The sequence below is a fragment of the Helianthus annuus genome, chromosome 6 (assembly GCF_002127325.2).
Source record: "Helianthus annuus cultivar XRQ/B chromosome 6, HanXRQr2.0-SUNRISE, whole genome shotgun sequence".
Taxonomy (NCBI): domain Eukaryota; kingdom Viridiplantae; phylum Streptophyta; class Magnoliopsida; order Asterales; family Asteraceae; genus Helianthus; species Helianthus annuus.
Genome location: NC_035438.2, coordinates 39,528,396 through 39,591,124, shown reverse-complemented (window position 1 = coordinate 39,591,124; position 62,729 = coordinate 39,528,396). Strand labels below are relative to the sequence as shown.

Genomic DNA, 62,729 nt, shown 5'->3' with positions numbered 1-62,729 from the left:
TAGGATTCCCGATCCGACCTGCAACTAGACCTTCATACGAGAGAAGCACAGAACCAAGTAATGCCATGTGATCTTTCGCGACTTCTTCCGAAAAAACTTTGACCATCAGGAAGATTTAGAGCGATGTTGCATTGGATCACACAACCATTTCCCGTTTTTGAACTTTGATTCTGAAAACGTTCTGATGAACTCTTGGGATTAACACTCGGATATGAAGAGAATCCACTGCTTTTGTTTGAAGTCTGATCAACTTTTTCCGTTGAATCCCCAGCACTAAACGCAGTCTGTATTTTCGGGCTTCTTTCAGCTTCCGGAACACTACCTTTGTAGTACATCTTTACATCTTGTTGACCACTTGGACTGTTCATCCTCGCGATCTTTTGCTGTTCCAGATCCTTACTTTCAATCTTTTCAATAAACTGAGAAATAGTCAATCCATCATAAACCCCAGTATTTTTCAGAATCATCAAATAAGTTCCCCATTCTTTCTGCGGTAACGCATCAGCTAAGTTGTCTACCCACTCTTCAGGCTCTTTTGTTATACTTAGCATTGACATGGATCGCACCAAGTGGCAGTATCGTTCAATCAGCTTCTTCGTATCTTCTCCCGGTAAACTACTGAACAGATCAAACTCTTTCTTGAGCAAAGCCTTCTTGCTCTTAATCATGTTCTCACTACCCTCAAACTTGACTTTAAGTGCATCCCAAATTGATTTTGAAGTTTTGTCGTGCTGAAGCAATATGAAGATATCTTCTTTGATGGCTTGCTGAAGCAGACTGATCATCATTTTTTCAACTTTGTACATATCACGCTCTTTGTCGTTGAACTCAGAAATTGTTTTCACAACTTGCAACTCAGTACGTGGCAACACATATTTCTTTAGAATACACTCCCATGACCTAAGATGATTTGCCTGAACCCAGTTTTCGAATCTGTCTTTCCATCCGTAATACTCTTCGATACACATCAGTTTCGGGGGCTTTTGTAACGTTCCGGTCTCGTTTTCCAAGTTCATGTTCTGAGCAATGGAAGCCGGAGTAGTTGGGGATGAAGCGAATGCGTTGTAAAACTCTTCACTCATGATTACGTATCATGTTTTTCAAAACAGTAGCTTTCGAGCGGAATTAACCCAAATACAATTTCGAGCTGAATAGCAATATACAATCTCGAGCAGAATAGCAATATACAATCTCGAGCGAAATCACCCAGTACTGAATTTGGAGCGAAATTACAAACAAGTTTGGAGCGGAATCACTAGTTTTGCCTTCTGGAGCGAAATCACCAGTAGAATTGGAGTGAAATCTCTTATATGACACACTGGAGCAGAATCAGAAAGATTTCTGGAGAGAAATCAGAAATCTATTTATCCAGACTCTCACAGGCGCTGCGCGTCTATGGTTTGATAACCTACCTTTCGGAAAGATAACATCATGGGTCGATCTGCGAGAGAAATTTTTAGTACATTTCAGCCAACAGCGGAGGTCTGTCCGGATACTGCAGAGGTCATGAATATTTGGCGACGCGATGACGAGAACTTAGAAGATTTTATCACACGCTACAACAAAGAAGTGCTTGAGATAGGAGACGTTCATGAGCACCTGATCAGAGCGCAGTTTAAGTATGTCGTCCGCTGTGACGACATGATAAAGGTTTTGTCTGGAACGGAAGGGCTACCAAAGAGCTGGGAGAAGCTGATGGCGGCAGCCAAAGTGTAGGCCCAGACAGAGAAGAACCTCAGCACTAACAGACCACCACCACCGTACAGTCTCCAAACAGACATGACCACAAGCAGCGGAAAAAAGTTTAAAAAGAATTGGCGCGACTCGAATTCTGGAAACTACTCATCTGAAGATGCGCTAGCTACCATAAACAAGCTCGCAGCGCAAAGAGAGACAAAACAGGAAAATAGGGAGCGACAGTGGACCCCCTGACTAAAACTCCGGCGGAGGTGCTTAGCACGGAAGACTACCAATTCAAGACCCCTCCGCCGATGAAGAATAAAAGGGGCCAAGATCCGAGTCAATACTGTGACTATCACAAAGATAATGATCACACTACCAACAACTGTATCTCTCTCCGCACTGAGATTGAAAAAGCGCTAAAAAGTGGGGAGCTCACCCACTTATTGCAGAATGTGCGGAAGGACATAAAGCAAATTACTCGCGGCGAGGAGGGCTCGAGTAAGAAGGCGAAGAACTAAGCAGCATACAATAGTCCCCTCGCAGGTTGGTCAAGTTTTGTGGCTTATCAATACATGGCGAGGACTATAGTATGAGTAAGTTAAGTTTCATGTAATTATCCTAAATAGACGACCATGTACCCCGGCCTCTGTGCCCTATCATGAATCAAAACAAAGTTTCTATTATCTATGTGTTTATTACAAAGTGCATGCAATTCCTTTTGGTAAGCGCAAAAACATTATGGCAGAAATAATACAAGTCTCATGAGCGGTCAGCGATCACACACATCGCGCAAGGCCTTACGTTCACACATGAGCTTTATACCACCTTTATTCGCCTTACCTAATCAAAGCAATTGTACTCATGCAAAATATTGTAAGTTAAAACACATTTCATACTAGTTACTGGCGCACCACACGCCTTAACAAAAACTATAAATATACACAGTAGTGTATTAACCAAAGATACTTGCGCGACAGCGCATTAACAAAAACAGGGATCCACATCCCAAAAAACTACAAGTTAATTGTTCATACAACCACAAAGAAAACCTAAGCTAGGTATTTATCCTCATCTTCTTCTCTGTCTGGGAAGATTTCTTTCAATTGCGCCACATGGTCCTCAGACTGCAACGCGACATTAATAAGATCCATAACTGGGAGCTGTAAATTATTAAATTCTGTCTTCGCAGCAGCAAGGGCAGCATCTGTATTAACACCATGGGTAGCAGACTTGCTAGTATCCCAGTCAACCTTCAAAGCGTTAACCACATGGTGAGAGCATTCCTCATACCCTTGGGCATAACCATCATTTCACGCAGCAACCAACAAATGCGCCACAGTTTTGTCTAGTTCTTCAGAGTTAAGGACTGATTCAGCAACCTGCACAAAAAAGAAAAAGTAAGAAGAAGCGCAAAACATCTCGGAGAGTTATAAAAGAAAGAAGAAGAAACTTACACTTGCAATTCCACGCTTTTTCAGCCATAACATATCATTTTTCAGAGGCTTAAGCTCACTCTCCGCCGTTGCCTGCGCAGTTTCAGAAGTTTTTAACTTTTCTTCGGTTTCAGCAAGACGGTGGGAAGTTTCAGCCTTCTCAGTCCGCGTAAGCTCCAGATCTTTCTTAGCAGACTCAACTTCCGCCTTAAGTTGTTCCTGCTCAGATAGTAAAGCAATAAGTTCTTCTATCTCCTTATCTCTAAGGGCAAGAGTAACGCAGGTATGTACCTCTCGTTGTTCACTCCTTTCCCTGTGAGAACGCGCTTCATCCCGCGCAGCTTCAGCATCAGCTTTTTCCTTCTTCAATTTCTCGATCTCTGCATCTTGTTTTTTCAACTTTTCAACATCAGCCTTGAGATTATTGATAACATTGCGAAGACCCATCTTCTCAGCATTATCTTTCTCGCAAATCTCTTTCCAATTTTTGCGTTCCTTGGAAAGAAGGGCAGCTTCAGCTTCCGCTTTTCTCTTCCACCCCGCAACCGATCATTCCTCAGTTTTTCGATCATTTTCAAATTTGGCTTGATCAGCTTCTAATTTAGCCCTCAACTGGGCAGCTCGGGCCTCATCCTCAGCAGCTTTCTTCTTAGATGCCTTAAAAGCAGCCCACTCCTTATGCATGTTATGCCACTCGTGCACTATGCGGTGCGTAGTAGTCCAGTAGATGTATAAGTGGCAGCTTCTTCAAGATAGGCATGATAGGTCTGATCATGAAGGCGTCCCTCCTGAAATTTAATCTCCCCAGGCGGAAAGGTTCCCTGTAACCAGTCTCGGCACACGCGCTTGTCTGAAAAGGTGTCACCTTTCTTCAAATTCCAAACAGGGACGTGAATTTCACAGGCGTTCTTCTCCAAATAAGTTCTATAATAGTAATCCGCCAGAGTTTCATCAAGGCGGATAGGGGAATTTTTATCAGCATCAGAAAAAGAACTTTCGTACTCAGCAGAGACCTTCTCAATATTCTCAGGCATAAAACCAGAAGCCACAAAAGGAGAAATTGTTACAGGGACCTCTTGAGCAGATTTCCCTTTCTCCGAATCTTGAGCAATAAATTCAGGAGTTTGTGGATAACTGACGTGATGTCGTGGTCACAATCAAATTTAATCCAAATACAACTAAATAGATAGCGGTAAGTGGGTATCGAACACAGGGAGTTTGTGGAAAATGTGTTATTTGAAGTGTTTCTCTAAGTTAACTAAATTAGACTAATTGCAAGAAAAGTAAAATTAAAGAGTTGATTGAGTGAATTGGTTTTAGAACTAAGTTTGACTAAATAAATTGCAAAATTGAGAATTGATTTTTGTAAACAATTTTCGAGACAAATGACTATCTTGAGTTTCCGGTTTGCTTCGACTTTTGTGCTAACATTCAACTAGAAAGAACTACATAGACATAGTTCGTGTATGACCAATTGCAGTGATGAAAGTGAATGAAGTACTCAGATTCCTAGAACGTGAGGTTATTACCCGATGATCAATTAACCCTTACCCAAGCCTAACTATACCCATGATATCTCGATTGCCAACGGCACCAAAAACGTATGGTTTCTAATTAGTTTAGCATAAAAATTAATACTTTACTAACAATCAATCATGCACCATAACAAACAATTCAAAGAGAAAGGAGTTGTTATTCTAGAAATATAAAATAAAAGCACAAGTCTTACACAACCTTCAACCCAAGATAATCATAGAATGTTTAGCCACACATGGCTTGAAGTGACAACATCATGCAAAAATAGAAGAAAAAATTGTTCAACAAGATCACCAACAAAACTAGATGAAAGATAGATGATAAGATATGTTTTTCACTTCCAAGTGCCTCAAATATACTCCCCCAACTCGTCCCCCATCTTCCGTAACCGAATACCCATGATAAGATCCCATAAATCCTCATGAAATGGCCAATATATGTGTAAGTTACATTTTGAGATCAGTCGGAGGCGTAACCTACGGCTCAGGTTACGGCTGTCAGCAGCTCCAAGGTCAACATAGGGTGCTGTAACCTACGGTTGAGGGCCGTAGGTTACGGCTCTGAAAGTTCTTTATGGCATGAACCTTCTGTTTTACGGCAGTGCACTTGTGGATCATTGATGGCCATAACCTACGGCCCCTAGCCGTAGGTTACGGCCCCGAGTGGGCTTTTTCCTTCGTTTATCCCTCAAAACTTGTTTTCTTTATCTCTTAATGATGCCATCTTCCCACATCCATCCAAGCTTCCTAAATCCTGCACTTTGGGCGCCTTAACACCTGCAACATCAAATCTCTCGTAGTTACTAAGTTCAAACAATAAACTGAATAAAGTATGAGATGTATGTATTTTTAGCTTGTTTAAGGGTTGTCCTACGGACCACCCGTCAATAACCAGCACCAACATCCACAGCCTCCAAGCTGGTAATTTTCTCCGCATCAACAACAACATCAGCAGGCTTTTCAGCCTCAGGATTCTCTGCCCCAGCAGTCTTCTCCGCCTCATTCTCAGGGGCCTCAGTGCTCTTTAACTGCTCGTTAACAAAGGCACGAGGAGGAGAGGGCGGAAGCTCCTCATTAATCACAGATGACGGCTCTGTGTGAACAGAACTTGGCTTTTCTGCAAGAGAAAACATATATATTACAATCATTCAAAGCGCATAAGAGGAAAGCAAAGAGAAACACCTACCAAGAACAGGCTTCGCAATAAAGGCATCAAGATTGCCTCTCCTAGTGATTTTCTTCTTCTGAACCTTCTACGCAGGTTGACCTTCAGCCTCAACGTCAGTTTGTTTTCTTTTTCATGCTTTCTTCCTCAACAAGTGCTCAGGACTTGACTCTAAGTCAATAGGGTCCTCAGGATTTGACGGAGGGATATCAGCAGCGTATTTTGGTTCCGGCTTCGGTTTCCTCACAACTGCAGGCGCAAGACCCTTCAATTAGTCAGATACCACCACATAATCACACCAGGAGTCAGAGGAATGGTGTGTACCTTTCTTCTCTCCTCCCACATTTATGGCCTTAGAAGATTGAGTTTTCTCTACGCCACTCTTTTTCGGCGCAGCAGTAGTGGCGGGCGCACGTCTTTTCTTTTCAGGGCCTATGCCCAGGTTAGACAGCTCACCTACTAAGAAACACAAATATTGACCTATTCAAATGCACAAAGACAACAGAAAATAACATTATGGTAAAAATTACCAACGCCACCAGCGGGTTGCGCGGCCAAGTCATCGTCCCGCGGAAGAACAAAATTCCTCACAATACGGTGATACCAGATCTCCTCATCAGGTTTTTTGGGAATAGTAGCCATCTTCCTACCTTCTCTATCAAAAGCAACAACATACAAAGAAACAACAGCAAAAGAAGAGAAGCAAAGGCAAATTCAAAAAAAAAAAGACACAAGAAAGGGAAGCAAACAGCGCAAACCCCAAATCTCACTTTTGCCATCCACCATATACATCGGCTTTTCTTCACGGTTCATCCGCCAGTTAGACTCATGCTAGCACCAACCAGGGCTTTCTCCGGCAGAGCAATTGACGGAACGTCCTTCAAACCCTGGTACCAATTCTCCGAAAAAGGAGTCTGGAGAGTCTCGGTTGGAACATCCTCTTTCCCCCTAAAAGTCATCCTCATCGGGATAACCCCACCTTTAATAAAGAAGAATTTTTGTTTCTAGTCACGAAACGACTTTGGGGGTTGAAGCAAGATCTTTTTCGCAGACGCCCTTTGCATAAAAGAATAGAATCCCTGAGAACAGTGCATTTGATGGAACACTCGAAATCGAGGAACCGACGGTTCAATATGCATTGTACGACAAACAAATTCGAATTGACGAACCCTAACCATCCCAATAGGGTGCATCTGGGAGATGTGAAACTTGTAATAATCCAGAATATCAAGAAAAAATTTCGTTACATGCAATCGGAAATTACCTGCAGAGATAAAGTCCCAAAATAAAGTGATATACCCGGCCGGAGCATCCGCCGCCGTTTGACCCTCGTCAGGGTACTGAGCACCCCAACTTTCCGGAAATTTAAAGTTTCGAATCAAACCGTCGAAGGTTTCCCTAGACCACTTCAATGGTGGAAGTTCGGTAGCCATTTCTTCAGCAGAGTCTTCATGATGGTCTCTGGTTGACATAAGAGAGAGAAATTGCAAATTCTTCCACGAAACGGATAAAGGAAACGAAGAAGAAAAGGATTTTCAAGAAAGCAATGATTAACAAAAATAAGCAATTGAAAAGATTTATATACTCACCGCCATAAATACTCTAGATAACTACAACAACACCTTTTTTGGGGTTAGCACGGTTATCTAAGCATCAGGGGCGAGTGGGAGGAAAAAAAACGTGAGATCACGCGCGCGTGGAAAACACGGTCAGTAACGTACAACTGACAGTGACAGCCTTTCACACGTCACAGTCATTACTATACCTTTCCACTTGACCAAAGTCAAGATTTTCAAATCAAAACAATGAGCAAGAGTATCTTTTCCAAAAAAGATTCTCCACTTCCACGCCAAAAACCCTACAGCAAAACGCACCTATCTCTCATAGTCCAGTGCTCCACTGTAACACCTCGAATTTTTGTGTCCAATGATGTGTTAACACGTGTTATTTGATTACACGTGGCATCTATAATAAATGAAAGGACTAATTTTGACAAACCTTGAAAGTATATAAATTCGAGGGTATAAATGTCAACAAGGGTAAATATACTGAATAGTAACCCTAAATAAATGCTTGAACCTTCAAACGAATGTATCATAGATCGTACGAAAGCGAAACACGAAAGAAAGTGAGAGATTACAAGCTACAGGGGTTAACTGTGTCAACATGTTTAATTATACCTCTGAGTGACCCTTTAACGTTCCCAAGGCTTTGTAACGGTATTATACACTCACCAAAATATAATATATAAATTTCGCAAAGTTTCGTTATGAAACGAGAAAGTTACGATCGAATTCGTAGGAGAAGGGTTAAAAGCGTCAAATATGAAAGTTAAGGCTTTCTGAATAATTAATAAACTAATCGGGGACTTAACAACGCGGGTAAATAACACGAGGTCCTTAGTTGTAATTAACCGAGGGCCAAACTGCAAAGTTACCCATTCAAACCCGAAAGGTCAGGTAAATCATTACGAAAGATTTCGTTATTAATTACCAGATTCTGATAATCATTACAAAGGATTTTAAAAATCTGAAAAATAGGCCTCTCGCGACCCGCGTAAGGATTAGGCCTAAGTTGAGGCGGGCCGCGAGCCTCCTAAAATACGCGCCTGATATTTGAATAATAGATAAAGTATTTTAAGCTTTATAAGCTGTTCGGGAAACTCAGATTTCCTGTAGAACTCAAAAAGCTCTTTAAAAGTCTTTAAAATGACCGAAAAGCCCCTACGGGGCATAATATTAACTTAAACTCGTTACGGGCATCACGGAAGGTATCCTACTAATACCACAACCTCTTTAAGGCATATTGACTTAGGAAATAAGCGTAAGACTCTCATGGTTAACCGTTTCGCCTATTGCGCGCACGGTTCGGCTTATGAAACTAGTTTTCATAATTTAGCCGATACGGGTCAAATTATATTATTTGGACCCCAAAATCCAGAGTGTGAACCATAAACCCATATAAGACAAGTCTCTGAACTTGTTGGGTCAGAATCACACTCCATTCTCGGTTTTCGCCTCTTCGCGCGATTAAACCATATCTATATATATCGGAACCAACCGGTCTAGGCTACGGCTAATATAAGGACCCGTTAGGATTCTAAGAGGTTAATTAAAACCTTCGTTCCAGATTAGGAGCCCCGGTAAAAGCTATCGGCGATTTAATCGAACTAAGGATATATACTTGCAAAGGTAAATACTTTAACTTATTTCCCCTATATGGGCTTGGGTTACGGTATGTTAATACCGCTTGATTGAGCATTATATTCTTCCATCGCTTTGGTGGTTAATTAAATAATATGATCGGCTTATTTAAACAGTTTTGTTTCTTAAAAGCCTTTGGGGGGTTTAATGACCGTTGTCCCGGATATCCTTGGCATCATTTTACGAAATGGCCACGACCATCGACATCCCGGTGTAGGCGTACACCCGGTATATATTGTCGACATTAAATTAAAAGACGTAGCCGTTGGTTTTTATACTACGGTTTTACGCAATGTGGTGTGTCTATAAATCTTTAACCCGGCACGACCCGGGCTACTGAACGCATAAAAGAACATGTAAAACGTTCACAAGATTTTAATAATTTTCCCAAGTTATAAAAGAGTTTGTGCCTTGTGCATTCAAATCAATTTTAAATAAACATTTTCAAATGTGTCAGTTGAATGTATTTACGAGTGTAAACTGACGTATTTTCCCCAAAAATATTAAGTGCAGGTACTATACGAAATGGGCTGGTATTAGCTTCCTAAGCATCACGAATAGTCTCGCAAACTCGATGCCGTATCTGAATGAACAATATTTTATTATTATTTTGATCCGCTGTGGATATATTCGACTTCTGTAATTCATTTGATATTACAACCAGAGGTTGAAGTTTATATATTTATCTTAAGCTTCCGCTGTGCATTTATATAATTGTGTGGTTTGACTATATTGTTGCCAACATCGTCACGGTAATCCCCCACCGGGCCCACCGGTGAGACACGTGGAAATCGGGGTGTGACAGGTTGGTATCAGAGCCAACATTGAGTGAATTAAACACATTAGGCATTGTGTTTAATCTCAATGACACAATTGCACATACTTGAGTCTAGACAAGAACTTAGGACAAATTCGAATTGTTATTCCAATTTTGTCTTTTTCTTTTATTATTGGAATTTAAAGTTTTATAAAGCAGGAAAATGCCACCTGTTATATTCCGAGGAAGAGGAAGGGGAAGAAGAGGCAGAGGAGAAGTCGTGACACATCACGATAACGAAGCTGAACCATCAGGTACAAGACATCCTTCAATGACAAGGAGCGAAGAACCACAACGACGAAGAGATCTTTACGAACCCGCGAGGCATTCCACCTCGCACAGCTCGACGCCATCTTATCGGCACTCCTTTGGGCCAAACTCAGAGAATGATCCCAACAACCCACAACCTTCCTTCATACCTCTACAACGTTCGGTATCGCACCGAAATTACGATGACCCTACTCCATACTTCATAGGTCAGTTTAATCCGGCTGACTACATACAGGAACCTTCAGGCTTTGTTCCATTAGGGCCACAAGATCACTTCTCCGAGGACCATATGGACGAAGATACTGATCCAACAGAACCTGCTCGTGGTACGCCCACGCATCCGATAGAAGTCTCTGATGGGTCATCCTTCCATGGCACACCCTATCAGGGGCCAGACAGTTTCCAAACGTTGTTTGACCGACATGAGTGGTACTACACGCCACCTCAACAGACATCACAACAACCGCGACATCCACAGGATCCCTCTGAGGATTCACGCTTTGTGGCAGTTACGCCACCACCTCCGCCACCGGCACAACCAGTAATACCTGATCCGCCAAGGCGTAGGAGGACGAATGCGCGTATGTCCACACGAGGAGGAGGGGGTATCCACTTCAGCACTCCTCGACATTCTAGTAGTAGCCACTATCCGCCACTACAAGAAGAAGGACCTTCAAGTCCTATACAGGAGGCGAACTCCGCACCAGCTGCACCAAATTCGCCACCATTTGGGTATGACCAACCCATACCTGCTTACACGGGTCCAACGGCTTACAACCCGTTCGAACCGTCACAACCACAATACAACTACAATTATGAGCGCGACCCATATGTGGTGTCGGCAAGATATAATGCGCGCTACCCTAACGGAGCACATGGAAACATGGGACCACCGGACTACTCAGCTCATGGGTATCCAATACCTCCCAGACCCCCAGTTCCGCAACACGCGCCACAACCACGTTTCTCTCCTCCTGAACAGGAAGAGATACTCCATCGACTAGATCGTGTGGAGAGAGAGTTCGAGGAAGAGAAGAAAAGCCACCGAGGATTTCTCAAGGGCTTGGCGAACCTACTAAAGGGCAAAAAGAAGAAACGTGACCACTAGCCCTTAATAGTTGTACTAATGTAATTTCTATTTTGAAATAAGTCCCTGCGTGGACACTTATCGTATTTCAGTCCCTACGTGGACTTATCTTTTAGTCCTTACATGGACACCTATCTTGTATTAGTCCATGCGTGGACTTGTCACTTGTTTTAAAACCTCTATGGAGGTATGTACTATTTGAAAGACCCGTTTAGGGCAATATATAATTGTATTTGAGATTATGGAATGTATGTTATGAGTTTTGTTTTAATATATATGAAATGAATCAAAACCAATCCTTTTAAATTGATCTGCCTAAATAAAGAATCTTACGAGTGAAACCTAGCCTGGTGTCTTTTAAGATCCGGTCAAGATGGTAGGACTTAATTAAAAGATTCAGATTCCTTGTTAACCGCTGCAAGCATGTTAACAACCATGGCAGATGTGATTCGTTAAAATCACGTGCGTCATTCTTATACAATAATCCTTTAAGGATTTCAAAGACCCAACTAAATGACTTATAAGTCATGGGCAAGAATCATCAATAAAGGTGATCAAATTATTAAAACATCCATTAGTGATGTAGTGCCTACGGGCCAATCTTATTAAAACATCCATTAGTGATGTAGCGCCTACGGGCCAATCTTATTAAAACATCCATTAGTGATGTGGTGCCTACGGGCCAATCTTAATAAAACATCCATTAGTGATGTAGTGCCTACGGGCCAATCTTATTAAAACATCCATTAGTGATGTAGTGCCTACGGGCCAACCATATTGAAACATCCATTAGAGGTGTAGTGCCTATGGGCCATAATAATTGTCTTATAAAGACAAAAGACAGTGGTAGTCTATGACTCTCTGTCAGAAAGAGATGAAAGAACTACGGTTCAAATCTCTATGCCTTTGATTCTCTGAAATCTCGGCTAAAATTATAAAACATCCTCGTGATTAGGCTTTATGCCGCCAATACTATTTATATAGCTGAAATAGGATATATTCAAATCCTAATATGTAATGAAATAATAAGTTAACCAAATATGGTCTCTGTACCATGGTTGACAATTGTCATAAAAGACAATTATATAATAATCTCCTGAATAAAATTTTGTTATCTTCTGTAACAGATTCAAGTTACAATGGCGGATCCCAACGGAGAGAATAGCCATACTAATGAAGATGACTACGACAATACGCCAGTGCATTTGACAGGCGCACAACTGAAGGCTCTGATTGACAATGCTGTTCAGGCAGCTCTTGATCGTCAATATACTGAGTCCCAAGGCAGAACCGTGTCAAAACCACCCTCTAAACCAAAGACACACTCCAAACCACCCTCTCAACCCAAGAAAGATGACGACAAACACTCGTCCACTGAGAACAGCGTTCATCGCGATAGAGAATATACTGATGCATCAAATGCTAAGGGTTGCACCTACAAATACTTTGTATCTTGTAAGCCCCGGGAATTTACAGGGGAGAAAGGTGCTGTGGATTGTATCACCTGGCTAGATGAGATGGACACTATTATGGACATCAGCGGGTGTGCAGAGAGGGATGTGGTGAAGTATGTGTCCCAGTCATTCAAGGGCGAGGCCCTGGCATGGTGGAGAGCGTTGGTGCAGGCATCTGGTAAGTCTGCTTTATACAAAATGACGTGGGAGGAATTTATTGCTCTCATTAAGGAAAACTACTGCCCTCAGCATGAGGTTGAGAAGATCGAGGCTGACTTTGTGTCACTGGTGATGACGAACCTGGACTGCCAGGCATATTTGACGAGTTTCAATACAATGTCTCGTCTGGTCCCATACCTTGTGACACCAAAACCTCGAAGAAGTGCCCGTTTCATTGGGGGCTTGGAGCCTGCGATAAAGGCGAGTGTAAAGGCCTCTTGGCCGACGACCTTCAGGTCAGTTACTGACCTCTCCTTGTCTCTCACCTTAGACGCTGTCCGTCTGAGGACACTAAGGAGCAAGGAGGCTGAGAAGAGGAAACGTGAGGATGATACCTCGCGGAGGTCAGGGAAAAAGCACCGTGGAAACGATGATGGCAAAAAGGGGTCGGAGGCGAAGAAAGATGGGCAAGCTAGTGAAAGGCTCAACTGCAAAATCTGCAAGAAACCCCACTCTGGGAAGTGCAGATTTGCATCAAACTCACAGTCGCAATCAAAGACTCCTTCCTGTGGACTATGCAAGTCCAAGGATCATAAGACTGTGGAGTGCAAGAAAATCAAGGATGCAACCTGCTATGGTTGTAATGAAAAGGGGCACATCAAGAGTAACTGCCCTAAGTATGCCAAGAAGGCGGAAGAAACAAAGAAGTCAAATGCGAGAGTTTTTCGCATGGATGCAAAGGAAGCGGTTCAGAACGACAATGTGCTCACAGGTACTTTTCTCGTAAATAATATATTTGCAAGAGTACTATTCGATTCTGGCGCTGATAAATCCTTTGTAGACCAGAAATTTTGCCAACTACTAAATATGCCTATCAAAACCCTTGACGTAAAATATGAAGTAGAGTTAGCAGACGGCACGATAGAAACCGTCTCTACTGTTCTAGAGGGATGTGAAATGTCCATTAAGAACCATTCTTTTCCTCTATCTCTACTCCCTTTCAAACTAGCGGGTTTCGACATAGTCCTAGGCATGGACTGGTTATCCCGTAATCAGGCCCAAATCATTTGCGGCAAGAGGCGTATAGTGCTAAAGACTCCGAGTGGTGAATCGCTCACCATTCGAGGAGATACGCAGTACGGGTTACCCGAGGACGTATCTATGCTCAAAGCTTCAAGGTGTTTGAACAGAGGCTGTGTAATTTACATGGCTCAGGTGATAATAGAAGAACCTAAGCCGAAGATCGAGGATCTTCCTGTCATTTCTGAATACCCCGAGGTTTTTCCTGAAGAACTACCTGGTTTGCCACCAGATAGACAAGTGGAGTTCAGAATAGACATCATACCTGGAGCAGCTCCGGTAGCAAGAGCACCTTACAGGCTAGCTCCAACGGAAATGAAAGAACTGAGAACCCAGTTGGATGAACTGCTGGCGAAAGGTTTTATCAGACCTAGTTCATCTCCCTGGGGAGCACCAGTCCTATTTGTAAAGAAGAAGGACGGATCGATGCGGTTGTGCATCGACTATCGAGAGCTAAATAAAGTGACCATAAAGAATAGATATCCTTTGCCGAGGATCGATGATCTATTCGATCAGCTGCAAGGAGCAAGCTATTTCTCAAAGATCGACTTGAGGTCGGGCTATCATCAGCTAAGGGTCAGAGATGAGCATGTACATAAGACAGCATTTAGGACTCGCTATGGTCATTACGAGTTCCTAGTGATGCCTTTTGGGCTCACAAATGCACCGGCTGCGTTCATGGATCTCATGAATCGCGTCTGCAAGCCGTATTTGGACAAATTTGTCATAGTCTTCATCGACGATATCCTTATATATATTCCAAGAACCAAGCTGACCACGAGAAGCACCTCCGTTGCATTCTCGAATTACTACAGCGTGAGAAACTCTACGCCAAATTCTCGAAATGTGAATTCTGGCTACGAGAGGTTCAGTTTTTAGGTCACGTTGTGAGTGAGCGTGGTATCCAAGTGGATCCCGCTAAGGTAGAGGCGGTCATGAACTAGCAAGAGCCAAAGACGCCTACCGAAATCCGTAGTTTCCTGGGGTTAGCAGGCTACTACAGGAGGTTTATTGAAAATTTTTCGAGGATTGCTGCGCCCTTGACTTCCCTAACCAAGAAGAAAGAAAAGTTTATTTGGGGCCCAAAGCAGCAAGAGTCCTTCGAAATACTGAAGCAAAAGCTAAGCAACGCACCTGTGCTGACATTACCAGAAGGTACAGATGAATTCGTAGTTTACTGCGATGCATCACACACGGGCATGGGGTGTGTGCTTATGCAGAAGGGCAAGGTGATTGCCTATGCTTCAAGGCAGTTAAAGGTGCACGAAAAGAATTACACCACCCATGATTTGGAGTTGGGTGCCGTTGTATTTGCACTGAAATTGTGGAGGCACTACCTTTACGGTATTAAATTTGTGATTTATTCTGATCACAAAAGCCTCCAGCACCTGTTCAACCAGAAAGAGTTGAACATGAGGCAGCGCCGTTGGATGGAAACCTTGAATGACTATGATTGCGAGATCAGGTACCATCCCGGCAAAGCGAATGTGGTTGCTGATGCCTTAAGCAGGAAAGAAAGGGTAAAACCTATTCGAATCAATGCCAAAAGCATTGAGGTCAAGAACAATTTAATTGAAAAGATATTAGCTGCACAGCGAGAGGCTGTGTTGGAAGCTAATTATCCTGATGAAAAGTTAGGAGTAACTGAGGAGCAGTTGACTCTTAGCAAGGATGGAATCCTTAGACTGAACGGACGTATATGGGTTCCGATCTATGGAGGACTACGAGATGTTATCCTCCAGGAAGCCCATAGTTCCAGATATTCAGTCCATCCTGGTGCTGACAAGATGTATCAAGATTTAAAGGCAAATTATTGGTGGATAGGCTTGAAAAAGTCTGTGGCCGCCCATGTAGCAAAGTGCTTGACTTGTGCTCAAGTCAAAGCCGAGCACCAAAAGCCGTCCGGCTTGCTACAACAGCCTGAACTTCCCGAGTGGAAGTGGGAATGCGTAACTATGGACTTCATAACCAAGTTACCCAAAACCAGGAAAGGAAACGATACAATATGGGTCATAGTCGATAGGCTGACTAAATCAGCTCATTTTCTACCCATCAAGGAGACGTATAGCTCCGATATGTTAGCCCAACTTTATGTTGATAAGATTGTAGCCTTACACGGCATACCTGTGACTATTATCTCCGATAGGGATACCAGGTACACGTCTCATTTCTGGAAGAGTTTCCAGCAATCTTTGGGCACGCGTTTAAACTTTAGTACGGCATACCATCCACAGACGGACGGTCAAAGTGAGCGTACTATCCAAACGCTTGAAGACATGCTTCGTGCATGTGCGATCGATTTAGGTGGTAACTGGGATAAGAATCTACCCCTGATCGAATTCTCCTACAATAATAGCTACCACACCAGCATAAAGGCTGCGCCTTTCGAGGCATTATACGGTAGGAAATGTAGATCGCCTGTTTGTTGGGCGGAAGTAGGAGAGGTCCAATTATCAGGACTAGAGATAGTTTTCCAGACGACGGACAAGATTGTCCAGATCCGGGAACGTCTCAAGGCTGCCCGCGATAGGCAGAAAAGCTACGCCGATCCAAAACGTAAGGATCTTCACTTCGAGGTAGGTGAGAAGGTGTTGCTTAAAGTATCGCCCTGGAAGGGGGTGATGCGTTTCGGCAAGAAAGGAAAATTGAGTCCGAGATACATAGGACCTTTTGAGGTCGTTGAACGTGTCGGATCAGATGCCTATAAGTTGAACTTGCCTGAAGAGCTCAATGGAATTCACAACGTGTTCCACATCTGCAATCTCAAAAAGTGCTTCGCCGATGAATCGTTGGTGATTCCACACACAGATGTGCATATAGATGAGAGCTTAAAATTCATAGAAAAACCTTTGTCGATTGAAGATCGACAGGTGAAGAAACTTCGAAGAAAGCACGTACCGATTGTAAAGGTCAAATGGGATGCTCGTAGAGGTCCCGAATATACGTGGGAAGTCGAAGACACAATGAAAGAAAAATACCCCTATTTATTTGAGTAAATCTCGGGTCGAGATTTATTTTAAGGGGGTGAGGATGTAACACCTCGAATTTTTGTGTCCAATGATGTGTTAACACGTGTCATTTGATTACACGTGGCATCTATAATAAATGAAAGGACTAATTTTGACAAACCTTGAAAGTATATAAATTCGAGGGTATAAATGTCAACAAGGGTAAATATACTGAATAGTAACCCTAAATAAATGCTTGAACCTTCAAACGAATGTATCATAGATCGTACGAAAGCGAAACACGAAAGAAAGTGAGAGATTACAAGCTACAGGTTAACTGTGTCAACATGTTTAATTATACCTCTGAGTGACCCTTTAACGTTCCCAAGGCTTTGTAACGGTATTATACACTCACCAAAATATAATATATAAATTTCGCAAAGTTTCGTTATGAAACGAGAAAGTTACGATCGAATTCGTAGGAGAAGGGTTAAAAGCGTCAAATATGAAAGTTAAGGCTTTCTGAATAATTAATAAACTAATCGGGGACTTAACAACGCGGGTAAATAACACGAGGTCCTTAGTTGTAATTAACCGAGGGCCAAACCGCAAAGTTACCCCTTTAAACCCGAAAGGTCAGGTAAATCATTACGAAAGATTTCGTTATTAATTACCAGATTCTGATAATCATTACAAAGGATTTTAAAAATCTGAAAAATAGGCCTCTCGCGACCCGCGTAAGGATTAGGCCTAAGTTGAGGCGGGTCGCGAGCCTCCTAAAATACGCGCCTGATATTTGAATATCAGGCGACCCGCATTAAACATACATGGGACTCCCATGCGGGCCGCGTAAAACGCCCAGATGCAGAAAGTTAGTAACTACTTGCCTTTTGAGCTTGTGAATGATCAAAACCTCAATCAATGAGGCATGGGCGCCCCCTACTCGACCCATATCACTTAGGGGCACCTGCCCATCATCCATACTCAGTGTAGCATGTGTTGTAATGATCCTAGAGCCCAAATTTCACTATAAATAGCCACATTATGTGCATAACATTCACACAACACAAAACACATTCATCTGATCATTCCAAGAGCTCTCTAGCATTCTCTTCCGCTCTCTAAGCAAGATACCACTTCTGTAAGTCGTTCACAATCAATATGGTCTTACATTTCCATAGTTATAGCTTATAAACACAACCGTCGTAACTAACGGTTGTCATTACAATAACTTGCAAATGGTTCAGTCTTATGACGAATCAAAAGTGGTTTTGAGTTGGTATTTATGTGGGTAATAAACCTCTAAAAGGGTTCCCCCTGATCACCACTCTAACTATGTCAAATATCGAGTCAAACGCGCACTTAAAAAGTCAACAGAAAGCTATTTTAGCGATTTATGCATAATCTGTAATGTACATACTAAGAAACCTGTTTTGACACTCATAAAATATGATATTAAGTATATAAACTTGTTTACGCTCGTTTGAATCGATCATTTGCTATATTGAACCGGTTCGGAGCCGAATGTCGCAAAAGTTTGACTTTTGCATTGACTTCAGTTCTGACCCGTTTTAGTGAGGTATAGACATACCTTAGGACTCTCTTAGGACCAGGTTACATGATGGTGCAAACCTCTGTGATCGGTTCATGAGTTATCCAAGTCTTTTACGCATTTCCGTTAATCGCCTAAAAGTTGACCGTAACGCCATTTTGAAAATAAAACGAGTATTTCGGACACGTGAACGGACCAGAACCTTGCTTATTAAATTATAAGAATGTCCTTAAAGTTTCACGTCAATCCGAGGTCTAGAATGAGAGTTATGCTAAATGGCGCATTTAAAGTAAACTTTAGTAATTAACGGCGCAATTAGCATAACACCTATCTAAACCAAGATTTCGTCACCAAAACTTTTACCCACTGTATTGAAATAATATTTTGGGAATTTTAAAGATTTTTAATAATTTTTACCTCACTCATAACCTGCGGTTATGGCTACGGTTCGGTAAATACCGAATATGCCCTTTTCGGCCAAAACATGAGTTCTACAAGGTCTTTTGACCCGATTCCCGTTGCTATTGGTTTTAAATAATAGATAAAGTATTTTAAGCTTTATAAGCTGTTCGGGAAACTCAGATTTCCTGTAGAACTCGAAAAGCTCTTTAAAAGTCTTTAAAATGACCGAAAAGCCCCTACGGGGCATAATATTAACTTAAACTCGTTACGGGCATCACGGAAGGCATCCTACTGATACCACAACCTCTTTAAGGCATATTGACTTAGGAAATAAGCGTAAGACTCTCATGGTTAACCGTTTCGCCTATTGCGCGCACGGTTCGGCTTATGAAACTAGTTTTCATAATTTAGCCGATACGGGTCAAATTATATTATTTGGACCCCAAAATCCAGAGTGTGAACCATAAACCCATATAAGACAAGTCTCTGAACTTGTTGGGTCAGAATCACACTCCATTCTCGGTTTTCACCTCTTCGCGCGATTAAACCATATCTATATATATCGGAACCAACCGGTCTAGGCTACGGCTAATATAAGGACCCGTTAGGATTCTAAGAGGTTAATTAAAACCTTCGTTCCAGATTAGGAGCCCCGGTAAAAGCTATCGGCGATTTAATCGAACTAAGGATATATACTTGCAAAGGTAAATACTTTAACTTATTTCCCCTATATGGGCTTGGGTTACGGTATGTTAATACCGCTTGATTGAGCATTATATTCTTCCATCGCTTAGGTGGTTAATTAAATAATATGATCGGCTCATTTAAACAGTTTTGTTTCTTAAAAGCCTTTGGGGGGTTTAATGACCGTTGTCCCGGATATCCTTGGCATCATTTTACGAAATGGCCACGACCATCGACATCCCGGTGTAGGCGTACATCCGGTATATATTGTCGACATTAAATTAAAAGACGTAGCCGTTGGTTTTTATACTACGGTTTTACGCAATGTGGTGTGTCTATAAATCTTTAACCCGGCACGACCCGGGCTACTGAACGCATAAAAGAACATGTAAAACGTTCACAAGATTTTAATAATTTTCCCAAGTTATAAAAGAGTTTGTGCCTTGTGCATTCAAATCAATTTTAAATAAACATTTTCAAATGTGTCAGTTGAATGTATTTACCAGTGTAAACTGACGTATTTTCCCCAAAAAGATTAAGTGCAGGTACTATACGAAATGGGCTGGTATTAGCTTCCTAAGCATCACGAATAGTCTCGCAAACTCGATGCCGTATCTGAATGAACAATATTTTATTATTATTTTGATCCGCTGTGGATATATTCGACTTCTGTAATACATTTGATATTACAACCAGAGGTTGAAGTTTATATATTTATCTTAAGCTTCCGCTGTGCATTTATATAATTGTGTGGTTTGACTATATTGTTGCCAACATCGTCACGGTAATCCCCCACCGGGCCCACCGGTGAGACACGTGGAAATCGGGGTGTGACATCCACTTATTTGCATAAGAGCAACACTAGACTGGGGGGACTTGAAGGGGTAAGGTCCCAAAAACTTCGCTTCGAGTACTGGGACCATACCACAACCTCATCCTTCTAACCCTCTTTAGACCTTGCACGACCGCGCACTGGTCCTACAAATAGAACTTAGAAGGAAAGCAATGAGCAACACGTGCGCGCCAGAAGGAAACTAACAAATCCTTGCGCCGATCTCCATAACAGAAAGGATAAAAAAATCCTAGCACACTTCCGCATAATTAATATCCAGACTTGGATAAAAATAATTTCTCTGATGCCATACAATAAAGAGCCACATAGGATTACAGCTGTGTTCTTCTAGAAGGCTCCATCGTGCACCACCAGTCGGTTATAACTGACTGGTCACGTGGCATCATCCCAGGCTCCCTTGAAGTCACGATGATGGCACGGAATTGAAGAGTGATCTTACTTGCCCACTTTCCACGTGGCAAAACCCCAACTGTTGATCAAAATCACGATCCGTGTGCATACTCAAATCGTTAGCGATTAACGGAGGGAAAATAACCGCTTACGGAAAAGCACTTTCCGTTAATATTTCACCAACAGGTTTTCCCGCCCAAACTTCGGCTATAAATAGAAGGATAATTCAGGTAAAATTCTCAAGTTACATTCACTTCACTTTCACTTCTTCTTCTTTATAAACCATGTACTTATTCTCACGTCGGAGGGTGGTCACGGAGAGAACCCCCATTCACCATGTGGCGAGTCTAACGATGGTTGTTTTGCAGTTATTGTGAGAAGAAGAAGAAAACTCACCCACGAATCAGACGAGGAGATTTAACCCTTTTATGTAGATTCAAACCCCCTGGTTCAGTTGATTCCGGTCAATTAAACCAGTGTTTCTTCAATACGTTACCCTTTAGCACTGTTGTAAAAATCGTTAGGTGCTAGCTGGACCACATTCACATGGTTTAATAAATTATGTGTGTGTGTATTAAGGCCCTTTAGCTACCTTTCAATGATCTCGTGAAGTCCCCTGGAGGTATTAGCATGTGATTCTTTCAACTCAACAATCCTTTTCATTTCTACAATTTCGTCTGCACATAATAAACATATAGTATGTGTATATTTTGGAATCAACTATTTAGCCACAAAACCAAAACTACTGAAACAAATTGATAGGAACTTCATTATTTTGGCAATACCTCCCGTTCATGACTATGATTTTCCAACTACTCCACTTTCATTTTATCAATAACTGGCACTTCTTTGATTACGCGGAGCTTGTTCAGTAGCGACTTTGCTGCTTCTTTCTCATGAATAATTTGATTGTGTGCCACTTCCAATTTTCCTTGCATTTCTCGAATAGCATTCCACAACTTTATGACACTATTCATCAGCCATGGCTAATAATATATAATTAAAATTAAAATAAAAATTAAAACCTATATCTGTTAATAGGGAAATGAAATGAACAATGTTAAATGCCTAGTTGGTCCCTATGGTTTGTAAAAATGAAAAATGAAACCTTTGGACTAAACTGACAAAATGGCCCAAACCACAGGGACTAAAATGACATTTAACTCTAAAATAAAAATAAAACTAAAAGAGTTAAATGCCTAGTTGGTCCCTATGGTTTGTAAAACTTGCAGACTTGGTCCCAGTGGTTTACTAATTACATGCATGGTACCAAAACTTGTCAAAAATGAACTCGCTTGGTCCCCTGCCCTAACATCAGTTAAATATCTCTGTTAAAACACCCCGTGTGCTTCGCAAGTGAGGGTAATTTGGTCCTTTTAGCTCGATCTGATGTCTACTTTTTGCGCTTCATTACTCCTCATTACTCCACCCGACCTTCAATGAATTTTGCAATCGGTGAATCGATATCTGATCGCTGATTGAAGATTTTTTTTAGAGTTAAATGTCATTTTAGTCCTTGTGGTTTGAGCCATTTTTCCAGTTTAGTCCAAAGGTTTCATTTTTCTCTTGTGGATCCAAAAAGATTTCACTGTTGCCATTTTAGTCCACTGGGTTAACTTCATCCATTTTTTCTGTTAACCAGAAAGTAGGGGTGTTCATCGAATCGAATATCGAATTTTCGAATTATTCGAATCGAATTATTCGAATCGAATTATTCGAATAGTTTTAATTTTTCCTTGAATTCGAATTCGATTCGTATTCGATTAAAACCTACCAAATTCGTATTCGAATAAAAAAACCCAAATCGTATTCCATTCGTATTCGATTAAAAATTCGAATTCGAATAAATTCGATTTGATTAAGTTTCTTTTAAACAAATAAAAAGCTATTAAAATGAAACATAAATTTTGAAGCAGCCATAAAGCATAATATCACATTAAAAATTTCCAAATAAAGTATCATAAGTCTAACATTCAAAACAAGAATTCGGGAATAATCACCACAAGTTAATATTTTTAGGGTTAGAATTCTATTGATAGATTTGCTACTTAGGTTTTAGTTATGGGCCATGTAGTGGGTTTGGTAATGGGTAATTTTAATACTTGAAATAAATTTTGAAAATAATTTATAGTATAGCCCAATGAAAGTTATATATGTATTATATATAAAAATTAATAAGTAAAATGTATAATTTTTATTCGAATTTCGAATCGAATCGAATTTGAAAATATAAATTCGTATTTGATTCGTATTCGATTTACTTGACTCGAATTGAATCGAATTCGAATTTATATAATCGAAACGAATTCTTGATAATCGAATTGAGTTTAATCGAATTTTGAATTTTTCGATGTATAATTTTTATTCGAATTTCGAATCGAATCGAATTTGAAATTATAAATTCGTATTTGATTCGTATTCGATTTACTTGACTCGAATTGAATCGAATTCGAATTTATATAATCGAAACGAATTCTTGATAATCGAATTGAGTTTAATCGAATCTTGAATTTTTCGAATTCAAAACGAATTCTGAACACCCCTACCAGAAAGGCAATTCGGTCATTTTATATGTAATTCTGTTAACTAGAAAGACAATTCGGCCATATAAAATGACCGAATCGCCCTTCTCGTTAACAGAAATAATGGATGAAGTTAACTCAGTGGACTAAAATAGCAACAATGAAACCTTTTGGACCCACAGGAGAAAAATGAAACCTTTGGACTAAACTGGCAAAATGGCCCAAACCACAAGAACTAAAATGACATTTAACTTTTTTTTTTTTTAACTCCAGCAAAGAAAAAGTTAAACCAAACGATTCCAAATCCAAGTTTTCATGTTCGATTGAAGTTACCAAGAGGGCAAAACCCCAATTGATTGAAATTTTGGGGCTGCATCTAAAGGAATTTGTTTCTTTTCTTCGTCTTCACCTGTTCAATTTTCTTCGTCGTCATATAATCCGATCCTCCCTCTTCTCTCTCTTTTCTTTAGGTATGTTTTGCTTTTCGTTGAATCAAAGGTTTTTTTCTCATAGATTAATATGTTTAGCTTATGCATTCATCATAGTTATTGGCGAGTTTTTGTTGATCCATTTTGTGTTTATGGTTTTGCTTCTCTGTTTTTAGTTTTTGAGTTAAGTGAAATAACAGGTAAGAAGATAGAGCTTCGAACATCTGAGAAGGGGCAGACGAAATGCAAGTCCATTTAAATCAGGTCAAGCTGAGGTACTATCAAATTTATCATATTGCATAAAATTGTAGCTTTTGAAATAAAAATAGTTGCAATTTTGATGGGAATTACTTATAGATCGTTGGCATGGTTTGTGCAGGGGCAAGAGCAGGAACAAATGCACTGACTGTATTTAAATATGATGAAGCTAGGTACTATCAGATTGCATATTATAAGTTTGGTGCCATCTCCCCACTCTCCTCATCACTTCATCACTGACCAAATCACCCTGACGTGCCAAGCATGTGGGGTGTTTTAACATAGATATTTAACTGATTTTAGGGCAGGGGACCAAACGAGTTCATTTTTGACAAGTTTTAGTACCATGCGTGTAATTAGTAAACCACTGAAATCAGATATGCAACTTTTACAAACCACAGGGACCAATCATGCATAACTCAAACTAAAATAACCCTAAACTAAAGCAGCCGTATCTCCCCTGTTGGCTCCATCTTCTAAACCTAAAAAACAGCCGACAGATCTTCTTTCATTCGCAGGGAAGGTAAGGTTCAATCAGCAGGTAAGCTTCGATTAGCCACCATTTCTTCTCTATTACATTTGAATTGTTTTTTCTTATGGTCGTCGGAAACGCGATCCCGAGTGAACCCGGATCGCGAATTGGATCGGACGAACCAAAACGAAAATCGTGCCATGACCAGCGAATTATGAGTTGGACAACGGGCACTGACTAGCGACCACTCAGATTTGAACTTTTTATGTAATATTTCAAACTTATACGTATATAAAAACACATTGATATGATCCAGGGGGGTTCCTTGGTTTGGAAAAAATTAGTATAAACCTTGTATGATTTGGAAAAAAAAAATAGTGAAAATCTAGCAAAAGGAACCCTTGAAAGTGAATAATCCTGAATTTTACAACACTGCTCTCTAGTTGTTCTATTGGTTTATTTAGATTAGTGGATTTTAAAGTGAATAATACACTTTACTTTAATATGTGTGTTTAACAGATGGATACATCAAACCCAGCTGTCCTTGTGAATGGTGACCTTCTTCGCAGTTATGTGGGTCGCCGTGTGCGTACAGTGGTTCAGGTAGTGAGGCCTGATGCGGGTGGGTTGACCGGGAGATCAACAGATGAAAAGCAAATTGTTGTCAAGGGTCAAATGCCAGCTCCTCTTACTACTTTTGTTGAAGTAATTGGTGTTGCTGACAGTGCACAATCCATTCATGCTGAGATGGTCACCAACTTCGGTGATACATTCGGTATGCCTTTTGCTCAAAGAATATGTTCTTGTTTCTTGAGATGATGGTTTACATGAAATATGTTATTCATTTATTATCTTACATATATATATTTGAAATACAACTAAATCTGCTTTACATACTACAGTAGATGAATGTTATTATGTGTGCCATTGGAATGTTGCTATGACCATACACATGCTATTCATCTTATGGGCTACTTTACTAAGAGGTTGTTTGTTTCCCTCTTAATGGAGCTCTTAATGGTTCAGGCCTCTTACTGGTTCAACACTTAACGGTTCAGACTGTTTGTTTCACGAGCAGATGTCTGAATGGTCCAGACATTTGCCTCTGAACGGTTAAGATTTATACAAAGTCGGAATGGTTAAGACCTCTAATCTGAATTGGTCAGACATTTGCCTCTGAACGGTTAAACATTATACATGCTCTTAATGGTTCAGACTTCTTACTGTCTGATTCAGCACTTAATGGTTCAGACCTCTTATCGGTTCAACACTTAACCATTCAGATGTTGCCAAACAGCCCCTAAGTTTTGTATAACAGCCTCAAATTTTATCTCACGACTATGAGACTACTTTCTAAAAAAGACTTTAGTAGTTTTTATTTTAATGGGGGACATTATCTTTAAATCATCTCGTTAATAGCTGTTTTCGTTAAGGCATTGCTTTTAATTTGTTTCATTGGCACATGTTTTCGATATGTTTTTGGAACATCCTAAGAAGACAAAACTGATGTAACGTTTCTACGGACAAGGGATAGTGTGTTCTGCACTAAAAATGATTTAACTATAAAGGGATGTTAATAGTTTCGATCCCCACTCACACTGTATCTATCATCTTTGCTGCAGTAAAGCAAATAAAAAAAATGATCCATATGTTCAGGACGTAGTTATGCTCCGGTTGATTGTTTTTTGATATGTTGAAATCTCTTATGTATTTATTGTTGTTTTTATTTTGACTATACAGATACAAGTAACTTCAACCAGCTTTGTCAACTTGCTAATGGAGACTTCAGGCATTTGTTTATTTGAGGAGTCAAGAGAGATGAAGGATGCTTCCAATGGATGAATTTTAACTTGTTGGATATTTGTTTTTTCTGTTTTTATGGGCTTTTTAACTATTGTGACATTTGGTATCAGTGATCTGGTGGTAGTAGTAATGCTAAGTTTACATATTGTGCACCCTTATGTGTTAATATAAAAGTCTTGTTTGATGATGCTTTTTAAATTTAGACATGATTTACACAAGTCACTTCCTCAACCGGTATTCGGTTTTGAAAAATAGACGCGATATGAGAATGAGAACCGGGGTGGTCAAAACCAACAACAAACCGGATAGTTGGTTTCGATTATTATCAAACTAGCCTAAGCATGGTACAAATTTAAATTACTTAACAAAGATGCAAATGGTATCAATATGCATCATCAAGTGTTTGATCAAAACTCTAGTACATTAAGCAAGTATTATATAACTATCTAATCTGCACTCTGCTGCTGCTACTCAGCACTGTGAACCATTTTGGAAGCTGCAATCTGGGGGCTGCTCTGCTTCAGTTTAAACATAATATACATAAAATGCTGAGGCTACTTTCATCCTACTTATTCAAGTTTACATTTGCCAAAGGACCAAGTACTTATTCTTCGCTGATGCTTCATGTGGCTCCGGACATCAAGACGTGTGTAATGAAGTACGCTGCAAAAGATAAAATGTGGTTTAACCACACATAAAGTAAATGATGTCTCGAGAAATTTAAACTGAAACGACTCAAACATGTTAAAAGTCATAGAAAGTATATTTTTAATCTTTCGAAAAGTTTTTTCTCCTAAACACTAGAATATCAGTAGAATTATATAATCGTCTAACTATACTTCATGATGCATTAATTCTTTCAAAGAATAAAAAAAAAAACGTCGATTAAAAGTGTTTAGGAGCGAGCAACCTGACCTATATCGAGAACTACATGTTTTGAGCCTTTGACACTAATTCTTTATTAAAGTTATGAAAAATGTGGATAAAAAGTGTTTTACGATCAACTCAACACGTGCCAAAAGACATGTTTTGACCCATTACCGAACCTGCTCTGCATGAAATGCTTTTATGCAGTAACTTTGTAGTGTCTAATGATGCTAAAAACACTACTTCTCATGACAAGTTAAACTATAAACAAAGTAAATAGTATTATATCAAAATCAAGACAGCATACAAAGAGAAATAAAAGTCGGAAAATACCTGCTCCTCTAGCCTTCCCAGCTGAAGGTTGAAAGGTCATCAGGTGGTTCGACCCAAATGCTCTCAAACGGATCTTGTTCGCCCCAGTCATGACACTGTTTCCGAGGGTAGTATCGTTTCTGGTCAAGAGAGTACGATATACACCGTTTTCCATAAAACCGAACTTTAGAGAAATAAACACTGTTTCTCATCATTCCAAGAAGATCCGTTCTCGCGTGTGACGACAAAAAACTCGCAAACAACGTCACACCCTCAAGAGTTTTCATCTCTACCCACTCCTTATTCACCTGATCTAGCTTATAAATAATAGGGTTTTCACTATAACACGTGTATATAACAAAAATATCGCCTTTATGCTCCGCCATAAACTTCCCCTTCCACCAGTTTTTCACAAAGAAATTATCGGGACAACGAGGCGGAGGCACGATACGGATACTCCACGTGTGCTCTACTGGATCATAAACTCCCAACCAACCAGTTAAACTTAAACAATAGAAAAGCCCGTTGCAGAAAACGAGCTTATTCCAAATACTGCTAACAAACGGCAACCGATTATGGTAATTAACAGTGGTCCACTCGGTTGCACCAGGGTGACACGTGCTTATAGCAACAACGGTTGGACTCACGTGTTTAACTGTAAAAAGAATACAGTCTGGAGACTTTGGTGAAGTTGAAAATGCAACTATTTGGTAGGTCATTTCGAATCGTGGTAATTTAATCATTTCCCGTGTGAACGGGTTAAAAAATAGAACACGTTGTGTTCTTGGTTTGTATAGCAATAACCAGCCGTCTTTATTGTAACAAATTCTACATCCGTGTAACTCGGGTAATTCAAGAGAGTATGTTTTCCGTTGTGACGGGTCGTAAAATTCGAAAACTCGGCCGAGTTTCGGGAAGTACATGAGCCATGGTGGCTTGTTGACTTTTCTAACCGATAGAGCAACCGAAAGCCATCTTTTGCAAACGGAAGAAGTGCGAATGTTGTCCTTTAAAGTTAACCGAGAAATAATTAGTTCCAAAAGTTCTACCGGGAGGACCGACCATGTCTCGTGATGCTCCTGCTCGTCATTTTCTTTCATTGACAATCTTTTATCATCTTTAAATGTTTCTGACAACCTACAAAAAGAATATCATAGTATCAAAAGAGCGACACTGGTGTAACAATTAGATAGGGGCACGTTCAATATAGAACCATGAAATTTGTACAGCTTAATTTTCGCCTCAAACAAGATTTTCAGAAATTTGCAAGTCTTGAATTTTGACAACTCAAGAACCTACATTTATAATGTGACATGGATGCGTTCAATACATAAACATGACTCGCTTTTCTAGGGACAAAAAACAAGATTTTGAGAAATTTGCAAGTCTTGAATCTTAACAAATCAATAACCTACACTCATAATTTGCAGGGGCGCGTTCAATACAAAACCATATGACAAAAAACAATCGAGCCGGGGGTCTCACTGGAAGCAGCCTTTCTATTCCTACGGATTAGAGGTAAGGTTGTCTACATGTTACATGTTACCCTCCTCAGACCTTTGTTTTGCTATTGGTGGGATTTACTGAGTATGATGATGATGATGACGACGACAAAAACAAGACTTTAATGAACAAGCAAGTCTTCAAATTAAACAAATCAAGAACCTACATTTGTAGACATGAGACACAACCCACTAGCAAATTCTTATAATCTACCACCAAACACAACCCCAATCCAGATCAAACCCTAAAAATCAAATCTTTACCAAAAACCCTAAAACCTAAATTGACCAATCTTCACAACAACCCAACCAAATCCACCACAATCAAAACACACACATAATCACTGAATCAATCTTTCAAATAAATTACACAAAATTATCATCCATCCTCTACAGAATCTCAAATTGAAAACCAATTTCACCCAAATCCCCTTAAAACTGAACATACATACCCAGTACCTAAATTGCAAAATCAGACACAGATCTCACATCCACAAACCCTAAAACCCAAATCCCTCAAAAACCCATTAAAAAGTTTTCATTTTGATAACAAAAACAATCAAGATTCATGTAATCAAATCATAATTCACTCAAATTGGTTCAAGAAACCTTACAATCTGAGTTTTCTTCTCTTTCTTCCCGCCATAACAGGTCCGGATTAAGCTATAACCAGGACTCTGTGTGTGTGTGTGTGAGAGAGAGAGAGAGAATCAAGAGAGAGAGAGAGAACAAGAAGGAGGAGATATGTAGAGATGATGGTGGGAACCGAAGGACTGTTGTCACGTTGCAAAAGCACACATAGTATTGTTACTGTAACACGTGTAAACAAGGGAGGGATCTGGTGTGATGGGACGCAGGGTACGTGGTGGTGGTAGCTAATGAGGGGTTAAGATTAGGATTACGGGGTGACGTGGCGGGATCTGGTTGGTTGAGGGGTGAGGGTGTTTGGGAATGTGTTTGGCGGTGGTCTTTGTGTTGATGTCTGAAACTACGTCACATGTGGAATTGAATTACGTTTTGGGATTTTTGGGTGCTTTTTATCCTTTGAGAGGAGGGTAAATGTGTAAATGACTAATTTATGACGTGGCAATCATGCTTTGGGTTGCTGATCAAACCATAATTATAAGTAGAGAAAAATTCCCGGATAGTTCCTGTGGTTTCGTATTTTTTCACTTATAGTCCCCAACTTTCTAAAATTACCTGAATAGTCCCTAACTTTTCATTTTTTGTTCCCGGATAGTCTCTGGGTCTAACTTCAGTTTGTTTTCTGTGATAAGTGGGTGCGAAATGACAAAAATACCCTTTTCTTTAAAAGGCCAAACCACAAGGACTATCTGGGCATCTTCTTCATTTTTAGAGAAAAACCCCACCACCACCACACTTCAGCTTCAACTCCACCCACCATCACCATCACCCTCCTCCACCATCACCTTCTTCTCTGCAATTTTCTTTGAAGAAACCTAAAACACCCAAGAAACCCTAAACCCTAGTTGTAAAATTACAAATTAAAATTAGTATAAACCACTTGACATTGGAAAAGCTGGAGTGATATAACAGTTTTATAATCGATTGTTTTCTCTTAATTTTACGAATAAAGCACGTCAATTAAATTTAGAAGTTAGAAGATGAACAGTGGTGATGAAGAAGAAAAGCTTTATGCTTACAAATTAAATGTAATGAAATTGAAATCGGATGAATACAAACCGCTCTTCGTCGACTGAAAATGTGGTTATTATTTTATTTCTTTGAGAAATGAAAAGTGGGTTCTGTAAAATTGCAAAGAGTATGTTGTATTCAGACGGCAGATTATATGCAGAGTATATGGTTGTATCTGTATGGCATTAGGCATATATATGAATTATGTGTTTGTTGTGTTACACCAAATGGCCCTTTTTGTGACTTGGGTGTGAGAGAGACAGAGGAGGTGATGAGGGGGGTGTGAGGTGACTTGGGTGTTTTAGGGTTTCTTCAAAGAAAATTGCAGAGAAGAAGGTGATGGTGGAGGGTGGAGGAGGGTGATGGTGGGTGGAGGTTGAAGATGAAGTGTGGTGGTGGTGAGGTTTTTCTCTAAAAAGGAAGAAAATGCCCGGAGAGTCCCTGTGGTTTGGCCTTTAAAGGAAAGGGTATTTTTTTTCATTTCACACCCACTTAACAGAGAAAACAAACTGAAGTTAGACCCAAGGACTATCCGGGAACAAAAAATGAAAAGTTAGGGACTATTCAGGTAATTTTAGAAAGTTGGGGACTATAGGTGAAAAAATGCGAAACCACAGGGACTATCCGGGCATTTTTCTCTTATAAGTATGAAAATCTATTATACGAAGTGAGACTCATAGTTGCATTGGGATGATCTGTATCGTTTAACTAGAAAGTGAAAAAGTTTCCGTTTATGACTTATGAACAGTAAAAATTTAATTTATTCAATCTGGCATCATCATCGCGTGCTGGACTATTTGGTATGCTCAACATAAAGCTTGCTTCAACAATGAACCGGTCAAGACCGATAAAATTATTGGAGACGTTAAATCGTTAAGCTTCCTTTGGATTAATAAGCGTGCCAAAGCGGCAGGGCCATCCTAGAGAATGATAGACAAATTTTTAAAATTTAGGCTCCCTCCCTATAATATAAACTCATAAATCATATATATAAAAACCATGGTTCGACGATTTTGTGTTGGATTCGGTAGCTTCTGATTCTGAACACAAAATATTGCAAGAATGGAAACCCAATCGCCAATGATGATGATGATGGAAACCCCCAAGCGTTGGTGCCTTGTTTTGCTATGTCACTGGAAGTGGGAAACCCTAATCACTGTTTAAGTTTTAGCGCTCTATCCTTGTTTTTTTGAGTCTTTTACATATTTGGTAAGTTAACATGTAGGTAAATAGGAGTTTTTTGGGTCTTTAATTATACATTCGGTAGGGATACTCGTTACACAATCGCCTCACTAAACAAAGGTAGTGATCATCTTATACAAACGTCTCACTCTTTTAAAGGAAGTGATCACATACTACGTTTCACTAATCTCATGTGGTAGTTATCACCAGTATCTCTAATAACTAAACAAACCTAGTGATGTCCTTTACAAATACTTCAAATAAGCTCAAAATATACAAGAATGCATAATAGTTTAGTTGTGGAACAACCCTTTTTTTGGCTCTGTTCTTGATCTTGAATCTCTCTATTGGATTTGAAGTTTAAATCTCAAGGGAACTAGAGAGATTTATATTGAATCTGTAATTAAAAAAGAGTGAGTGGAAAATGTTGGGGGCTTGTATTTATAGTCAAAGCACAACAACCAAGAAACTAACACTAGACAATCCGACGGACGATTCCACGGTTGATGGTATCGATTGTGGACCGCCGGGTTTTTCCTTTTGCTTATGTTCAACTCTTTAACATTGTGCAACGACTATAAATGACTACCAACACTTTTTTCACACATATACCTCTGATTTTTGACTTTTCAAATCATCCAATACACATATTTCCATATAGATGCTTACTTTTTAGGGTATAAGGAGTGGTTAAACACTTTAAAGTGGCAAACCAAAAAACCGACCAATGAGAGCGCGCCATGTCAATTAGGCAAAAGTGTTTAAACTTTGGTGAAAAATGTTGGCAATGGTTTAAACACTTGGTGAAGTGGTAAACTATTTTTTAAAAAAAAAAGGAAAAAGGTGTGATTGGTTGAGATAGGAATGGACCCCACCCACAATACCCTCCCTCTCTCTCCTTCTCCCTCTTCTCGAATCGGTAATCCATCACCGATTTTGCTCTTTTGCCGCGTCCCAAGTTTGCCGGCGGCGGTGTTTGCCGCTCGGCAAAGACGTTTGCCGTTGATTGCCGCGTCCCACACCGTATCCCCTTAATGATGTTTTGATGGTTGGTGAAACAAAGTTGATTTCTTTCCATTTGTAGAAATTCTTTATCTCTAACTACTACCATGACAATCTCAAAATGGAAAGAAATCAACTAAAGTTTTCATTTTCAAATTTCAAAATCCCTTCAATTGATAACAAACTAATTTAGTTCAAAAGAGATTTTTATTTGTAAGTATTCTTAAGGAAAATTGTTTAGTTATATTTTAGTTAATTATTCTCTCTAACTTTCAATCAATTTTCTTCATACCTTGATTTTTATGGATGATTTTTCATAGATAAATCTTGTATCTTTAAGTCTTTAATAATTGTGACAAATTTGATCTTAACTTTTGAATATTCCAATATGTTTGCACTTGATGAATGAATGTATTGGTTGATTGTTGCACTTGATGAGTTTATTTTATGCTTGTTGCTTTGATCATGTTTACACTTCAACATTCATCCAATACTTGACGAATTCACTTTCTATGGGATCTTAGCACTTCATATTCTAATTCTTTATCATCAACTTGAAGCATGCATTTAAGTATCACTTTGATTTTACTAATCTTCTAGTATTTCATCCTCATGCTTGCAATATTAAGTAACATTCGAGCACTTCATCACCATACTTTAAATATACATTAAATGTATAAAGACATCTCTGTGTTATATGTATGTTTACGAACAACAACCTAATAACACAAGTTCGTAATTTCAGTCATATCAAAACTAGGGATCATTTATGTTAATTGTTGGTATTAACACTAAATGCATTGTTTCCATACATACAAATTCCAAAAGAAAATTTAATTTTCTACATAATGAAACTATTATAATAAAGCACTAATTAACGATGGTCAAAGGAATATAAAAATACATATAAATATTTTTCGGGTATATGGTTATCGTAAACGGGTCAGGTATCACCTAATCCCTTACTCGTCCCATACCCGGAAAAACTTTTATAACTAATCTCGTACCTGGTCCCATACCTGCAAAGCTGTAGATATATCTGACCTGGATATTTTGGGTTTCAGGTATACTGATCGATGTCGTAATGTCGGTAAAAAATATAACTAAAAGTGTCCTAATCACCTTTACTAGTAAAGAGCAAGAAGGGTGTCGAATCCATGGGGAATTAGTGGAAGGTGTTAAAGTTCATTGCTTTTAATGATTATATAATTCTAAACTAATTGCTTTTTGTTGATTGAGAGAGTTATTATAAAAACGAATCTAATTAATATGGTTGCAAACAATTGTGAGAAAATGACCAATCTCCAGGTTTTCAAGTTGTGTAGAAAATCGATAACCTTATTACTACCAATTGGAAATCACATAGACATGATTTGTTTTGTTAACTTACTTGCTTTGATATATAACTAACAAATAAAATATTTGGTTGGAATGATCAACGATCGAAACCGAAAGATTGATGCAACTAAATAGTAACCTAGTTAATTACCAATCCTAGATTTCATAAACACAATCAAGTTCAATGCTTAAAGGTTAAAGAACAATGACAACTTAGAATTTAATCCCAATTGTTGATGGCAAAACCAAATAACTGATGAACAAACGTGTCTATGATAATCCAACAACTGTTTAATCAAAACCAAGTAAACAATAAGATAAACTAACCGAATGATTAGACAAATCTTAATCCAAAAGTATGCAACACAAGTTAACCCGCTTCCTAACACAAACCCTAGCCCCGGAGATGATCACGGGTGGTTTAGCCGCTCATCGTGGTGAAACAATCTTCAAATGCTTGAATAACAATTTGATTCATCTTCAAGAGTGTTAACTTGATGAAAAAAATAATGGAAGATGCGTGAGAGATGCTCATAAGATGTGTTGTTTCTCCCAAAAGTCGTCCCCAATGATCGATATGAGCTAGGGTTTTTAAAACCCTTTTTATACCATTTCAAAGACTAATGTGCGAGCTGCCAAACTACATCCGCCGTAGCCTACGACTCTGCGGCGTAGGTTACGGTTCCCATGTTCTGACCTCTTGTAACTTGGCCGTAGCCTACGGTAGTGCAACCGTAGCTTACGCCGCGCAGGTGCTGATGTCTCTTGTCTAACTTAACTAAACCGTAAGCTACAGTATATCAAGCGTAGCTTAGGGGGGGTTAACCATTCCCTTTTCCTCACAAAAACACTCTCACCAAATGACTACAAGGTCCCCGAACTTTATTCTTTTGCGTTCCTCGTGCTTTCAAGGTATCTCTGTCACACCCTGACTTTTGCGGAAGCATGATTATGGTATGACTTGCTTAATATCATTGCATTCAACCATAACAAACAACTATATGATAAATCCAAGATGTTCATCCATTGATTAAGTTTTGAAACATTACAACAACATTGATTTAACCCCAAAAACAAGACTTCGTATTCAGAATACAACACCAAAAGGTTTTAAGTTCCATAAGGACTTTTCAAAAGACACTAAAGTTAACCAAGCTTTGAAACATGTATCCTATCCAGGATAGGATACACACTCCAAACAATTCGACACCGGATGACATCTTTTATTCCAGATAACACTTGAAACTTTAACGCCCGCCAGATCCATACTTAGTTTCCTGAAATACATGTAGTTTGAAAACATCAACAAAAGTTGAGCAAGTTCATGTGTTTAGTATGTGCGCACGAATAAACCTTTATAATCATTGTAAGTATGTATGTTTTGTAAACCCTGGTATGAAAGCAAATAAGGAAAACAGATCAGTTAATGTGTAGCGAATGTATGTGACGTGTAAGACATGGTCACCACATGGTCCAACCTGCGGGCGCATGAGTTGGGTTAAGATACATTCACCACATGGTCCAATCTGCGAGCGCATGAGTGGGGTTAAGACACATTCACCACATGGTCCAACCTGCGGGCGCATGAGTGGGGTTAAGACACATTCACCACATGGTCCAACCTGCGGGCGCATGAGTGGGGTTAAGACACATTCACCACATGGTCCAACCTGCGGGCGCATGAGTGGGCGCATGAGTGGGGTTAAGACACATTCACCACATGGTCCAATCTGCGGGAGCATGAGTGGGGTTAAGACACATTCACCACATGGTCCAATCTGCGGGCGCATGAGTGGGGTTAAGACACATTCACCACATGGTCCAACCTGCGGGCGCATGAGTGGGGTTAAGACACATTCACCACATGGTCCAATCTGCGGGCGCATGATTGGGGCTCGCTATTCCCAAATAGACCTATCACACATATCCCTTGGTACTATTTATGAGGATTAAAGGTCTAAAGTTAACGCCTACCCATTCACATGATCTAACGGTTCCTTTCTTAGCTAACCATACCGTTTGTAATCATAATCATTTGTAACATGTACTTCACCCCCGAAGTTATAAAACTGAAAACAGTTAAAAGAAAAGGGGGGAACATGAACTCACTGTTTTGCGTTCCTTGTATCCAATGTAACTCACAGCTTCCTCTAGAACGCACGACTACCTACATGCGTACTACGGTCCATTAGGCGAGTGGGTCGTGCCTTGACTTGGTATTGATTAGTGTCTTTGAGTTACGTTTCAAAGTGTCTTCATTAATATTCCAAGTATATAATTATTTGTTAAAATAATTAATATTTTAACTTAAAATTATATTTATTAAATTTTGGAATAATAGCTAAAATAATATATTTTAACTTAATACTTCTCAAGTATTTAAACATGTATATCCTTCCCAAGGATGGGTATATTTGTATTTATATTCTTGTATATTTTTGCCATGTAAAGGTGTCGTATTCCGGTGTGTATTTATACGTATGAAAATGCGTAATTTTATTGTATTCACTATGTATTCTCATACTTAATTTCGTATTGATTTTCCGGAATATTATTTCTAATAAAATTTCACATATATTTCCAAAATATACATTCTAAGGAATATTACTTAGAAAAATTATTTATAATTTTTTCCTTTGGCAAAAATATTCGTATTGTCATATAAGTTCCAATAATATATTTTCAAGTCTCACTTAGAAAATATATATATAAACTTATCCTTATCCAAAAATAATGTATTTCAAGTGTACTCAAGAAAATATATATCTTTCCCAAAAATTATATATCTTCTAAAAATTCCAAGAAAATATATTTTTACTTCCCAAAAATAATATATTTTCTCCTTGTCAAAAATATGATAGAACTTTGTAATGATTGTAAAAATCAAATTTCCTTGTGTCCAAAATATTATTTACCAAAATATACTTTGTGAACGTATTTTTCGGAATATTTTGTAAGTTACATTTCTTGTTCGGTTTTCATCAATACTTTGTGTATAACTCGTATCTTCATATCCTTGGAATTTCGGTAATATCTTGGATTGAAATTCTTGGTATTTTGATGTGTTGTATTACTACAAATCCAAAAATAATATAACTAATACACAAAATATACAAATAATCACACACATGGTGTCTTCAAAATATATATTTCCTAAATACATATTTAGTCACTTTTATTTATGAAAACCAACCTCCAATATTTGTATTTTTGTAACAAAAAATTGTGGCAAAGTTTATGTAACAATTTATTGTTGAAATACACTTGTAAGTGCATGTTTATAAATATTTTTCTAAGTGTTTAGATTTTTAGAAAATTTTGCCATAGTTTCTCCTAAAAATGGAGGTCTCCATGCTTTCAAGCATATTATTTTCTTTTGTAAAAACCATCACAATCAATCATCATTCAACAACAACAACTTTTACTTACCAACTTTGCCAAAAACAAGTAATAATCTACTACTTCATGAACTTGATTCTTTGTAAAAATTTGTAGGAACTTACCTGTCACACCCCGATATTTCCACATATTACCGGTGGGCCCGGCGGGGAGTATCGTGACGTAGTTGATATCATCATTGTCAATATACACAATATAATAGCACAGCGGAAGGCTTGGTGAATAAACTATTATAAACCATAATGTCTGAGTGTTCGAGTTTAAGAATATACAGACTGGAATGTAATAAGATCCACAGGCGGATCATAAAAAGTACAAAGAAACAAAATAACAGACTTCAGGTATCTATGGATTTGCAAGATCCTCTTAAGACACCCTATAGCTCCAGCCTATTACAAGAGGTACCTGTCAATTCAGCCTTTAAGAAAATACGTCAGTTTACACTGGTAAATACAATTAACTGACAATTTTGAAAATATTTATGAAAATTGATTTAAGTGCACATGTCACAAATCTTTTATAACTTGGGACAATTATTTAAAGATAATCTTGTATACCGATTTATATGTTTGTCATACAATTGGGGCCGGTTGGAAGTCGGTCATGATTAACCGACTCACCACTTATAGAACCCACAAAGGAGTTATCCCCAACATGTGGGTTTATATTTTAGCATTTGCATCTGTCAGGTGTATGCCTACACCCCGTGCATAGGTCGTGGCCATTTTCAAATGAAATGAGCCGAGGATATCTAGGACACGGTCAGATTAACCCCCAATGTTCATGTTATCAAACAAAACAGATTAAAACGGGTTATGCAATTTATTAATCACAATCCGATTAAATGATTTCATACCCGACCAAGTGGTATTATTATAACACCATATCCCAAGCCCGTATAAGGGAAAATAAGTTAAAAGTATTTACCTGATGCTAGCAGTATAATCCTAAAGATTTTTGAAGGAACCTTCTACCGGAAGCTATTTAATCTGTATAGAAGGTTTATTAACCTATTAGGATGCTAACGGGTCTTTAAGTAAGTCAAGGATTTAGACCGGCTAGCTAGATGGAAACCTTACGGTTCTAAACGCTAGATTAACCGGAGACCGGAATAGAATGTGTTTTAGACCCGACAAGCTTGGATACTTGTATAATATGGGTAAACTAAACACATTCTGGAAATTGAGAATTTAATGATAAGGTTAAGCCCGTTTTGGCTATTTTACGTAAATAGTCACGTAAGCCGATCCGAACGCGTAAACGCGTAACGGGTAACCAAATAAATTATATACAGGTCTTAATCGTTATTATGCTCAAAATATGTTATTACATCAGTAAGATGTTAACATATATGCCCAAAAAGTAATTTAAACCACATTAAGTCCCATAAGGGTATTTTGGTAATTTTAATGCTCATAAAAGAGTTTAAATATTAAACTGAGTTTCAGGTCTGATCTAATCAGTAAAGATATGTATTTTTATAATTTATAACATTAGGGTATTTTATATATGTGAAATTTATCTTATATAACCTAACTATGCACCAGAGGGGCATTTTGGTAATTTCACATAGGCTTTAAAGGTCAAAATAGACTTCTGAGTTTAAAAACTTTGGCTTATTGTTTAATTATATAAATTAACTTAAAAAATCAGTAGGTAATAAGTTTTATATGCCAAAAATAGTTTTAACTCATACTATATGCTAAAAACGCTTAGAAGTCGGTTTCAAGGGATATTCGGGTTAAAATAGGAAATCTGAGTTTTTGATTAGTTTAAAAAGTTCAAAATATTTTATTTATCATATAAAATCAGTAGCAAAAAGTTTGACATCAAAATGTTATGTAAAACTCATTTTATGCATGAAAAGGGTAAAACCGACAATTACCGAATTCAAGCTATAATCCTATGTTATGCTCAGCCTAAAAATAAATAAAAATCTTGAAAAATCCCAAAATATTATTTTACATAAGTAGGTAAAAATTTTGGTATCAAAAATCGGGTTTAGATAGGCTTTATGCTAATTACGCTATTTAATTAATAAAAAGCTCCTTAATTACGCTGTTGAGCATAACTCCTAATCTGGACCTCAAACTGATGTCAAATTTTCGGGACAAGTCTAAATATCAGTAGCAAAGGTGTTTTTCCATTCACATTGCTAAAAATCTCAGTTGTCAAAAGGGCGTTTATGGCATTTTTAAGCATAATTACGATCAAGTGCATATAATTCAAACCATTAGGCACCCTGCAATATAACTCCAGAGGGTTATACTACTAAGTCATGTGGTCCTAATGGAAGCTTAAAACATGGTAGAATCAAGCTTAAACGGGTCAGAACTGAAAGTCAAAGCAAAAGTCAAGCTTTTGCGACTTTCGGACCTTAGACTATTAATTGGCGGGTTAGGACTGATAAAACATGTTTTCATATTAATTACCAAGTCATTTAGAATGTTAAAATATAATTTAGAACTTCTGTTTTATTAATTTTAATCATTTTCAAACATTCTGTCCTTTTGTCAAACTACTTTGACCCGACAATTAACTAGTCAAACGAGATAATTAGGAGGTGCCCTTTTAAGGGTTAATCAACTACCTTAATATGGTTCTATAACCACTTTCGTTTTGATCAGTGGTTAAACCATATGTGATTAATCTGAAAGTCAAACCTAATTTACGACAAGTTTGACTTTTCGATAATTAAGCTAATTAAAACGACTAAGCAAGTAATTAGAAGCTTACTAATGGTCCTAGTTGTCTTTTCTACCCTTGAGAGTCTTCTCCTACTGATGCAAGCTCCAGAAACAAGTCCCTTTGAAGTTGCAAGTGAAATGTGTACAAGAACACATGAACTAGAGTCCTTTATATAGCAAATTCCAAGCTCCTAGATCATTTGCAGGTGTAATGGGACATCCTAGGATCACTCCAGGTGTCCTAATTGATTTATAAAACCATTTGAGAGACCCTAGGATCGTTACAAACGAGAGTAAGTCGGTTAAACCTACATAACCTGCATCTGTCCTGCATTTTCTGCGCTGGTGACTCTCAGGCGGGCCGCCTAAGCCAAAGAGGGGGCTTACACGGGCCGCGTAAGCCTGCTGACCTGATAAAACAACTTTCTGAAATGGCAGTTTTAGTCCCTGATCGTTTTAAACCCCTTTTAACCTTATTTTTGGCGTATAAGGCCCTTGTAGTTAGTTTGTTGAGGTTCAAGGATGAATAAACTAACTTCGTTAGGCTCGGGTTCGTTAAATATCACTATGAATGCAAGTTTCATCAAGTTGACACTTATAGCCCAAAGTCTTGAAAACATGCTTAACGATCTCGAAACCACGTGAAATTTTTATCACTTATTCTTGGGAGTATATTTGAACATTTCGAAGCCTCGGTTTCGCTAAAAGGTCACTCAGAGGTCAGAATTGACATGTTGACACGTTTAACCCTTGTAGTTTTATAATCTTCTGTTTATTTTCACAAACGGCTTCTTATATCCAATTGATCACTCGTTTAAGGATATATTCTTCACGTATGGTCATTCAGAGGCACAATTTTGGCATGTTGACACTTTTAGTCCCTTTGCTTACATAATTTCACTGTTTGTCAACTTTAGTCCCTCAAACTCAATCTTTCACATAATTAGAGTTTAGGACACGTGTCTATTCATAATTGGACACGTTTTTACGTGGTGTTACATCACTAGTGTTCTTAGTAAGCCTTGTGTAACACCACGTCAAAACGTGTCTAATTATACATAGACACATGTCCTAAACTCTAAATATGCGAAAGATTGAGTTTAAGGGACTAAAGTTGACAAAGAGCGAAAATATGCAAACGAAAGGACTAAAAGTGTCAACATGCCAAATTTGGGCCTCTGAATGACCACACGTGAAGAAAATATTCTTAAATGGGTGATCAATTGGATATAAGAAGCCGTTTGCGAAAATAATCGGAAGATTATAAATTACAAGGGTTAAAAGTGTCAATATGTCAATTCTGACCTCTGAGTGACCTTTTAATGAAACCGAGGCTTCGAAATATTCAAATATACTCTCGAGAATAAGTGGTAAAAATTTCACGTGATTCCGAGATCGTTAAGCATGTTTTCCAAACTTTGGGCTATAAGTGTCAACTTGATGAAACTTTCTTTCATAGAGATATCTAAGGAACCCGAGCCTAACGAAGTTTGTTAAACATCATTGGACTTCAACAAACTAACTATAAGGACCTTGATTGCCAAAAATAAAGTTAAAAAGGGTTTAAAAGCACCAGGGACTGAAACTGCCAACTTGGAAACCTGTTTTGCCAGTTCATCGTGTCCAGGCGGGCAGCATAAGCCCCTAAGGACTCTTACGCGGGCCGTGAGGGACTGCCAGTAACAGAAATATGCTGCCAGGTGCGGGTTTGGCTGTTCCACCGCCTTTACCTAGTTTGTGACGACCTTGGAAGCTATAAGTCGGTTTATTTAACTAGCTAGGACACCTGGGGTGATCCCAGGGCCTCCAATTACATCTGGAAGTGATCCTTGATCATTCATATTGCTTTATAAGGGAGCCTCCTCTTGTGTTCATAAACACATTTGCAACAATTCACTTGAGGGACTTGCTCTGGAGCTTCCATCAGTAAGAAGAGGATTGTCAAGTGTAGAAAAGATTGCTAGGACCTTAAGTAAGCTTCTAATCTCTTGTTTGGTTATTTAATTTAGCTTAATTACTCTAAAGTCAAACTTATCTTAAAATTAGTTTGACTTTCATTTTAATTACATGTGGCTTAACCACTGATCAAATTGAAAGTGGTTATAGAACCACATTAGTACGGGTGATTAACCCTTAAAAGGGCATCTCCTAATTATCTTGTTTAACCTGTTAATTGTCGGGTCAAAGTAGTTTGACAAAAAGTCAAACTGGACAGAAATTACAAATATGATTAAAACTAATAAACCAAAGGTTCTAAATTATATTTTAACATTCTAATGACTTATTAATTAATATTAAAACATGTTTTATCTGTCCTAACTCGGCAATTAATAGTCTAAGGTCAGTTTATAACCGAAAGTCGCAAAAGCTTGACTTTTGCTTTGACTTTTAGTTCTGACCCGTTCAAGCTTATTTCCTCTATGTTTTAAGCTTCCATTAGGACCACATTACTTAGTAGTATAACCCGCTGGAGTTATATTGCATGGTGCCTTGTGGTTTGAATTATATGCACTTGATCGTAATTATGCTTAATAATGCCATAAACGTCCTTTTTACATAAAACCGAGATTTTTAGCAATATAGATGGACTAAAACCTTTGCTACTGATATTTAGACATGTCCCGAAAATTTGACATCAGTTTGAGGTCTAGAATACGAGTTATGCTCAATAGCGTAATTAAGGAACTTTTTAGCATTTAAAAGGCGTAATTAACATAAAGCCTATCTAAACCCGATTTTTGACACCAAACTTTTTACCTACTGATGTTAAATAATATTTTGGGATTTTTGAAGATTTTTAGTTATTTTTAGGCTGAGCATAACATGGGATTATAGCCTAATTTCGGTTATTGTCGGTTTTACCCTTTTCACACATAAAATGAGTTTTACATAACATTTTAATGCCAAACCTTTTGCTACTAGTTTTATATGATAAATATAATATTTTGAACCTTATAAACTGATCAAAATCTCAGAATTCCTATTTTAACCCAAATAGCCCTTTAAATCGATTTAAAGCGTTTTTAGCACCTAGTATGGGTCAAAACTATATTTGGCATATAAAACTCATTACCTACTGATATTTTAAACTAATTTATATAATATTACAGTAAGCTAAAGTTTTTAAACTCAGAAACCTATTTTAACCTTTAAAAGCTTATGTAAAATTACCAAAATGCCCCTACGGTGCATAGTTGGTTTTAAAAAGTATATTTTTCATATATCAAGTATCCTACTGATATAACTTATCAAAAATACATGTTTTTACTAATTTAATCAGACCTGGAACTCAGTTTATAAATAAACTCTTTTATGGGCATTAAAATTACCAAAATGCCCTTATGGGACTTATTTTGGTTTAAATTACTTTTTGGGCATATATGTTAATATGTTGCTGATATATTAACATATTTTGAGCATAATAATGATTTAGACCTGTATATAATTCATTCGGTTACCCGTTACGCATTTACGCATTCGGATCGGTTTACGTGACTAGTTTACGTAAAATAGCCGAAACGGGCTTAACCTTATCATTACATCCTCATTTTCCAGAATGTGTTTAGTTTACCCATATTATACAAGTATCCAAGCTTGTCGGGTCTAAATCACGTTCTATCCCGGTCTCCGCTTAATCTAGCGTTTTGAATCCGTAAGGTTTCCTTCTAGCTAGCCGGTCTAAGTCCTTGACTTAATTAAAGACCTGTTAGCATCCTAATAGGCTAATTAAACCTTCTATACAGATTAATAGCTTCCTGTAAAAAAGTGCCTTTCAAGAACCTTAGGAATATTACTGCTATCACCAGGTAAATACTTTTAACTTATTTTCCCTATACGAGCTTGGGATGCGGTATATTAATACCGCTTGGTCGGGTATGGGATTATTTAGTCGGATTGTGATTTAATAAATCCGCATAACCCATTTTAATCTATATTGTTTGATAACATAAACATTTGGGGGTTAACGACCGTGTCCTGGATATCCTTGGCTCATTTAAGTTATTAGTGGCAACAACCTATGCACGGGGTGCAGGCATGCACCCGACAGATGCAAATTCTAAATATTAAATTACCCATAAGTTGGGGATAACTCCTTTGTGGATTCTATAAGTGGTGAGTCAGTTAATCATGTCCGGCTTACAAACCGGCCCCACATGTATGACAAACATGTAAAACTGTATACAAGATTTTAAATAAGATTGTCCTAAGTTATAAATGATTTGTGCCATTTGCACCTAAATGAATTTTCTTAAATGTTTTCAAAACGAGTCAGTTAAATTGTATTTACCAGTGTAAACTGACGTATTTTCCTAAAGATTGATTGACAGGTACTTTCCGAAATAGGCTGGAGCTATAGGGTATCATAGAGGATCTTGCAAATCCAATAGATACCCGAGGTCTGTAGTTTTTGTTTTTCTTTTTACATTATGATCCGCCTGTGGATCTTATTACATTCCAGTCTGTATTATTCATGTACTCGAACACATCAGACAGTATGGTTTGTAATAGTTTATTTACCCAGCCTTCCGCTGTGCTATATTATTGTGTGTGTTGACAATGATGATATCAACTACGTCACGATACTCCCCGCCGGGCCCACCGGTAATACGTGGAATATTGGGGTGTGACACCTTGTTATCCTTTAAAGTGTGATTAGTTCTTTAAAAACTTTCATTTTTGAAGAAAATAGATCTTCACAACTTATGATCACTATTTCTAAAAATGTTTCTTTATGAAATCTTCTTGTTACACAAGTGTTTCTACACTTGTTTTACCACCAAAAATAAAGTTTGTTTATGTAAGAACCAAGATTTAATAAAACTTATACTTTTAACTTGGTTTCTTTGAAAGACCATTCATAAATCTTTAGATCTATAAGTGTTACTACTTACTTTGATAATTATTTTTTAAGAAAACCATTAATCCATTCAAGTTCATGTTTTATGTGAGGATGATCTATAATCTTACAACACTTTCATCCTCTCATCTTGCTAGACTATGTTTTTAATCATGATCTAGCAAGATCATATGATGATCTACATCAATTTCATAAGTAATTAACCATCAAGTATCACAACAACACTAAACAACATGATTTCTTTAAGTTTTCTTATAATTTCAAGCTTATGTTCATGTTTCATCTTCTTATTTCTTAGTGTTTTTCAAGATCATCATTATGTATTATCTTTTAACCACTTGAAATAGATGTAAAATAGCAAGATCAAGACTCTTACCACTAGCACAAGGCTAGGGATGATCAAGGGTAGAAAACAAGTGGATAAAAGCAAATAGTGAAGGTCCTTGCACTTCCGAAAGCTCCAAGCTTCCTAATACACCTTCTTACACCTTTGTATATATGTAGAATGGTTGGAAGATGATGGAGGTATGGTGGGGTGTTCTTGGCCGTAAGTAGGAGAGGGGAAGAAGGAGATGTCAAGTGTTGTGTGTTTTGGTGAAATGAAGGGTTAAGTCTTGAAGTTATTTATAAAATCCACCAACACCATATGATCCTATGTATATTATGTTCAAAAAGATGAGACAATATCCTTTAATTTAATCAAATAAAATCTACATATGGGGGCCACATGTAACCGTGTATAGGTGGGGGGGGGGGTCTAGGCTTAGGCTTTGACTAGTTAGTTACTTATATGGTTAGAAATCAAGTATTAGTTAGGGGTTTAGTTACTAGATATTTATGTGGTGTGTGTTATGATGTTCGGGGACCATAACTAGCTTGGTAATGTTAAAATAGTGCTTCTAGTGTAAATTTGATGTTTCGGGTAGTGTCCGGTTGTTCGGTTGGTTACTGATTCGTTAAAGTGCTAAACTTTGCAGTTTAGTGTGCTTTATGTATCTTTTTGTGACACTTTTGATTCCCGACACTTAGGAAAGTATTCAGGACCATTTAAGCTTGTTTTTGCATGATGTAATTATGTTTAAATGCTGAATTTGCTGATTTCCTGCAGAATTCTGCACTTTATGTGAGTTTTAGGCACTTTCTGGCACTTAAACTATTACTAGGAAGGCAGTTTTTGTGATCCTTACTTTCCTACACACTATACTAGTGTAATACTTGGTTTCTGGCTCATTTTGTGTCTCAATACAATGTCTGTCTATCTACTGAACTCTGTCAACATTTTTCGGATTTGCCGGATAACTGTGCTAACTGTGGTTCGTGCATCATTTGAGTCAATAAAGTTCTCATGCAATAATGACATGAGATTAAGCAATATATGATGCACACGTATGTATATGATAATAATCAGAAGTAATTCAAGTAATTAATTGAAATGCAACACAGTCATTAAGCATTAATCATTGTCTAATAATCGTACGGATGTATGCAAATTTGACAGCTGTCACAATCTCCTAGCCCGGAACAAGTCCCGATCAACATGATGTACCTTGATTATCATCCTTGGGTGTTCCGCTTCATCATCGAGCATTCTAACTTCACCGATTTAAGCAATTAATCCTGCAAAACCATAATTTCTCGTAGTTATCACATTCAAAGCATATAATCAATTAAAACGCAACAAAACACATAATATAAGGACATTAACGCTCAAGTTTCACCCTATCCATCATATACCTGTCAATATCGATTGTTTTAGTCATCCCTAGAGGAAATAAGTACGCCAGGTATTGTTGAAGTGAGATGGAATAGTGATTTAAATTACTTATTTTTTATTTATCTCACTAAGTATTTTAAACAATTAACATAAATTAAATTACTTTAAATAATAACTATCCAAAACACCTATTTTTTTTGAAAGGCCAACAAAAAGCTTTTATACACCAAAAAGCGAACAAGCTAACATCTTGTTAACCAGACCACCAAACACATACAACAACCAAAATACAAATTACAAACCCAAACATGCTAAATCAAAAGAAATCCATGTTTCCCAGGTGAGATCGCGCCATTTCATTCTGTTCCGGAATCATAAAAAGGCAAGAGCTTTAACTTCCTCAATTAAGTTTGTCACGATGACCCGTTTCTCGTAAAAAAATCACACTGTTTTGGCATTTCCATATAGTCCAGATTGTTGTTTGAATGATCAAATTCACCAACGTTTTCCAGTTCTTCGACCAACGATTGTGGTTATGTAAGTTTGCTAAATCTTTTAAATCCAACACAAAAATAGGCTTAATCCTACACCATCCATTGATAAAGTCTCATGCCTGCTGTGTGATACGGCATGACCCGAATAGGTGAAGAGCCGTTTCATCTTCTCCATTACATAAGTTACCTATTAACTAAAAACACATAAGTAGAATATTAATATGTCTTTTAAACATTACAGATTTTAAAAAAATACAACAGTATATAGATTCGTTAATAATTCCAAGATAAGTGTTTTTGAACTTGTAGAGTTCCTGGGCCATACCATAATGTCTATTAATAATTCCAAGAAACCATAAATAATATATAGATTCGTTATATAGGAAGAGAATCATGAGAAAATTTAATTCAAATAAGAAAAAAACTAATGGAAAAACACGCTGAGGACCACAAGGAAAAGTCCTTGCGGTCCACATGGACTTTTATATTGCACAAGTATAATTTATGGTAACATGTTGTGAACCTTGATGACTTTTCCTTGCAGTCCGCAAGGACCTTTTTTTATATTACACACGTGTAATATATGATATAACACACATGTGTAATAGTAAGCTTTTTTTTTCCAAAATTTTTAGTTTTTTTTTCATATACTACATATATGCATTATATAAAAAAACATTTTGGAAAAAAGAACCCATTATTAAACATGTGTGATATAACATGTATTACACATGTAATACATCATTTTGCCATGCAGACTACAAGGAAAAGTCCTTGTGGTCCGCAACGTGTTTTTTTTTTTTTTTTTTTAATTCTGGATATATGTATTACATATGTGTAATACAACTTCGGATAAATCTTTTTAGTTTTCTCATGATCCCTCCCCTCGTTATATAAAGGCTTAAAGTTAATTTTGTTTTCTATATATTCTTCATTATAAATTCATTTAACTAGTTGATTTTCCGACCCCGCGTTGCGGCGGGGATCCAATGTCTGCAAAACGCGTGCCGACAACGGCAAGCGGAACATAGATAAAAATGATGTAGTAACGATAGTTACTCCGTCCTAAAAATGATTTTAAAAAATCTAATATATAATAGTAGGACCCACACGTTCTACACGTTGAAAATTCGGTTGTTTTCAGTTCAGTTATGACGTTACTAACACGTTAAAATATGGATGAGCTCGGTACCGGTAATGGCACCGAAAGTACCGATCCCGAAAATAATCGAAATTAGGTACCGGCACCAAAAATGCTCGGTACTATACGGTATGGTATTTGAAGGTAAAAATAAATAAATACGGGTATGGTGCTAGACCGGTGTCGAACTGAAAGTAATGATTCTGAAAACGCCAAAAGGTGGGTACCAAATTGGTACCGAAAATGATTTGGTATAGTAAATTGGTACCGATGTGATACCCGTTTGATTACAGGATTTGATACCATTTGCTCATCAATAATTTAAATATCCAAGTTAAATTTACATGTTACAATTCATTCATTACAGAAAAAGACAAAAAAGAAAACAAAAGAAGTTGTGTATATAAAACCTCATTCAAACGAAATACAATTACTTACCACGTGTATGAAAATCAATCTAAACGGTGCAATTACTTGCGTTGCTACGTGGCATGAGCTCAAAGTTGATGTTAGCGATGAGCTCGGTACCGAAAACCCCCAAAAGTGGGTACCGGTACTGAATATACATGGTACGACAACGGTACGATACCAGTATTTCAGATTAAAAACCGGTACCGAAAATGTCAAAAGTCGGTACCAAATCGGTACCGAAAATGTATCCGGTTTGGTAAATTTGATACCAGTACCCGGTACCATTTGTTTATCCCTATGCGTGTTGTTGTTCATTTAGCTATGCGTGTGACTGTTCATTTAGTTGTGTTATTAATATATAGGTAAATGTTATCATATCTTTTTTTTTCCTATCAAACAAACAAGATCTAAACCAAGAGTATACCAAACTGAATACATGACATTAGCAAGAAAAATTTCATGTTACAGATCACAATGGTGTGCGTTTCATATGTAGTTTTTTCAAGCTTTCTTTGAATAGTGATTTGAATTGTGGCAATGGCTGAATTAGATCTTAAATTATCGCGCTTGTTATGACATGATTTGTCGGTTGACTTCCCACTTTATCCTGGGAGGTTGATGAATTGATGGAGACGGGCTGTTGGGGCATAAGAGAGATCATGGGCGAAACAAGCGGAGTCAGTACAACCAGACCTTCTATTAATAAGGGTATTAAAATACGTCAATTTCTACACTTTAGTCTTTTAAATTGTCGTTGATATAGTAGTTTGGAGTCAATTAGTAACGTAATAAAGTGTGCATCCATGATCTACTTGTATACTGGTATGATGCTTGTTCTCACAAAACTGATATGGAACCAAATCTTTTCAAATGCAAGATTAGGTGATGTTGTAAGAAATTGTTGAAAGAAAAAAGAGAGCAAACAGAGAGATAGGGTGCACAATTTATATTTATATTTATATATACTATAATTTGCAACAACATTAGGTATTTGGTTGTTGTACGTTGTGCATATTTGATGTTTATGCTATTTGTTGTTGTAACTTTGTAGTGCTTTAGGGAATGTACATAATGCTTGATGTTTTGTAATTACCCATTACCCAATACTATAATTACCCAATATTTTTAGGCACAGGGGTGTTATAACTTATGCTTTGTGAGTTTTTCCAAAAAAAAATATTTTTTTTTTTTTTTACTTTTAACCAAAAACTATTTGATTATTTACTTTTAACCCAAAAACTATTAAACTTTTCAGCTTTACTTTTAACACAAAACTATTTTTTTTTTCACTTTTGATCCTAAAATTTTCATTTTTTACAATTTAACCTCACAAATTTTTTACTTTCAGCTTTGGTCGTCTATACTTTTCATTTTTCGCAAAATATTCGTTTTACGTTTCGTTATAAATTTTGCGAGTTAATACGCTACAACGTGTGTGTGGGGTTAAACGATTTTACGTCGTCCATTTCTTTTCCCGTTTGACAGGTTCATCGTAACGCTCGGGTCCTAAATCGACTTAGTTATTCTTTTATATGTTTTACGTTACGGTTTAATTTCTTCGCGTTAACACGCCGCAACTTCAGTATTGGTAGTCACTAGCAGTAGTGTGGTATCGGTGTTCGTCCCTGCCATAACGCGGGGTGCTTACTACTAGTCGCATATAACAAGTAAATTTAATAGTCTTTTCATCGGGCCTTATTAACCCAATGCTCAATTGAGCCCCTCGGTCCCCAAGACCCCAAGTGGACTTTCATCGGGCCTTACTGGTAAAGGGCCAAGGACTACGAAATGCATCTTCTTTTCAATTTCTTAGTACATCTCTATTATGTTTATGCGTTTTATTATAAAGGAGAATGTTCAAATGAAAACCATTAGTTATCGTAAAAACTCGAAAACTAACTAAAAAGACCAAAAAAACGTACCAAACTCTTTTTTTTTGCATACCAATTTTCGCTATTTTATATATAAAAAAAAACCTTTTTTTCAAAAAAAAAAATAAATAAATAAAATTTTTGTAGTGCACATGTGTAATAGTAAACATGTGTATGTGTACTACACATGTAAATTATTACACATGTGCACTACAATTTTTTTTTTTTGAAATTTTTTTATATAAAAAAACCTGCGATTTTTAATAAAAAAATTGGAAAAAATAAAAAAAAATTGTGTATTTTTAGGCTTTTTTTAGTTAGTTTTCGAGCTTTCGCGATAAAAGTGGTTTTCATTTGAACCATCCCCTACATATATATATTTTTTCTTTTTTATATTAAGTTAAGTTATTAGTTAGGTGATTTAAAAAAAAATGTGTAAAATATAAGTTGCTGATTGAATTAAAGAAACTCAGTATAAAAGTAAAAAAATGATAGTTAAGTAAAGCGAAACATAGTTAAGAAATCCAAATAAAACGGTTGAATCAGCATCTAGTAAAAAATAATGGCACCTCATCACGGAAATTGTTTTCTAATAAAAATGTGACATTAGCATCTAGTAATAAAGTGGACTTTTTACACAAAATATTAATGTTCAAATGAGATTTTGAAACAAGACTTTTAAATAAAAAGATATCATATCAATAATTTTTTATAGTTAAAAATACTAATATAGGGATGCGAATACCTGTCACGACATGAAAAACACTATTTGTGAGTTTGAATTTAGTTTAAACATGTTCAAGCCAGTTAAGGTCAACCCCGCAAACATGTTTTGCTAAACATGTTGTTGAAGGGTTCATTAGTTGACCAACTTATTTTATGCCCCAAATTTAAAAGATGAAAAGAGAGATAAACATCAAATTTATAGCTTATACATAATTACTTTGTATACATGTATTTTTTGTTGTTAACGAGTTGACGCCTACTCGCGCGTTGTGGCGGGATGCAGATTATGAATTTCTTTAATAAGTTATATGAGTTTCGAAAATTATATAGTATACGTAATGTAATTTCTTATTAACCGGGAGTGGTGATAGGAATCAGACCAAACAGTACTGGTTCAAAACAAACGATAAAATTTAAGGATAGATGTGCGACTCACTTGGATACAGATTCACCATCAAACGAATCGTAGTGTTGCGATGCTAACCGAAGATACAGATTCACCACCTTGGTTGGAAACTCGTGTTTAAGAACACCACCTAACATGTCACGGTTAACCAGGCTTATACAACTAATTAACCCACACACAAAGATGATTAACACAAAAATATTCATTCATAAAGTTACCACCTTTTCCATCCATTCTAAAACAATACATAAAGGAAATTGAAGAGAATCCATGTTTCCACATCCTATGAAAGTGGAGAAAACTACTTTGAGAAAAATTCAAATAACTTGGAATTAAAATACATGGAAATAAAATTGCATGAAATAAAATATCATAAACTTAATATTTAATGATGGCATGCATGGTGGGTTCCAAAGGGCCGGGCTTCAGATCTGTGTTGGATTTCTTCTTTTATCATGGAGCTCCAGTTAATATGCATTCGTGACCCAGGTTTGTTAACCCGATATACAACATCTTACCCGATTGTATCAATGGCTAGTGATTCTGGGCCTGGGCCAGAACTGATATCAAGTGGTCTGACGGGTGATGGCTGAAGAACAAAGCCATTGATGGAATTAATGTATTTTTGCTCAAACGAATGACGATCCATCGATCCTGAATGGTTAACCGTAACAATAAGGTTCGCCAGGAAAGGAAGGCGCATACTCTCCGCCCTCCTACATGTCCATGCCAATCGAATTTGCGAATCATGTGGCGGACATCTTCAACGGATTTCATTGTAATCTAAACTCAAAATCCTCTGGCATCAATTGATAGTTGAGGATCATTTCACCATTGAACATGCTTGTAAACTTCTTCATAAGTAAATCGAATCTGAAATTAGAACATTGATAAACCATAAAAACTAATCTATAACTCAAAACGTTTATTTGATTAAAATTAGTTGTTCTTTGATCTATTTGTTCATAAATACGTAATAATTCAAGATTCTAGTGAAACTCAAATTTATTAATTTATAAGATAGATACTAAAGAAATTACATCCCGAAACAAATTATTCCCCAAATAAACTCTTAAAAACATCTATAGAGGAAATCTGAAAACCTAGTTTGATTCCTGTCTACACAGAAACTTGACTCTTCCCTCATATCCTTTTCTTAGCCATGACTGCACAGAAACTTGACGCCCTGATTCCCATTTGTAAAACACCGATTCCGGTCTGGAACTACCAAAATCCGATTCGTTATCGGTTCTTGTAATGAACATATATGTCAGATTTGAATATGTGGTTCGAAAAAAAAAGTCAGATTTGAAGATATGTATATGGAATGGGTTATTAGATTTTATCACCCTTAACTATTGGTCATTGGCCGCTGCTACCTCCAACTATCACTTTGACACCCGCCACGAAAGAACAGTTGTCTCTCTGTCTCTCTCTCTCTCAATACATATACATATATAACGAAGGGTTGTTGAAGATAATCAAAATCACTGGCGGAAAGAGGCGGCAACCACCCTCAGAAACCCTTGCTCCTCTCTGCCTCATAGAGTAAACTGCCATTTCGATCCAGATCTGCAATGCCACCACCGTCACTCCACCCGCCACCGCCCCACCACCTGCCCTCTCGCTAAAACCATCCAAAAAAGACGCACAGCTGCCGGAGCTTCTGCTTCATTCTTTCACCGCCACCACCATAACCACCGCCACCACCAATCTCTCTGATCTCTAACCCCCACAAACAATCAGATCAAAATATTTCTGATTTCGATTCAGATTTGAAACTCAAAGCTTTTCTCTCCAATACACACGAATGAGAGAGAAACATGAGAGAGAGAGAGAGAGGAACGCAGAGATGACGATGACGATGGTGGATCTGAGTTTCGGTAGGGACGACGCCGGAGTGATGCTCAGGTGGGACGATGATGATGATTTATTTGGGGATTATGTTGATCGATCTAGGTCTCAACTTAACTGATCGATTTAGAGAGAGAAGAGAGAGAGTCTGTTAGGGTTTTATGATGATTTATTTGGGGATGAAGTTAATTAAGAAAATGTAAAATGAAAAGCAAAATGACCAAAATGCCCCTGCACTACAGGATAAAATAAGAGGTTGCAACAGTCAAAAAAATAGGGTTTTTGAATTTTGGACTAAAATGGCAACAAAATGCAAACCACAGGGACGCAGATGTAATAAGTTTGAGATTTGGACTAAAGTGGCAAAACTGGCCAAACCACAGGGACCAAAATGGCAGTTTACTCTTTTTAATTTAAATATTATATTATCAAGTTTGAATTCAAAGATTATCTTATCAAGTTTGACTTACTTTGTTTCAAAATACTAATTCAAATCACTCTTTGATATCCCCCCCTGAATATGGTCCTAGTTCCTTGTCACCGTCATACGTCAATCGCTACCACCGCTACTCGCAGTTGTACGTAATTATGTAAATCACCTATGCATCGAGAGATCTGTACTTTACGATCTCTAATGAGGGACCAAGAAAACCACAATCAAAAACAAAGAAAAAGAACTAAGAAACGATAACGACCGCAAAAAGTCACCATCTTCATCATCGGAATAAGAAACGACATGAAGAGATGTAAAGCCTATGCCAATGAGTGTGGGTTTCTCTGGAAGAACGGATGCGATGGTTTGAAACTTCGCATGGCAGTTACAGCCTACAGAATGGCGTTCTCTTCTTTCTATCTTGCCCAACTTCCTCTTTCTCTCGGCCTGCCATGCAGTTCGCAGTGCGGGTTGGTGTTGTTGATTTCATATAAGCTTTGATTATTTTTGTAAACTTTAATTAAACTTCAATGCAAATGATGCTATATATAAGGTATTGGTACGCCTAGCCGAAGCGTTATGTTGTTTAAAGAATCGTTGTAAAGGTGTTTTATATTCCTTTGAATTGAAAAGAAACGAACATGTACGTCGGTTAAATTAGATTGCAAATTTTATTCATGTGCTTTAGAAAATAACTATATTTAAATTAAGAGGAGGGGCGCGTCCGTTTGAGTATTTTAGTTTAATGGATGCACCCCATGTGGTTTTTTTAGTATTGTATAATATAAGGAAGTTTAAAGGTTGATATTTGTAGAGGTGCGTGCGAAGCGGTGGGAAGGATGAAAATTAATTGTTAGTTACGTAAAAGGGTGGAAGTCAATTGGTGGTGACTATAATTGTTTTTTGTAGTTATACAAAGGGGTATGTATGTGTAGGTTTTTAAAAGTCGCGAAGCAAAGGGGTGTATAATTTGTAGAGGTGCGTGTGAAGCGGTGCGAAGGATGGAAATTAATTGTTAGTTGCGTGAAAGGGTGGGAGTCAATTGGTGGTGGCTATAGTTGCTTTTTGTAGTTATACAAAGGGGTACGTATGTGTAGGTTTTTAAAAGTCATGAAGCAAAGGGGTGCATATATAATATAATATAATATAATTTTCAAAAGGTGCGTTGGTTAATGTATTGTACACATATAAAATTTAAGCAAAGGGGTATGTATGTGTAGGTTTTTAAAAGTCGCGACTTTTCATTCTAGAGAGGCAACCATTCTACATACAATAATTAAGCAAAGGGGTATGTATGTGTAGGTTTTTAAAAGTCGCGACTTTTCATTCTAGAGTGGCAACCATTCTACATACAATAATTAAGCAAAGGGGTATGTATGTGTAGTGTTTTAAAAGTCGTAACTTTTCATTTTACACTAAGTGTTAAGTTGGGGGTGACAGACATCAAAGTGATAGTTGAGGGTGGCAGCGGCCAATGACTAATAGTTGAGGGTGATAAAATCTAATAACCCATATGGAATTGAATCGAAAGTTTGAGATTACGTGATTTTTTTGATACGGGAATTGAAATTCAAAATGAAAACCGGTGCCAAATCAGGGACGATCGTCGGAAGTTATATGAAGATCAGTGTTAACTAAAATGAATTAACTAAAATGAATGGAAGATCAGTGTTAACTAAAATGAATTAACTAAAATGAATGGATGGTTTCCATGTGAAAACGTAACAAACGGTGTGATGGTTGAATAGTTTAATTGAAAATATGTATTGGATTACATGAAATTAAAACATCAACAGACATACCCTTTAATATTTATTCGGTGGCTTTTAGTATTTAAAAGACATAATGTTTAAACAAAGAGACATAACCCAAGTTAGTTTTTGTATTATATAGATAACAAGCATGACATTACCCGCGCGTTGCAGCGGATGTTGATTATCAATGTCATTAGCATCTCAATTTTTAAATTTATATGAATAATACATCTAAAATTACATGAACATCGTAATTACAACTTCATGTTATTTTTAATATCATAAATTCTGCAAATAATTTGAAAGTTCTATGAAAGTTATGGTATAAAGACGATTTCTTGAAGAAAAAAAAGGTCATCCATAAAGGAACGTGGGTGCCATTCTCACACCAATTCCAGTTTTGTGATTCAAGAAAAATAAAACTAATCAACGATAAAGAATCTTTTCATCGCTTGAAACCGACCAGACAAATGAACAATCTTCTCCAAAAGCTTGGTTCAAGGTCTGCAACACAGACCCAAAAATTTGCTCTCTAAAGTTTGTGAGCGAAGGAGTCAGAGGGTTCCCAAATCCCACCTATTTTTCATGGGTTATGTGATTTTTGTGTGACAATATGGATATGGAACGGTTATTAATATAACTGCCATAGAAGTCATCGCGACCCAACATTACAGAATATTAAGAATTAACAGTAAAGTCCGAGGGTTTTTTTAATGTTTTCGTCCTCGGTGACGGTTTAGCAATTGTACGTATTTCATTCGAATGTGTTTGTCGGTTTTTTTAATGTTTATTTGTCGGCGCAACGTTTGGTTACCAATTGTGTGTACATTTTTTTCACTTGAATGCGTCGGAGACGACATCTCACCGTTTCAGTCTCAGGAACGTTTTATTCTCGTCTCGTCGCTTTTTCGGATAAGGAAACCTTATAATTACCACTCGATCTGAATCGTTTATTAAAGTCTACACTTATCCGCCATGTTCTGTGTTCTGATCACATCACCGCCATTGCCGCTGCTCTCCGGTGATTGATTCCGATCGATGGTTGAATCTACATTCATGCACCGTAGATGCTTTTAATGATAGGGGAACCTCCTTCAAACTGTTCTTCATCTTGTTGTGGTTCTTCATGTTTGTATTCATGGTTATTTATAAAGGGACGTTACATTAATCACCCATGCAACCGATGTGTTCATGTTGCTTTTCCTATTCATCACATTCTTAAACGTGTCTAACGGAAATGTGATCGTAACATCTTTTGTGAATTAACGGATGAAGCCCTTTTAATTAACAGTTAGTTTTCAGAGGGGGAATAAAGAGGCGTCACCTGTTCCGTTTCATTTATTTTTTTTATTCTGTTCCGTTTCATTTATTTTTTTTATTCTAAAGGATGTGTTGGTTAAGGTTTAAAATGCTCTATGTACCTTTTCTAATCATCGTGACTTTTAGAGACAACCTAAGTTGGTTTTTTTAGGATTATAAAAAGACACAACTTTTGATATTAGGACATGTTGATTTGGGTTACATGTTTAGTAAGGAAAGGGTATTAGTAAAAGGTGTGATGTAAAGAGACATAACTTTTGACCCCAAAGGGTATTAGTAAAAGGTGTGATGTAAAGAGACACAACTTTTGACTTACTCTAAGGCACCCCAAGTTACTTTTTGTAGGGTATAGTAATATGTTATTTTAGAGTATTATTTTATATAAAAAAGAAAAAAATAAAACAAAATTTCGGGTAAAAGGGGTCGTGTTTGTGTCAATCCGCGAAAACTTATAGTGTTTATCCATATATCTAGCAATTTTTTTTGGGTTCTATGTCAAATTCTCGTGTTAGTTCAGATACTAATTTTTACCGTTTTAATACATTTAGTATGCGTTGTGGAAAACTGTTGTCTAGTATAAAATGAACCCATCTTTTCTTTTTAACTTTTTATGGAGTAGGGCTGTGGGGGTGGCAAAAGACGATGGAGACTTTTCGTATGATATCAATATTAGTAAAATATTGATCTTTTTCCCTTATTTGACAACCAAATTTCGATTATGAAAATAAAGGTCAAAAATTAATGTGATTATCTCAGTGGCGGAGCTAGGCCGTTAATTCAGGGGTATCTTGTTTAGGGGTATCGTTTGTATAAAACAAAAAAAAAAAAAAAAAAAACCCGAAAAAATACACTACGAATACGGAGTTGAGCCGTAGCCCGTGCTACCCCTCTTAATACATTAGTTCCGACCTGGATTATCTTATAATATGCTTTTTGCATTGTTAAAATGATGTTTATAATACGTCAATCTGTACATAACACATATCTATGCGTATTAGATTAGTTTCATATGGTAATTTCTTATATTTTCTTGTTTTATGTTCTCATGTCAAGATTTTTTTCAAACTAATATGATACACGAAGTCATGTCATTTAAAGATCCACGCATTTATTATTATTCATGCATAGAATATACATATTTTCAAACTAATATGATACACGAAGTCATGTCATATAATTAGATTCACGTATTTATTATTCATGCATAGAATATACATATGTATGTATGTATGTATGTATGCATGCATGCATGCATGCATGCATGCATGCATGCATGTATGTATGTATAAAGTTTAGATGATTAAAAGTAGACACACATAAATATGTGTGAAATTGTTCTAATATCAACATAGATATATTACACAAATAGCACTTTAGTTATTTTCTATGTACACAATAATAGTTGCAATATGGTATTCTTATATAAAAGTGTATGCAAAAAAATCTCATGCTTGATACTTTTGGAAGGGCGAAATGAGATTGAAACTGACCAATCATTTGGTTGGTGGGTTAGGATATCAGAAATATGGATATCGAAACTATAGATTTATGGGTTTATATACTTTTCAAACGAGCTTTTTTTTTATCCCCTTGTGTAGGGCAGGAGCGAATTGAGCCAACTAACATTAACTCAGATTGAGCTAAGAGTCGAGCTAACTTAAAGTAGAAACTCATATAGTATACAACACTTGCCCCGTCGATTCAATATTCCCATCCTTTTTACTTTACGGGTTTGTTTGGTATGGGGGTAAGGAAATAGACGAGTGAATGAAATGGACAAAGGAACGAAATGAATTATTATCATCATATAGTCTTGTTTGATCACTATACGAGAATGAGATTAACAACCCAATATTATTTCCGCACCCCAACCCCTCAATATCCCCATCCTTTTTTACTTTACGGGTCTGTTTGGTATGGAGGTAATGAAATAGACAAGGGAATGGAATTGGCAAAGGAATGAAATGGATTATTATCATTCTATAGTCTTGTTTGGTTACTATATGAGAATGAGATTAACAACCCAATATTAATTCCGTGCCCCAACCCCTCAATATCCCCATCATTTTTACTTACGGGTCTGTTTGGTATGGAGGTAATGAAATAGACGAGGGAAATGAATGAAATAAATAAAGAAATAAAATAGATCATTACCATTTGATAGTCTTGTTTGGTGGGCGGTGTTGGTGATGAAGGGTGAGAGGGGGAATGGAATGAAGAAAACAAGGGTGGTGGATGAAATGAATTTGAGGGAATGAAATGCCGGTATTCCATTATCTTGACTAACCAAACACATTTTTTCACTCTTTCGCAATTGTCCATTCTATTCCGTCTTTGATTCCTACATACAAAATCCAATTACTTAAATGCTACTTGAAAACACGTCACCTCTTGATTGGTTCCTATCAGAATTAAAATTAATAAATCAAAATTTAATCAACCAAACTACAAACACATTATAACCTTATATCACTGCTTATGTCAACCTAACGTCACATAGCACATGTTCATTCCTTTGTGTAGTGGATGGTACAAGTTGCAATCATGTTCATGTAAATTAACTTGTCTTTACTAGGCATAAGTTTCTATAAAATTCTGGTTGCGCGTGACTACTTTCTCTTGTTCATATCCTTAGATTCATTCTAGTTGACAGAAACATCATCTAAAGGTCGGTGAGTGTGATAAAGAACTATGAAAAATTAATATATTGCTAGTCTGGATTTACATAAAAGAAAACTGGAATTCAAGGTATAATCAATGTACAAAATTAGACGGTAACGCGCTTGTATTATGAGGAAGTATCAACTTATGGCATTACATGACCAACACAACTGTGCGACAAGGCAATGAGAATATCCTGTACTAGAGCTCTAGAACATCAACCTCTAGAATAGGTTGTCTGGATTTGTGATAAAAACAATATTGGAGATTCAAAACTCAAGAGATAATCGTAGGAGACACTAAACGCACTAACATACCATTAAATGGTAGCGTGTTTGTACAATGAGAAACTACCAACTCATGGTGTTACATGACGGGTGTGACCCAACACGGCTCCCCAAGATGACAAGATTTTTGCGGCGAGGCGCTCCTCGTCACTATAGTAAGTGGAACCATGTAGTCTTTCGTCCTATGAGTACTCCCTTTAGAGGGACGGCGGTCATTCATCATACCAACATTCAATACTCTCTCTCTATCGATTAAACCTTTTTCTTACTCTCAAGCCAAAGTTTGGCCACTAGACTTAACCCTCCTAGTGAGGCTAACGATATTGTCTTGCCTCATACGTCAAACAACCGACCTTCACCGAATTAGTTAATATTATTTTACAAGTGACATTGCTATTCTTGTGAAATATTTGGGTAGAGCAAACAACGAAAAGAGTCCAAAAAAAGAGTTTATTTCCCAAAGTAAAAAATTCAAATAGTCAATGTTGTGGAGGCATAGAAGTGCTAAAGAAACATAATTATAAGAGTGCATAGTCAACCACTTGGTAGAAAGCTTTAGTGGTCCTACAATTTTAAACCGACCTATGAATGTAACTTTTGGTGTGTGAAAACAATCCACTTTGGTTACCAAAGGTAGGCCACAATAAAAGTAACACCAAAGCAAATTAGTGGCCTACCTAATCTTTTAACCAGCTAGAAAATCATAAAAGGCACCATGCCAACCAAGATAGCAGTGTAACATTAGCCAACAAGATGTATACATAAATGAAAATTTTCAATCTTTACAGTAAACTTTAGAGGTGGCAAAATGGGTGGATTGAATCACGGGTTCAGATCAAAATGGGTAATTATGTTTCGGGTTGAAATGAGTTGGCCTAGAACATATCTTATTCAACATCAGAACTTTTATAAATTTTTAGTGAACTTAATATGATTACAAAAGAAATTACATATGACACATATGACATGCTTATTTTTAAGCTATTTTTATATACTCGTTAGACTCGTTAAACATAACCAAAAAATCAACCCATGCAGTAAATTGTATGAAGTTACTGAACTATCATCTAATTGTACACTACTGCTCAACTCATGAGTAACACACATTGATGAAAGTAACAATAAGAAAATATGTTTTGTATATGAGATCAGTTGAGCATGCACCAACAAAGAATCTATGTGGGGTCCAAAGTGCAATATAGTATTTCTGTAATGTTGGAAACTACAGGGGCAACTTCCTGTTTTATTTCTATAAATACAACAAAAATTCTAAACCTTGCTTACTCTTGTTAACCTCTTTGTATAAGAAAAATCGAAAACGAAACGAGCAAAAATGGGGAATTGTATAATTATACAAAACAAGATCATGCAAAAGGGTGAAGAAGTCATCAAACATAGAGGATCCATGAAAGTTAACCAAGTCTTAGGTGGTCAGACGTATGATCCGTTGCCCCTTTCGGAAAAAGAAGGCGTGGATAGAGTTGTGAGGATCAAGCTGGTGATAACGAAACAAGAGTTGGAGGTGATGTTGAGAAAAGGAGGGGTTTCAGCAGGTGATTTGGCGTCGCGTATGCAAAAAGAAAGCTCAGATGAGGCGGTTGTGATTGAAGAAGATAGTAGAAGTTGTGGAAGATGGAAGCCTGTTTTAGATAGCATACCTGAATCAAACTAATGTTTATGATTATACAACTTTATAGCTTTAGCATACAAAGAATGTGTTTGTAGTCAGTAAGCCTGAAGGCCGAAAAGATAGAGTCAAAGTTGGTCAACCCAAACTGTAATAACATGAAAGAAACCTAATATAGTAATCTTCAGAGCCGGCTCAACCGTTTTGGAGGCCCAAAGCCAACTAGAAATCCAAGGCCCTACACCCTTGCGAAAATTAATGTTATAAATCAAGAATATTTAGAGGTTGTAACTTATTAAGAACTAGAACACTCTACTTTAAATAATTATTTGATAAAAAAAATAGCAACGAGGTTCTTTTAATGAAAACAAAGATGGGGTTTCACCAATTAAAAAATTAGAGGTAAAAATAAGCAACAGCGTAGTCAAAAAAAAAAAAAAATGAAAAACAAACAAATATATATTGAGGCCTAAGATTTGATGGGCTTGTACCAATTGATTTTTGGGCTTTGTAATTTAAACAAAAACAAACACAAAAAATGTGTTTACCATTGTCTCAAACACCTGACCTCTTTGTAGATAGAGAGCGAGCTTTCCACCAAATCAACATATTATTTTGATTTCATTCCCCCTAACTTAAATATTTATATACACACTAGCAGTCTTTTTTTTTTTTTTTATAAATTTGGAGGCCCTTTTCAAATAGTGGCCCAAAGCCCTTGCTTGGGATTAGTTACCTTTGGGCCGGCCCTGGTAATCTTATATACATGTTTTGTTCTCTTCCAATCAGTAAGAGGTAAAATCTTTTAAGAGTTACACCTAAAAATCGACTGACTTAGAAACTGTGTAACAAAAACGGTAGGCGCCGTGTTATTGTATATCATCCATGATAAAAAAAAAATGGTGCATGATCAACTTCTATAGTAAAGTTCAAGTTGATCGTTGATGAATAACACCATTAACCTGTGCAACCAATAAGTACTTGCGTTAATGCGCCACTCATGTCATTGTGGTTTACTGAAAGAAACAG

The 62,729-nt window shown here is 37.4% G+C and overlaps 3 protein-coding genes across 5 annotated transcripts; 2 read left to right on the top strand and 1 right to left on the bottom strand.

Moving 5' to 3' along the window:
* The first annotated feature begins 24,340 nt into the window (after window positions 1-24,340).
* LOC118479779 (replication protein A 14 kDa subunit B-like) lies at window positions 24,341-26,389 on the top strand. Of its 3 annotated transcripts, none has more exons than XM_035974534.1 (3): window positions 24,341-24,464; window positions 24,915-25,170; window positions 26,136-26,389. In XM_035974534.1, exons 2-3 carry the CDS (start codon window positions 24,915-24,917, stop codon window positions 26,198-26,200), a joined length of 321 nt encoding a protein of 106 aa, XP_035830427.1. In that variant the 5' UTR covers window positions 24,341-24,464; the 3' UTR covers window positions 26,201-26,389. The 3 variants fall into 3 exon arrangements, with proteins under 3 accessions (XP_035830427.1, XP_035830428.1, XP_035830429.1); XM_035974535.1 differs by having other exon boundaries at window positions 24,343-24,446; XM_035974536.1 differs by lacking the exon at window positions 24,341-24,464 and adding an exon at window positions 24,531-24,662.
* Window positions 26,390-26,467: 78 nt separating this feature from the next.
* Window positions 26,468-29,748, bottom strand: LOC118479778 (F-box/kelch-repeat protein At1g57790-like). Its single transcript, XM_035974533.1, has 3 exons — window positions 29,494-29,748; window positions 27,399-28,514; window positions 26,468-26,861 (listed from the first exon to the last, which is right to left on the bottom strand). The coding sequence occupies exons 1-2, from the start codon at window positions 29,523-29,525 to the stop codon at window positions 27,407-27,409; spliced, it is 1,140 nt and encodes a 379-aa protein (XP_035830426.1). The 5' UTR covers window positions 29,526-29,748; the 3' UTR covers window positions 26,468-26,861; window positions 27,399-27,406.
* Window positions 29,749-61,406: 31,658 nt separating this feature from the next.
* Window positions 61,407-61,745, top strand: LOC110863926. Its single transcript, XM_022113139.2, has one exon. The coding sequence runs from the start codon at window positions 61,407-61,409 to the stop codon at window positions 61,743-61,745; it is 339 nt and encodes a 112-aa protein (XP_021968831.1).
* Window positions 61,746-62,729: the final 984 nt, after the last annotated feature.

Bases quoted from the DNA above. Each gene is read 5' to 3' on its own strand.
- LOC118479779 (XM_035974534.1), top strand. From the start codon at position 24,915: ATGGATACATCAAACCCAGCTGTCCTTGTGAATGGTGACCTTCTTCGC. The intron at 25,171-26,135 runs GTATGCCTTTTG...TTGACTATACAG, and splicing joins CAACTTCGGTGATACATTCG to ATACAAGTAACTTCAACCAG.
- LOC118479778 (XM_035974533.1), bottom strand. From the start codon at position 29,525: ATGGCGGGAAGAAAGAGAAGAAAACTCAGATT. The intron at 28,515-29,493 runs GTAAGGTTTCTT...TTCTTTTTGTAG, and splicing joins AAGAGAAGAAAACTCAGATT to GTTGTCAGAAACATTTAAAG.
- LOC110863926 (XM_022113139.2), top strand. From the start codon at position 61,407: ATGGGGAATTGTATAATTATACAAAACAAGATCATGCAAAAGGGTGAA.